At 32.1% G+C, this 72,089-nt stretch overlaps 3 protein-coding genes, 1 long non-coding RNA gene and 1 pseudogene across 7 annotated transcripts; 2 read left to right on the top strand and 3 right to left on the bottom strand.

The window, feature by feature from the left end:
• The first annotated feature begins 19,038 nt into the window (after window positions 1–19,038).
• Window positions 19,039–38,067, top strand: LOC124919533. Its single transcript, XR_007097582.1, has 4 exons — window positions 19,039–19,049; window positions 27,124–27,129; window positions 32,930–32,933; window positions 37,986–38,067. It is a non-coding gene; the product is annotated as an uncharacterized LOC124919533 (long non-coding RNA).
• LOC124919531 (cellulose synthase A catalytic subunit 3 [UDP-forming]-like) lies at window positions 20,094–33,190 on the bottom strand. Of its 3 annotated transcripts, none has more exons than XM_047459788.1 (15): window positions 33,114–33,190; window positions 32,821–32,878; window positions 32,517–32,712; window positions 31,294–31,511; window positions 31,136–31,208; window positions 30,546–30,747; window positions 30,116–30,382; window positions 29,399–29,744; window positions 28,956–29,093; window positions 28,164–28,289; window positions 27,876–28,088; window positions 27,276–27,528; window positions 26,993–27,195; window positions 20,851–21,201; window positions 20,094–20,779 (listed from the first exon to the last, which is right to left on the bottom strand). In XM_047459788.1, exons 2-15 carry the CDS (start codon window positions 32,845–32,847, stop codon window positions 20,195–20,197), a joined length of 3,198 nt encoding a protein of 1,065 aa, XP_047315744.1. In that variant the 5' UTR covers window positions 32,848–32,878; window positions 33,114–33,190; the 3' UTR covers window positions 20,094–20,194. The 3 variants fall into 3 exon arrangements, with proteins under 3 accessions (XP_047315744.1, XP_047315745.1, XP_047315746.1); XM_047459789.1 differs by having other exon boundaries at window positions 20,591–20,721; XM_047459790.1 differs by having other exon boundaries at window positions 20,751–20,774.
• A 1,277-nt stretch (window positions 38,068–39,344) lies between the features above and the next one.
• Window positions 39,345–44,104, top strand: LOC124919535 (nuclear transcription factor Y subunit A-4-like). 2 transcript variants are annotated; one of them, XM_047459794.1, is made up of 7 exons: window positions 39,345–39,483; window positions 40,075–40,325; window positions 40,643–40,746; window positions 40,859–40,921; window positions 42,022–42,186; window positions 42,915–43,168; window positions 43,890–44,104. In XM_047459794.1, the coding sequence occupies exons 2-7, from the start codon at window positions 40,118–40,120 to the stop codon at window positions 43,924–43,926; spliced, it is 831 nt and encodes a 276-aa protein (XP_047315750.1). In that variant the 5' UTR covers window positions 39,345–39,483; window positions 40,075–40,117; the 3' UTR covers window positions 43,927–44,104. The 2 variants fall into 2 exon arrangements, with proteins under 2 accessions (XP_047315750.1, XP_047315749.1); XM_047459793.1 differs by having other exon boundaries at window positions 40,080–40,325.
• A 7,159-nt stretch (window positions 44,105–51,263) lies between these two features.
• LOC124939998 lies at window positions 51,264–52,167 on the bottom strand (annotated as a pseudogene).
• Window positions 52,168–53,289: 1,122 nt separating this feature from the next.
• On the bottom strand, window positions 53,290–57,392 carry LOC124919536 (carotenoid 9,10(9',10')-cleavage dioxygenase 1). Its single transcript, XM_047459795.1, has 14 exons — window positions 57,084–57,392; window positions 56,934–57,004; window positions 56,809–56,823; window positions 56,558–56,669; window positions 56,331–56,430; window positions 56,133–56,195; window positions 55,180–55,290; window positions 54,910–55,094; window positions 54,670–54,808; window positions 54,362–54,479; window positions 54,177–54,278; window positions 53,840–54,091; window positions 53,605–53,716; window positions 53,290–53,509 (listed from the first exon to the last, which is right to left on the bottom strand). The coding sequence occupies exons 1-14, from the start codon at window positions 57,303–57,305 to the stop codon at window positions 53,480–53,482; spliced, it is 1,632 nt and encodes a 543-aa protein (XP_047315751.1). The 5' UTR covers window positions 57,306–57,392; the 3' UTR covers window positions 53,290–53,479.
• Window positions 57,393–72,089: the final 14,697 nt, after the last annotated feature.

Below are 72,089 nucleotides of genomic sequence, written 5' to 3' on the forward strand. Positions count from 1 at the left end.
CCATGCTAAATTACATTTTCGTCAATTGAGATACGAAACTCAGTTTTTATTCCGTCGTCATTTTCTACAAAGCGTATCTGTTGTCAACATCAAGAAATTGATCTTGATTTCGGGTGTTGTGTTTCACTTACGTTTGAGTTTTTCTGATTTATAATTCATTTCGTTCCATTGCCACTAATAATTTTTTCAAGCACGACCAGAATTCACATGGATATCTTTATATTCATGGTTGATTCAGTCCTCGATATGAGAAGTGACTTGTTAGTAAAAACACATCTCTGCTTCTTGAGAAACCATCGAATTGTAAAAATACTTATCCGAACTTCTGAAGCCGGTGTGCAGGAGCACAAGACTAAATCAAAGGATAGATGTGCACTCTTTTCAAAATTACCTTCTTGGTCCTGCATAAAAAATAATGCCTGCCAACCATAATTAGCGCCCTCCAATAAATCATTAACTTCTTTCACTATGTCTTAGTTTGAAGATGGTACACATTTGCACCATGTCCTTCAAACATACTCCATTTTTTATTTCTCTTCATCCAATAATAATCCATAATTCCTCTCCAATTACCTGCAGCCCTCTGATCTTGACACTTCTCACTCGAATGGAACTCGGTTCACTCCTCCTTCCACACATCATACTCCCAAACCGCATTCTCATTCTTGCGGAGGTCACCGCTGATGAATATCCGATGGCACTGGGAAGATACGGTGGAAAACCTTCGAGAGCTAGCAATCGAAGTCATACAAGGAAGCCCCTTTGTGAGAGTAGGGATCGGAGGAAGTCGGTTCCACTCCCTATCCTTCAGAATTTGGATGGAGGTAAGTGCTGGAGCAAGTAAGCCACCTGATTCGTACATCCGAGTTGTTTCCTGAGGGTGTAAAAATGACAGACATCCAATAAGATGAAGCCATTTGCGACAAACTTGCGATGCGGCTGGTAAGTCCTTGAGGTACAGACGAGCAAGACACGGAAGAATCAGGGTTGATAACGGTGGCCAAGCATACAGGGAGAGGAGTTAAATTGAGAGTTGTAGGAATTGTGAAAGTATTTAAGCAATTAACCTCCATCTCTTCAAAATTTCACATCTAATAAACATTATTTATGGATATTCTTGTGCCTACATATCAGCTTTTAGTTATATTATATTTGTCACTTATGAGACTAAAGTCACTATTATTTATCTTAAAATTAAGTGTGTGAAATGAGAATAGTTATTTTGAACTCAGAGAGAGATTAACACTTTAAAACATAAAATTTTATAAGAATACAAATCTTTTAATATATTTCATTAAATAAAGTATTGATTTTATTATTATTAAATAATAAAAAAAATACATTTATTTTATTTTTATCAAATTTGAATTTTATATATAAAATAATATTTTAATAATTGAACAATAGACAATTACAAAATAAATTTTAATCACTTTTTGATAACTCTACAATGATGTAGGAATTTTTTCCAAACATCAATGTTCATTTGACTCTTGGTTTTGGAACTTCTAAGATTTGTGTTACTTTTTTTTATATAAATATTTTTAAAAAACGGTGTTATGTGATTTATTTCTTATAAGTTATGAATAATTATGATTTACTTTTCATTTCGAAACCGTCATTGTAATATTTTCGACAAGATAAAAAACGATTAATAATGAATAAATCAATTCTAGTAAATTTATTTATTTATTCTCCAAACATATTTTAAACTTAACTTTTAAAGTATTTATTATGTCTTTCTAAGAAAAAAAAAACATATTTATTTTTTCAAATAAATTTAATGTTAATTCAATTATAAAAATATAATGTTTTAAAATCAAATCATGTTAATTCAAATTATTATTTTTTTTAGAAGACGGCTTAATGTCATCTTATTAAAACAAAACAAAAGAGAGATGAGTTTCAAAAATCAAAACTAGACAGACCCTAACTTTGTTGAAGTATTAACTGAATTTTAAACAAATGAATTACAAATCAACGAACAATTGAATTACAAACAAGTCATCAAATAAGAACTATTTGAACCGTCATTTCCTTACAATGATTTTGTAGGGGATATTCCACATTTGACTGAAATTTCAACTATCTTCATTAATTGGAATTCACTTCATGTATGTATAAGAGAATTGCCAACAAAAACAATATAGTCCCAAACTTTTTCTTTTTATTCTCTTATTCTTGTTATGAATTCTTGTATTTCTTTTTCTACAGGTATTGTAGACCAGAGCTTCAAAGAAGAATTTAAAAACATTCACGTAGATGTTATTGCCCTTAGCCTTTTTCTTTACAAGATCTATTATTTTGTTCCATGTACTTGGAAAGTTTGTGATATTCATGTTCTAAGAAAAATTTATCAACAGTTTGGATACAAATGCGCACTCCCCAAACAGGTGGTCAATACTTTCCTCTTTTATCACGTAGATTGGGCAATTGATGTCTGGAATATTCATATACTTCTTAATTTTATCTCTTGTCGTCAATCTTTTCCCGAATGTCAGCCAAATGATGAATTGGTGTCGAGGTATAACCATTGAAGACCAGCCTACTTTATGTCAATCGACCACCATCCTTTGTTTTAATGATCTCCCATACTTTTTTTGTCACGAACTTTCCATTCATAACAGTATCACAGCTCTTTGTATCAGTGTTTTCATTGAATTTCATATTATTGATGAGATTTAGAATTCTAACTCATTTTGGAATACTTCTTGGTAAGGTTGCAATAATCGGTAATCGGACATTAATCGACACATACAGATTAATGATTAATTGGATTAATCAAGATTAATCGGGATTAATCGAAATTAATCGAATTAATTGTTTTTAGCCTAAACACATTATTTTTAAAGAATAATACTAAATTTCATTCATTAAAAAGTTAAAAACACACCCAAATTCATACAAAGTCGCATTGGATACTAAAATTATCGTCCAAAAGCATATAAAGTTATAAACTAAAGTCTATAACACATCCACAAACACATCAATCTTCATCCCATCTACACTCATCATCATTATTTTCGTCAATGTCTTCTTGTTCCGATACAAAATCTTGGGTCTTATATAGATCATGTTTGCATATCCTTATGGCTTCTTTACTTTCATTTGGACAAGCTTTAACATTATTTCCCACGACAGCGATATGTTGTTTTATCCGATATATTCCTGAAGTGACCAATTTTGGGCAAAGCATGCACTGAAGTCTATTCTTGTCTTTAGGATCAATAATATTTCCGTAGTTCCAACCAACATCGTCAGAATCACGTTTGAAAGGATTAGAACCACTCGCACTTGAATTGGAAGCCACTGATGATGCTTCGACGCCACTTTGAGTCATTTAATCAAACACTTTGAGTGCACAATGAGTACAAAAGCAACACATGTTTCTAAGAAACACCTGTACGTTTCCACTTCACCGTAAATAACTACCTAGAATAACAGCAAACTTGTGATATCTTTGTGTGAACTTTTTCACAAGCATAAAGAAGCAACCACGGAGATGTTTCGTTATATAGTAGATCCTATAAACATATATGTCTAAAACCTTGATATCTACGATTGATGTATTAACATGATCTAAAGAAATAAAGCGGTAAAGGAGAAAACAGTGTCAAGAGTAGACATGAAAAACTTAAGAGATAAATATTTACCAGTGAGAACACGATTTGGAATGGAAGATCAATAATGGCGACGCCGGTTTCAGGCTCCCTAGACGAGATGACCGACTGCTTGAGTAAGAAAGAGAGTAATAAGAATAGAGAGAGAAAATGAAATTGGGAGAAAATTATTTATATTCTTTAGAATATAATTTTTACAAGTTAATAAAAAATTAGACCGAGTTTGACCCGAGTTTGACCCGAGTTAACCAGGTTCGACCCTAGTTGACCGTTGACCGATTTTTGGTTACCGATTAGCAAAAAACGAGACGTTTTTTTTCGATTTCTGATTAATCGCGGATTAATCCCGTTTTTTAGAACGTTGCTCCTCATAATAGAGTTGCATTTTCCTTCTTGAATATCTCTAACTGAGTACAAGAGACAATTTCTTTAGATTATGGCTTTGATATATTGGAATTCCTCCCGATCCAAGATAGAATTTCTAACATTTTCAATAAGTGGTCGAAAATGTGAATTTTGAAGTTGATTTGCAGATAAGGGGACTCCAAGATATTTGAATTGAAGCATTCTTTCTTTTATCTCATGATATTAAATATATTATGCTTCAAATCCTCCTTCACTCCTCCTCCATAGAAAGTCTGGCTTTTGTCTTCATTAATGAATAAACTTATAATACTAGAAAACATTGTTAGTACTTCCTTGATTGTACTAACATATTCGACATCTACGTGAGCCACTATGAACATATAATAAGCTAAACAAACACGTGTTATTGTTTATTGCTTGGAGTAGGGGTGAAATTTGAATTTATGGTTCCTTGGGAGCATTTTAAAGTTGCAGTCCAGGATATCCATAATAAGAACGAAGAGGTAAAGTGAGAGAGGATTTCCTTGTCTTACTCCCCTTTCACCCTTAAAGAATCACTATGTATGTCATTCACGCTGACAATGAAGTGAGGGGTCGAAACACTACATTAATAACTCGATAAAAATGTTAGGAAAACTAACAACATAAATGAATTCATGGATGTATTCTCATATTATCGAGTTAAAAGCTCTCTGAATGTTCATTTTGAAAGTCACTCTCAGAGATATAGCTTTCTTCCCATAACTTTTCAATAAACTCTACATAAGAAGAATGTTATGGGAGATAGAGTCATTCGAAATAAAAGTTGATTTCCATACACTAATTAATTTTGAAATAACAGTTTTAAATCGATCTTTGTGAAAGGATTTTGGAGATGAATTTATAGATTACATTACAGCATGAAATAGGACGAAAGTCCTGAATTTTTTCTAGTAGTGAGATTTTGGGAATCAGATCCAATACTGTAACGTTCCATTGTTTAAGCATTTTCCTATTTTGAAATAATTCCAAGACTCCTTCACTTACCTATTTCCCGACTATCTCCTAATTTTCCTTGATGAAAGTTGCATTGTATCCATTTGGCCACAGACTTTTACCTCCATTAATCGTAAATAGAGCTTTCCTGATCACTTCTTGACTGACCCTTGCTACCAGAATATCAACATCCTCATTTCCAATTCTTCTTAGAATAATATGTTGCAACACCCCAAGTCTGGCATCGAGTTCTTCGTTACTTAGTTTTGTTCCAATTAGAACCTTATAAAAACTATAGCTTCATTTTGAGTTGCTTCATGTCCTTGAAACATTTTCTCATTACAATCTTTCAATATGATGACTTGATTCTCGATTCGCGCATTTCTCATAGAAGATGACAGTATTTTTGTCTCCCAAAGAAAGTCAACGTTCTCTAGACTTATACTTGTAGAAAATTTCTTATTTTGAGCAGAGTTCTCTAACACTTGTTAGGCTTCTTTCTCCTCAGTTTGATTGTTATGTAAGTTCTGCATCCTCAAGCTTTTTATTTGAATATTCTCAAATTTTACTTCTGCTTCCTCTACCCTTTTTAATATACCACTGTAATTTTCCTGTCGAAATTGTTGAGTTTACCTTTTAGGATTATAAGCTTTTCACAGACTTTAAACATCTTTGTCCCGTTGATGTTGGTATTCTAGGTTTCTATTAGTACACTTTTGAATTCTTCGTCTTTCATCAAAAATTAAAGAATTTGAAAGGCCTCTTCAGTCTATTTTCTCTTTTCCAAAAAAATTCTAACGGGAAATGATCAGAGATTCCTGGCTGTAGAACTTGTATTTGGCTTCTCGGGTAGAGATTTGTCCATTTCTCGTTGATCAACTCACAATCAATGCGACTCTTCCACATTTCTTATGATCCTCTAATAGCTGACTAGAAAAATAGATTACTTGTGTTGGAAAAATTAAAACAAAGAAAAGAAAGAAAGTTAATTAAGAAATAGTTTAATTAATTTTCAAATAATATAAAAGATTGCTACGGTTTAAAACATAATTTTGATGATGTTATTATGATCAAAGCTAATCTGTCTATTTGTTTTGTGTAGGTGTAAATCTAAAAGACGTTCTTACTTCAGAGGCGGTGTAAAGTAAGTTGTCTAACTCCTTTAGACGAGTTCTAAAGGGAAACGTAGTTAGACGAGGTAGTCTAACTCATTTAGATGAGGTCTAAAGGGAAGCGTAGTTAGACGAGGTAGTCTAACTCCTTTAGACGAGGTCTAAAGGGAAGCGTAGTTAGACGAGGTAGTCTAACTCCTTTAGACGAGGTCTAAAAGGAAGCATAGTTAGACGAGGACGTTTAACTCCTTTAGACGCGGTCTAAAAGGAAGCGTAGTTAGACGAGGACGTCTAACTCCTTTAGACGTGGTCTAAAGGGAAGCGTAATTAGACGAGGATGTCTAACTCCTTTATACGCGGTCTAAAGGGAAACGTAGTTAGACGAGGTCGTCTAACTCCTTTAGACGCAGTCTAAAGGGAAGCGTAGCTAGACGAGGACGTTTAACTCCTTTAGACGCGGTCTAAAGGGAAACGTAGTTAGAAGAGGACATCTAACTCCTTTACACGCAGTCTAAAGGGATGCAAGTTAGATGAGAACATCTAACTCCTTTAGACATTGTCTAAAGGAATGCGTAGTTAGACGAGGACGTATAACTCCTTTAGATGTGATCTAAAGAAGGATGTCTAATGCCTTGCTTTAGTAGTTGTCTGAAGAAAGTGTCCGTCTAACTACGATCTCTTAGTTGTCTGTTCCACTTCTTTCAACAGACTGACAAGCCAGCTAATTCCATCAAATGAATGATTGCCACGTACGCGGATATTTCACATTCACCTTTCTAGTACAGGACAAGATCAGAGGATATCTGGCGCACTATCTGTTCTGTATGGTCACGATACAAATTCTCAAAGTCTTTTGTACTCTCGTACTAAGAGGAGATCGTCCAACGGACACATGCCACGTGTCCACAAAGAATATTCGACCATTGGTGTACTTCAACTATATATAGAGGCTCAAGAACAACGGTCGAACTTTCCGAAATACTCTGCTTGATATACATACAAAATCTCTTACTGTCTATTTAGCTACAAAAACACACTATAATCGCATATTGTATTTTCTGTGAGAAACTCCAGTATTATAAGTTGAATAGAGTCTGTTTTATTTAACATAGAGTTAGCTAGATCAGTGAACTGTATTTGATTCAAAGTCTTTAGTGGATATCCTTCCAGTTGTGGAAGAAGGGGTGACGTAGGAGTTTTATCTCCGAACATCCATACAACTGCTTGTGTTCTTTACTTTCTGTCATTTGCATTCAGATGTTTAAAGCTTCAAATTCAACAAACATTTATGTACTTGAATTTGTTTCAAGAGTTTGGAGGATTTACGAAGAATAGAAACAGATATTAATCCCTCACAGAATTATTATCGAAGAGTTTATCGTAAGCTATTAACAATAGTCAGACTCTAGTCTCTATTGGTAGCACCAATCCCAACAACCTAAACTTGAAAGTTCGATACAGTTGATGTCTTTGATGCATTTATTGAAGTCCAGCATGTCTTGTGTGGTCTTTATTTCCGGTTCTCTTTCTTGGATGAATCCGGTGAAATTAAAGGTGTTCATTAGGATCCAAGACTCATCAACATCGACTTTACTCTTGAGCTCTCTCCATAAATGCATTATTTCGCCTACTACACTACTTTCATAGATAGAAGCAAAGTAGTATTTCCCTGCTGTTATCCTACTAACAAATCTCCACCATGATGACTTGCTTACTGTCGAATAACTTCTTGACCTCAACTAGGATATTATTCTAGCCAACCCAGATTCTGCTTTTACACCCATCTGAATTGTGAATATAAGACCAGTCTCTTCCAAAATAGTCTTTAGTGATAGTATCATTTTTATTGTGCCTTACTTTCCTCTCTAGTATACCCATAATTGTGATTTCCTGTCTTTCAATCATTCTTTTGATGGGGTTATTGAGCCCCCTATATTTCAGGTCATTATATTCATGAAGAAAGGTTGACAACGTGTTTATTCATTTCTTTTCTTTTCCCTGCAATCTTCCTCCATATTTGTGGTTTGTATGTAATTACATGTATAGGATGTTGTCTATCTCTTGTCTGCGTTGGAGCCTAAACTGTTCCGTTAGAAGAGGAATTGGAAGTTCCTTCGCCTACGGTTTCTTTGTTTCCTACCTCTTTGGGATCTGATTTGTTTTTGGGTTACTAATCTCTGCATTTTCTGTTTCCTTTGGTGTTTCAGCATGCCCTTCCATATTTTCCTTTCATTTCTTACTTCCCTCTTCTTGTGTTTAATTTCCTTTTGTTCATTCACTTAAGTTTTGAATTACTTTTCCTTTGGCATTGCTTTCTTTTTCTACTTGCTTTTCCACCATTGTTGTATTTACACTAGGAACCTTTTGTTGTTTGACTTCTCTATTCTAAGTTTGTTGTTCCTATTTGCTTTCTAGTTGGCCATTGATTTAGGGCATCTCACTATATAATGTTTAAAGGTATTACAGTTTGTACATCTATACGGTCTTCATTCATAGTGTATGCCCATCTTGGTAGCATTGCCCTTTCAATCCACCACTGTAATTTCATCGGGGAGAACGCCCATGGGTTGAACTTCAACACTCATCCTAGTGTATGTGAGATTTTCGCTTTCCTCAATGATTTTGTCCATGTATATCAGGTTTCCGAGAAGGCAGGCGAAATGTCTTAAAGCTTCCGCGTTGTACATGTGGGGAGGGATATTTCGCGACTTGAACCAGATTTGCATTGATTCATTTGGAATGATGTCATACCTCGTACCCTCCTTCCATCTTTTGAGCTTCATGCATTCTTTCCCATGTGCGTATGTCCCAACTCCAAAATTTTCTCATTTTTGACCTCTTGATTGAATTTCAAGAAATACATGCCCTGACTATTAGAGATGACCTTCATCAGACCTACCTTTCCCCACCGCTTCATTAGTTCTTCTTTGGTAGCTTCGAAAGTGGTAGGTTCTTTGCCGATATAGTTACCCACTATCACTTGTTCCCATGATCGAACGCATTTTTCTTCCATGTCAGATGGTAGCTTGAACACAAAGAGATTTTTCAGTTTTTCCACCTTTGCTTTGAACGCACCCAATAGAATGTGTCCATTTTTTGGGATTTTTGCTTTCAATTTCCTTTGATAAGTTTTGGTCCTACTTTATATCTGAATTCTTCTTCCAAACTTGATCGACCTACCAATTTGGGTTCTTCTTCAGAGTATAAATATTTGTCTTGGTACATTTTGTCAACTCTTTCATTGTGTTGATCGACCAGCTAACAATAACATCATACTCATCTTTCTTTAAAAGGTTCCAATCTTGGAGGTAGTGCGGGTTTAGCTGAACAGTTATTTGTTGATCCCTTTCTTTGTTGAGAATCATTTCTCCATTTTTAGTTTTCAACAGCATCCTTAAAATCTATTTTCTCAGCCCTTTAAGGTTTGCCCTCTCATTGAAATCCACCTTCCATTTGCCTTTTGCTTTCTCTTCGGTTTCCTCTGTTTCCCCTACTTTCTTGTTTCCTGCATTATTCTTACATTTGTTTCCAACCCTAACTTATTTCAGACCAGCACTTTTTTCATTTTGTTCCCTTATGATTTCCTTCTTCTTATTGGTCCCCTCTGTTTTTTGTTCTATCATTTTTTCCTCTATGACTTACCCGTTTTCTCGGATTAATTTTAATTCCCAAAAGAATCAGCTACAGATTCATTTGAAAAATCTTGTTTATTTGGGAAATTAGTATGTATTTCATGTTTTCTCTTATCTCCGTTGACATTCATCTTAACAAATTATCGAAGGCTATAATGGAAGAAGCATACTTGGAGCTTTTCTTGCTCACAAATTCAAGGGTGCCATCATTTCCTTCTTTAACCAGAATGTTGTTGTTTTTATGAGTAATAATGGGGTGTGTGCACATATTTCCTTTTTGTTGGTTATCTGCATCATGGACTTTCTTTGAGTGAGTGGAGAAGTAATTCAATACATTAGGTGTTTGTTTAAGAGAATTGGTCAGGCTTGAGCTAAAGATTGACAAAGAAGAGAGATTACATACTATAGAAGCCTTCATGTTTCCTGATATTGATTTGAAGTGGCAAAAGAAGATGGATTCAATGATGCGCGATCAGTACGATTGAAACCCTAACAGCGATTACAAATGATCCAACCGGGGATTCCACGACATTGTTGATCGTGACATTCGTGGCGATCGTGTTGTTCATGCCAATCGTGTTGTCGATTGTGTTGTATTGATCGTGCCACTCGTGTCGCGTGTCACAGTGCCCCAATCTTCCTAGCCCAATGGGAGGCCTAATCGTCTAAGTAGGCTTAACCCAAGGAATATTATAGTTGAAAGACATGGTCTAAATTAGTGCATAATTAATTGGCAGTTAAAAAGCATGCCCTAGATTAGTGTCATTAACTAGCAGTTACAAGGAATTTCCTAAATTAGTGTGTCATTAATTTGGTAGTTATAATTAGTCATATAAATACTTCAAATGTATTACATTGTAATCATCCAGTATTCAAGTAATATAATATTATTCTTTATAAGTCTCATTCTCTCTCTAGTGTTTGAGGCAAGCATCGAGTGTTGCTTCAAGTAAGGCTAAATAGTTACTCGTTCTTCCGAAGATCGTAACTAGTGTCGCACAGATCGTTGGTGAAAAGACCGAGCCCGTGATAGTTGGTATCGGAGCAAAATGACGAAGAGATCGAAGAAAAGTGCAACTATTAACAACCTAGATGAAGTTGAGAAACTCCCCTAAGAGATTGGAGATGATCTTAAGAACCCTAACCATGTTAAAACGGGAGGATCCAAAACTAACAAAGAAAGGGGGAGATCAAGAGATATTATTACTAATATTATTTCCAAGTTGGAGAAGGTAGAAGTCATTGTGGCTTAAGGACAAGATAACTTTGAGGGACCTATAGGAACGCATCGCCGAGCTCGAGAAGGAGAGATATGAGCTCTGAGAAGGGATGCAAGGTGCCTTGAATGAGGAGTTGTCCAAATGTCAAGAGCAAGCTCAAATCATGGAGTAGACCCTCCTTTTTTAGATCAGTACCTTGAATGAGAAGTTCGAGGGAATGACCTCCAAGTTATAAGAGGAAGTGGTGATACTCAAGATGGCAATTGCACAAGAGTGCGGACGTGCGCCTATGGAGTCCTTTATCCAACAAGGATAGACGTTCCAATGCCCAAAGTGTATTTAGGTGTGAGGAATGCAAAAGAAATTTACAACTTTTTATGGGGTCTAGATCTGTACTTCAAAGCACTCGGCCTAGTAGAATATGTGAGAAAGATAGATACTGCCACGACATACCTAGAAGACACCACAATGTTGAGGTGGAGGCGAAGGAGTAGTGACATAGAAAGATGTATGTGTTCTATCAATACCTGGGGAGAATTCAAGGAGGAACTCGAGAGACAATTCTATCCTGAAAATGTCATTCGAGAAAAAAGGGCCAAGTTGTGGCGGTTCTCACAAATGGGAAGTATCAAGGAGTATTTCAATGTGTTCATCACTACTCTCATTGATATCCCTAACTACTCGGACAACAAAGCCTTGTTCGCCTTCACTGACGGTCTACAATTGTTGACAAAACTAGAGTTAGAACGGCGTGGTGTCCAAGATCTGAACACCGCTACTTCTGTGGCTGAATCTCTTGTTGAAATGAGAATGCAAGACAAACCAAAGTCGACCCACAAGATGAGTGACAATGGGGAGAATGGTAGAGATCATTTCTACAACAAGGAAGACTCATTTAAGTTTACCAAGCCCAATGATAGAGGAGATCGGGATGAGAAAAGTGGAGAGAGACCTTGGATAAAGTGCTTCTTTTGAGAAGGGTCGTACAAAGCAAGAGAGTGCCCTATGAATAAAAAACTATCTGTATTGATGGAGGAGCAAGAACGCTTTCATGATGAGGCTCGATTGGGGTCATTAAACCTCTTTAGTGTTGTTAAAGCAAAGTTTAAGAAGCCAAAGTTCGCAAAGAAATGACGACTATTCATGTAAACAAAAGTAAGAATTCGTATGGTTAAAGCTTTGTTGGACACGGAAGCCAACAAGTTTCTAAAGGTAAAAGAGGCGGGAAGACTGGGGATCAGGTACACTAAGGAGTAGGGGTGCCTTAAAGCAGTCAACTCGGCACCAAGTATAACTTATGGAGTTGCTCGTAATGTAAAGGTCAACTTGGGGGAGTGGACTGGCCTCTTGGATTTTTCCATCGTTGACATGGACGACTACAAAATTGTCATCGGTATAAGGTTCCTAGACAAGGTAAATGTCTTCATACTCTCTTCTGCCAATACTATATACATTCTATAGCAAGGCAATACTTGCACGATACCTTTAACAAGGGAGAGCAAGATAGAATTTAGGCAGCTCTCTGCCATGAAACTCTCAAAAGGTGTGAAGAAGACCCACCCAACATCCTTTGTTACCTTGAAAAAATACAAGAAAACTACGTCCCAAGAGAAGACACCTCCAAAAGTTACAAATGTCCTAGAGAAATTTCAGGATGTAATGCCCGTTGAATTACCAAAGAAGCTCCACCATAATAGAGAGGTGGATGACATAATAGAGTTAGTCAAATGTACTAAACCTTTGGTGGCGGTCCTTTATCGCATGGAACCTCCCAAATTGGAGGAGCTGAATAGGCAACCGAAGAAATTGATCTTTAAGAAATAGAATTGTGAAATTGCCAAGGTCGTCAAAAGAATGAAGAAATTTGAGGACAATAAGAGAAGACAATTGGAATTCGGAGGAGATCGAGTGATAATAAAACTCCTTCTCCGTCAAGAGAGACGATTTTCCAAAGTTCGCAAGGGACTTGCGAGGCGATACGAAATTCTTTTCTTTGGGAAGAAATGGGTTGGAAAGTTAGCCTATCTCTTAAAACGTCCATCGCATTTGGAGACGCACCCCATATTCCATGTGAGTTTATTAAAGACATCATACGACCATATAAGGAGGACGCGACGAGGACGTCACCGGAATGAGTGAGGGAGAATGTCACGGTGCCCAAATCTTCCTAGCCCAAGGGGAGGCTCAATCGTCTAAGTAGGACCAACCCAAGGAATATTGTAGTTGAAAGACATGACCTAAATTAGTGCATAATTAATTGGTAGCTAAAGGGCATGCCCTAGATTAGTGCGTCATTAATTGGTAGTTAAAAGGAATGTCCTAAATTAGTGCGTTATTAATGTGGTAGTTATAATTAGTCCTATAAATACATTAAAGGTATTACATTGTAATCATCCAATATTCATGTAATATAATAATATTCTTTGTAATAGTTCTCTTTCTCTCTCTAGAGTTTTATGTTTATTGAAATAAATATCGAGTGTTTTTTCGAGTAAGGTTGACTAGTTACTCGTTCTTCCAAAAATCGTAACTAGTGTTGCATAGATCTTTGGTAAAAAGACTGAGCACGTAACACGCGGCATTTATAGCATTGCGTGATCCGTACAATTAAAACTCTAGCAGCACTTTTGCGTCTGGTTAAATGGTTAATTGTGTTTGCGGGCTATGTGTTTAACTTCCTTTTGGCCACATTAATCAAAAAAATTAGCGGCGGTTGTGAATGATCCAATCGGGGATTTCACGGCACTATCGATCATGTCATTCGTGTCGATTGTGTCGTTCGTGCTGATCGTGTTGTCGATTGTGTTGTATCGACTGTGCCGATTGTGTTTCAATCGATGAACGACGTTTCTTAATTTTCCGGTGATGCGATTAAATTTCTAATTTGTTATTATTACTGAGTAGAATGATGTACATATTTTTGGAGAAAATTTTCAAGAATCTATCGTCAAAAAATTTCGACAAAAAATTCTCACCGAAAATCTTTAGAGCTTTTCTCTTTTTATTTTCAATTCAAGTCCATATTATTATTATCTAACATTCAATATATAAAAAAAAGGGCAAATTACTTTGGGCCCTCCGATCGCTCACTTTTGGCCCTCAAATTAATTTTTGAAACAAATCGTCCCTTCAACTTTTATAAAAGTCACCAATGGCCATCCCGTCAACTTTTTAGTTAAACATAACGGCTTAAGCTTAAAATATTATTTTTTAAATATTTTCTTCAATCTTATATTTTATATTTATATATATAATTATTAAATCGCTTATATATAATATTATATATATATATATTTTATTAAATTTTATATTTATATAATTATTAAATCTTTTATATAATATATATATATATATTATTTTTATCTATATCTATATAAAATAAAGTTTAAAATAATTTATATAATAAATATATATATATAATTTATATATATTATCTTTAATTAATTAATATATAATATTTATATAATATATATTTTAAAAAATAATTTAAGAGCTAAAAGTAATTGAGTAGTTGGAAGGTTACCATTACTTTTAACCTTTAAATTATTTTTAAAATATATATTCTATAAATTATAAAAAAAAAATATATATATATATATATATAATTAATGATTAAAGATAATACATATAATTTATTTTTAAAATTTGTTATATATATATATATATATATATATATATATATAAAGTAATATATATATATAAGAGATTTAATAATTATATAAATATAAAAATTAATAATAATATATAATATATATAATATTATATATAAGCAATTTAATAATTATATATATAAATATAAAAAATAAGATTAAAGATAATATATAAAAAAATATATTTTAAGTTTAAGTTGTTATGTTTAACCAAAAAGTTGACGAAAAGACTATTGGTGGTCTTTCTAAAAGTTGAAGAGACGATTTGTTTCAAAAATTAATTTGAGGGCTAAAAATGAGCGATCAGAGTAATTCGAGGACCACCTAGGTAATTTTCCTTATAAAAAAATACAAATACAATTTCGATTGAATGCTTTTATAGATGTCTCTCCTCCACTTTAGTGTAATTTCAAATCTATATTTATGTTTATTCATGTTAACTCTAATTTTTTAACTAAATTTAGTTTTTAACATTTGTTAATCTCTAAAAAAAATGTTTAATTTTTAAAAAAAATTATTTTATTTTATGATAAATATATTTAATTTTTATTTTTTTCTAATGTGTATGTAGTAACCATATTGAATTAGCTTTTTTGTTTAAGTAAATATGTTGTTTTAGATATCAACGGTATAATATCGATAGTGTACCAAAATCAAGTTATACCAAAATTAAGATATACCGAAATTAAGGTACGGTAAATGTATAGATTTTCTTATACTAAAACTTTCGATAAAGTATGATAAAAAAATTAAGATATACCGTACTGACCCACTCATATTATTTCGTAACTTAGGCACCATTTGATTAATGTTGTCGTTAGCTGACTAGATTGAACTAGTCAGCTAATGGCATATTTGATTTTTCTTGACATGGTTAACCATGTCCTTAACCTATTTAATTAGGTGCTTTATTATTATTTTTTAATTCTATAAATAAATAAACTAACATTGATATCAAGAATAAATATATTTAATTTATTGATTTGGTTTATTTAATTTGTCAAATTATTTATATATTTTATTTTATTAAAATTGTCCAGCATTTAATTATTTTAGATTTCAGTTGATACGATACTCATCTAAATTCATTATTATTTTTAACCTCGTGCAATGAGATCGTATAGGAATTCTTATAAACTAATTTTAATAGTTTGGGATTATTTTAAAATTATAAATCGGGAGAAAAAATGATTGTCTAAGGTCGTTAATTTATTATATACGTGTCATTTATAAATAAAAAATATATATCACTAAATTAACTATTGAATTTCAGAGATTGAGAATTTTGAAAACCGAATGTAGTCAATACTCTTAATTCGTTGAAATTTGATATTTAATTAGTGATATGGATCTTTTATTTATTTATTTATAAATTACGCATAGATAATAAATTAACCGCGTTTAAAACCGTTAAAATAAAATATATTTTTTATACCTTTAACAATAAGAATCTAAATTGTGAAATTTAAAATAAAAAAAATTCTAAAATCTCAATTAAACCATAATAAAAAGACAAAACTCTCACCATTCAACCTAAAATATAAAATAGGCATGTAGCAAATAAATAAATAATTAAAAAGTATATATATTAACTAAAAATAGTAAATGTTAAACAAATAAAAAGTACAAATAATTATTTAAAACAATTTAAATTAGAGTGATTATGATTTTTTAGAATTATTCTAACTTCTTATATTTAAAAAAAATGATAAAAAACAATTTATTAAGTTTAAATTTCTTTATTCACAAACATGTTTATGTTTATATTGAATGAAACAAATAAATAAATTAAAATTATATTTAACAATTAAATTATTTTTAACAAATTAAAATTAATACATATGAATAAACCGTGTTTTAATTGTTTCAAGTTGGGTTATATCTCAAACATAATTTTTATAATAAAATATTAATATATTTTTTAATATTATTTAAATAAGTATTCATTTATATTTATGTATATATTCAAAATAATTATACACCAAGCAATATAAATATAAATATAAATATATATATATATATATTTAAAAGGTTATACTTGTTTTTTTTGTTGTAAGTTCGAAACATACATATAACATATTTATTTTTATTTTTAATTTTAATTATTTTAAATTTATGGGCGAGGCAACTCACGATCCGACTCAAGTATCTATTTACTTTAAAATATATATTCAAATTAATCACAGTTCTTGACCCAACAAATTCAAATTAAGCATTATTATTATTATTATTATTATATATTAATTAGTTAAAAAATTGAACTTATATAGTTTTAAATGTCGCATGTTTCATTAAATTTGATGTTGAATTTAAAATATAAAATCTTATTAGCTTAGTTGGTTAAAAAGTTATACATATTTTGGTTAAGTTACTTGAACATATCTATAGCATTTTTTATTTTATTTTTAACCGTTTTAAGTTTATGTGCGGGTCAACTCACGATCCGACTCAAGTATCCATTTATGTCTCATTTATATCAAAAATAACTATAGCTCTCAACCCGACAAACCAAACAAATTCAAATTAAATATTATTATTATTATCATTATTATTATTATATATAATATATATATATTTAAGCATAAAATCATGATTATCGTATTAAACATGTTCAGTTTAGTATAAGACCTATCGGATATATCGATCTATTTTAACTATATCAAGACTATATTAGGATAGAACTTTTTTATTATAAATCTATTAAGACACTATTTCGAGAATCATTTCCGACCTTGTTTGTTGTTTCACTTTCTAAAGTAACCTATTTTGTTTATTTATTCCCAACTAATTTACTTTACTATTTAAAATTATTTTTTATTTTTTAAAAATTTTTTAATTATTTATTTTATTAAAATTTAAACTTATTAAATATATATATATTTAAATTATTATTTTTATTAAAATATTTAAATTTGATTATTTATATTTTTATATATATATTTAAATTATTATTTTTATAAATTTGATTATTTATATTTTGATATATATTTTAAATTATTATTTTTATAAATTTGATTATTTATATTTTAATATATATATATATATATATATTTCAATTATTATTTTATATAACCTTTTATTTTTTTAAATGTTTGATCCATTATTATATAAATGAGAATCATATAAATATTTTAAAAAATAATGATAGTTCAAATTGTCACCAAAACATAAGGAAATTAAGAATTTGAGAATAAAAATATAAGACACAAATATAAACTAACGAAAAAACTTAACATAAAATTTAAAGATTAATGATTTCAAATATGCTCAAAAAAAATTAAGAAAAAAAAATTAACAAGATCAAAACTAGTGTATTTGAACTAAGATGGATAAGTCATGAAAAATCATAATTTGTGGCAGGTGTGGCAAAAAAAAATGTGATACTAGATGTACCCAACAATATTTTATTTTAAGCAAAATCGTCAATATGATTGTACTAATTTTTTTTTATGAATTATTATATTATATAAATGGTAAAGTAAGTATTTATTATATTATATAAATAATAATTGAAATGTAAATATATATATTAAAATATAAATAATTAAATTTATAAAAATTATAATTTAAATTATATATCAAAATATAAATAATTAAATTTATAAAAATTATAATTTAAATATATATATATATATATCAAAATATAAATAATCAAATTTATAAAAAAAATATATATATCAAAATATAAATAAACAAATTTGTAAAAGTTAATAATTTAAATATATATATATATATTTCAAAATATAAATAATCAAATTTATAAAAATAATAATGTATATATTTTAATAAAAATAATAATTTAAATATACATATTTAAGAATAAGTTTAAATGTAAATAAATATGTTAAAAAAAATAAACTGAGTTTGAACAGCATAATATGTTAGTTTGGAAATAAGTTATTTGAAAAGTTGAACGAAAAATAAAGTCAATTTGGGAATAGGTTTTATTTTGACTTATATAATATAAGTTTATAATTAATTATGTATATGCATATAAAATATATTCACATTTAATTTTTAAATGTATTTATAATTTGAGATCATACCTAAGATATAACAATATTGTTCCGTAATAGTTTTCCCTCTTTATTTTTATTTTAAAAGGTTTTAACAGTTCTTGGTAACTTGTTTGGTGCACAATTACAATATTTGTGATAATACAACTTTGATTGTCAATAAAAAAATGGGATAAAGACATTATTTTTGTTTTAAATCGAAAGTGTTTTGAATGGAATCGAGATGTAATTAGTTCTCCTTAATAAAAAAAAAAAATTATAGTTTAGAAAATAGACATTTTATCCCGTATTTAAAAAATAACCAAAAAAATACATGTGTTTACTTTCGGACAAATTTTTTGTGACGGACACTAGCGTAACCACATGACGTGGCAGCTCCATGTGAGTTTGTAAACTCTAGCTCCGAGAACTTTGATGATTCTTTTAAAATTCTAGTTAGAGACGTTACTCGTAAATTCGTGTTATCTTTCACTAATAATATTAACGATTCTTTGAATGTTTCAATGGTGATAACTCTGGCGATTCCAATTCTCCCTTCATTGTATAGTTTATATCAACTAAATATTATTACAATCAAATATGAAATTATACTAATTTAGACCTTTACAGACCATAAATCTAGTTTGATAATTTTTCTGAGTACTTTTTTATCATCAAATTCATAATAAACTAGTTTTTATCGATTTTTCTTTACTAGACAATAATATTTTATTCTCTAGATTTAAAATAACAGATGAACTCATTATGTCAGATGTCGATGGTATCATCTCATCTTTCTTTTTCATTTATGTATATATATATGATGAGAACTTATGCTTAGATTCACTCATTGTTTTTAACAATCATGATTTTTTCTTGTCACCAAAGGTGAATTTTGTGTCACTTTGCGCTTTTGATAGCATTTCTTTTTGTGTTTGACCTTCATCTTTCAGCCACATTATTTTCCTCAATCTCCTCCTAAACTGTAATATTTTTTCTTACTGTCAGAAATATTTTCATCTGTGAGGAATTCAATAGATCAAACTTTATACTGTGATATCATGTTGTCACGTCAGCGTCTATCACCGAAACTTCAGCAAATAAACAAATTCTGCTATTTTATTTTAGAAATACAATTGTTGCAATTTTAAATGTTTTTTAGAGTTTGCTGCCTATTTTTATGCAAATGGTTATGTATCACAATTTTGTGGCATTTTAAATTTTATAGGTCAATTTGTATGAATTTTGACTGGTCTATGTGAGATGCTACTAAAATAATATAAAGTTCTTATAATATATTCTAATTATGGTACTTTTAATGATAATTGAACTTAAAACTTTAGAATTATAAGTTCAATCTTTTGTAAATTACTAGGATGAATAATTTTAATAGTGAAATAGATTTTATGGGATTTTGTGGAATCTATATTTTTGTACAGATTAAAATATACACGCTTCAAATTATTATTATGATTTTTTATGTTAGGTCACAATATTAGGACTTTAAAGGACAACTAGAATTACTTACTATATACTACATACAATTCAAACAGATTAGTCTATATCAACTATAAAATCCCACCTTACAATCTATATCCTATTTTCAATTATAATCGAATCAATCTCAACAGTTAATCCCGCACATCTCCATATCGGGTCCTGTCACTCTCGTAATAAAAGGATCAATCCTAATCCACAACAAAGAGAAAATCGAAGCCAACAGAACCGACCACAGCACAATAATAGTAGGCGTGCGATTCTGTCTACCCATCAAACCCTTGAAGAAAGGAAACAAATGAACAATCACCCAAAATGCAAAGAACATTTTCCCGAACAGCGGTCCCCAAGACTGGTAACCGCTGTTCATTGCGTACGAGATTCCTGCAACAACTCCAACAATGTTTATGATGAGGAGAGTGGTCGGAGGGATGAGTAGACTGGTCCATTTTAAGATGTATAGCTCGGCAAAGTCACCGCCTTCGTCAGTAGCCTTGGAGGTGACTGTGAAGTTGGTGTCGATTCCAGTTAGGACTTTGAGTAGACCTTGGACTACAGCGAAAAGATGGGCGGAGACACCTCCGATGACCCAAAACTGTTCGTTTCTCCACCATTCGTCGATTCCTACTCCACTCCATCTCATTTCTAGTATGCCTGTTGCGAAAATGGAGAGGAAAAGGGACATGAACCATATAATCGCTATGTTACTGATCTGCACATGGAAGTGAAGGACAATAATTCATTTCATCCTTGCCAAAGAGATGGGAGTTTAAAATAACTAACCTGTGGAATGATGAATTTTCCAGTGAGGAGACAAACGGCTGGCAATGTACAATACAAAACTAATGGTATAGAAGTGATAGGATATATGGTGGTGTTAATATATGCAAATCTCTCCAGCCATTTTAGCCTTCCACCATATCCATACCAAATTGGACAATGCCGACTGAATAGAATTTCAATGGATCCTAAAGCCCATCGGAGGACTTGGTTTAGACGATCAGAAAGATTGATGGGAGCAGAACCTTTAAAAGCTGGTCTCTTTGGCATGCAGTAAATTGATCGCCAACCACGAGCATGCATCTTAAATCCGGTCAGAATATCTTCTGTCACTGAACCATAAATCCATCCAATCTGTAAAATTAGGTTCAAATAATATATTAGAGCTCCTCAATAAAGTAAGTTAGTTTCAAGAAAAAACCTATTCTGTGGCAAGTTTATCGTTGATTTAAAGTCAACTAATCTCATAAATTTAGGGATGGTAATGGATCGGCTCAGTGCAATTATCATATTCGTCCCGTTTTATTTTGAGAAATTTTTTACTACCGTCCCTTCCCGTTTTGGGGAATCCCTACGAGACATCATTTATATCATATTCTTTAAAATATAAAAAATTTCTATGATAAACATGAACAGGATCTAAAATTATTGTTTGATCTTTCTGCATGTAAACATGAACAAGATCTAAAATTAGCCTGCCAAAATCCATTGCAAAAGATAATAGGAGCCATAGTAATTCTCTTCGGCAGAGCCTCAGAGGTCTGCCGGTACGATTGCAAGTTTAAGTAAACTCAATCTCCCACTTTAAACTCTCATTGAGTGCAATGGTGATCATCGTAACTTTGAATTAAAATAACTCGTCATAAATGCTGAATTATGTCGAAAAAGGAAGGTTACCAATTCGCTTTATTCATGGTTACGGGTGCAATTCTGATTCACTGGCATACGATTAGCCGGCAGTTCTCGTTTATCCCGAGCTAGGAGCTCTGGTTTCTTTCGAACCAAAAGACTCTGAAGTCGCAGGCAAGAGGTCCTAGATAAAACAACTTTCGCAAGCAAATGGACATCCAAACTTTCCTTATTTGGCCAAAATGTTCACACCTGTTCATAAATGAATCTACTCAGAATTCATTTTAATGTGATGCATTTCAATTTGCAAAATACACTTGTCCACTAATTCAAAGCTACTTTTGGGGACCTCTCCGTGCAAACACGACCACACACGTCTCACATGAATGTACTTGATGAAAAAAGAATCGATAATTGGCCAAATATTTTAACAATGATTCAAAATCAATTCCAAAAGTCTCACTCATTCAAAACGGATAACACAAAAATATTCTGTCTCCGACCTTGGAGACTTTGTCAATTCCAAAGGAATTATTCATCTTAATCTTATTTTTTGCAGTAACACTCCTCAACAGAATGAAGTAGCTTGAACGCAAAAACAGACACCTTCTTGAAGTAACTCGTTCTTTCCTATTCTCATCTAATCTAATGCTCCAAAAATTTATTGGTGGTGACGTTGTTTCCTGTCACTTACCTAATCAATCACCTCCATCACAGGTCCTTAATTTCCAAAGTCCGGTTAAAATGTCATCTTCCAAAAGCATCTCATTCAAAAAATCTGACTGCACCTCATTTGTTCACACCCAAGGCCTAATTCGTAACAAACTTGAAAGTAGATCTATCAAGTGCATTTCCTTGGTTATTTCTCTATTTCAGAAAAGGTACAAATGATATTGCGCAAATCAAAAAGATTTTATAATATATTCGACATCTCATTCTTTGAAAATATCATGGCATTCATCATGAACCTCACAGCATTCCCTAAACTCAACCTCCTCAATTCATTCATCTTCTCAATCACTATCACATCTGAATTTATTTCTTCTCAATCACCGTCTACCGGTTGAAAATGAACTTTGTGTTTACACATGACGAAGAACACATTCAACGCCTACTCATAAATTCAAATGGATCCAAGTCCAACAGAAATTCCATCAGCTATGGCACCAAACTGTGAAATTATTTTGGATGATACTATTCACATTCCAATTGCTTTTAAGAAAGGAGAAAGGAGTCTAATCATGCACCATTCATCATATATCTAACTTTGTCTCATACAAAGGTAAAAGTATTTTGCATGTATTATTGATTTTGAAAAAGAATTATATTCATAGACTCTTAAACACCCTAAATGGACGAAAGCTGTCAATAAAGAAATGTAGGCTCTTATGAAAAACCGCACATAGTCCATATTCAATCTTCCTAAAGATAAAAAGTCCATCGGATCTTCAAAATAAAAAACAAAGCAAACGAAACTGTTGAAAAATTCAAAGTTTATCTTGTTGCAAAAGGTTTTCTCAAAAGTTGAACACCATCAGAATTTTTTATCTGTGGTTGTTGCCAATAGAGATTGACAACTTACTTGATGTGAAGATAGTCTTCCTTAATGGAAATTTGGAAAATAAATATATATCGAAATATCACCAGGAATTGATGTCAACCTAGTGAAGTATGCCAACTTAACAAATCTCTATACGGGTCAAACAATCTCGGCTCGAAAAATTCATATGGTTCAAGCCCAGCTACTCACAGTGTCAAGTTGATCACACTATGTTTGTAAAAACTTCACAGGAAACGAAACTCACTATTCTAATTATCTATGTTGATGATATCATGATCAACGACGAAGAAACTTAAAAAGCTCGTTATGAATGAATTTGACACAAAGGATCTTGGTCTTCTAAAATTCTTTCTCGACGTGGAACTAACTCAATCCAAACAAGGAATATCTTTATCACAACGAATATACACGTTGAAATTATCAAGAGAAACCGGCATGCTTGAGTGCAAACCTGCTCACACCTAAGTATCACCGACCGATACTCCAAATTTATTTTTTTCTGGAGTATCCGATACGGATACGACAAAATATGTATCGTTGACTTTTTGTAGAGTTGACCAATTCGATACAGTTTGGATACGGTTTGAATGAGGGAATTTTTAAAAATAAAAAAAACATTTAGGATCAAAATAAAAATAAATAAAATTTTGAGGGACTTATATTTGTAAAACAAATTAATCCATAACCTAATATTTCCTCTTTTTTCTTATGCCTCCAATTTATTCTTACTACCTAAAATTTACTAATGCCTTTCATTTCTAAAATTATATTTTTACTTCTCTCTTCTCTTGCCTAACTTCTCAATCTCTCAATTTTTGAAGGATGAACATTCGTTTATATGTTTCTTTATTTCAATATTAAATTTATATAAATATTTATTATATTATATATAATATTTTATAATTTTTAATAATTTGTGTATTCATAACGTATCATATCCTATATTTTCAAATTTATTGTATCGCCGTATCCGTATCATATACAATACTCGTATTCGTATCCATGCAGCATAAGCTCACACCTAACCCCTTGCACAAACTTGGAACAAGCAAGAATGACCTTACAAACAAGGAAAGATATGTCTTGTAGAACGATGATATAGTACAAGAATGACCTTACAAACAAGGAAAGATATGTCTTGTAGAACGATGATATAGTTCGAAGTAGATTTAAACTGATAACCTAGTTATAAAGTGAGAGATATCTTCTAACTGATAACCTAGTTATAAAGTGAGAGATACCTTGATTTAAAGTGGAGAATAGAATAGAATGGAGAGTGAGAATTGCAATATGCAATTGAGAGTATTAGGTGAGTGGGTAAGAAATTAACTATTAAGGAAAAGAAAGATAGGAGATAGAAGATAGAAAGAGAAGTTGACCTTAGAAGGTTTCTGAAAAAATGTCTAGTCTCTTGCATATCAGGATCTCTTTTTTATATACTCATCAGCTGCCATAAACAATTTCTCATCCATTCCCATATTTTTGAGAACTGCCTTATTAATAATTATTTATTTCTATATTAATAATTATTTAATCTCAATCAATTAATTATTCTATATTTTGGCTAACTGCCTTATTAATAACTATTTATCGTGCATAATTAAAAATAGAATTGTTGACATGAGTTACGTCTACCCGCCAGCTTATTTTAAGGTTAGGAAACCTAACCCTAACAATCTCTAGTAACAGACGACTCCTCTATTTGTCTCACACAAGACCATATATCAGATTTGCGATTAATGTGGTTAGTCAATATATGAATTGCCCATCTGAAGATCATATGAATGCAATTTTTAGAATTTTGAGATATCTTAAATCTACACCAGGAAATGGACCTCACTTTAATCGAAATGTTGTTAGATCTATCCACGTCTACTCTAATGATGATTGGATTGTTGACATCACCAACAGGCAAAAGACCATCTACTTATGGCTATTGTACATTCGTACGGAGAAATCTTGTCACTTAGAGAAATAAGAAACAATTTGTTGTCGCAGAAATAGAGTTGAGGCCGAATATAGGGCTCTTGCATTAGGACAAGACATGTTCTAACATGAAGGAACTGGGAATCATCATTGAAAAGTCTATCATGTTGCTATTTGATAATCAAGCATAAACACATTGAGAACGCGTTGAGTCCGTATGTACCATCTCCTAATCAAATTGCAGATATTCTTACCAAAACTCTCCCAAGCCCAAACTTTGACGAATTAAGAAGCAAGTTGGGATGCACAATTTATTCTACCCAACTTAGGGGGAGTGAAGAATTAAAGTCAACTAATCTAAAATAAGGAATGTATCAAACAGCGGATTCATTGAAATTCTAAGTTATATGGATATATGGAATACATATCCGGTCATCGATGAAATCTTCTAAATATATGTTAATTAAAAGAATGTTACCAAGTAAGAAGATAAGTTACTTATCTGACTTTATCTTAATTATTATAATTATCTCATTCAATAATTATAAATAGAAGATAATGTAAATAAATATTATGATAAATGTACATTGTAAATCACCACAATAATATAATACAACATTTGTTGGTTTCTCAATACACACTTAATTATCAATTTCTTCAGTAAACTAAATTTTTGGTTCGAGGCAGATGAAATTGTACTAAAAATGGGGTTCAATTCCATTATTTGTTTGAGAGTAACTGTGAAATTGGAATTAAAGTTCCAATAGAATTCAAACTATACATTTGGCCCTTTGGTAAAGTTGGACAAAAAATCAGCTCAAATCATGTTTGGATTAAACACTGTATTCTGGATTACTTTCTCCCGTGATTTAGAAAATAATATAGTTTGCGGCCCAACTTACACTCTTTTACCAAACATAATACATGTTTCTATCACAAGTAGATCAAGAGGATGTACAAAAAGACCTATGGACTGGGAGTAGAGGATAAAACACCCTAGATGTTAGCATAACATTATATAGCTGTTAGTGATGTGGCAGTAAGTTATTAAACCAGATCCTATATAAGAGAACGTATCCCCTAGGTTATAAGTATGAAATTAATGGTTTAGAAGCCTGCATTCTCTCCCTATCAATATAGGTCTTCTCCCTTCTCTATGCCTCAGCTCCTCACTAATTCTATATCCTATAATATACATGTTACAGTTTGTAAATGAAAAATAGGATATGAAGTGATTTCAGCCAACTACAATTTTTTTTACAAAAACGATAAAAAAAATCCAGCACCATTACAAATTTGCCGATTTTTCATTGGGATTGAGGTATCACTTAAGGCCTTGTTTGATATGGGGTTATTTGAAAATAACCAGCCGTATGATGTAGGTTATGAAAAACATGAACTTTTTAAGTGTAGCCTTTTTAAATGTCATTAGTATTTAATATTTTAAAATCTTATTAGAAATTAAGCAATTAAAATTTAGTATTATATTTGATGATTCGATTGATGATGAAATAAGGGCAAATAACCCTTCATCAAACAAGGCATGGGTTATTTGAGTAGAAAATATGGAGTATAAATATATAAAGAATAAATATTTTAAGAAGGTATTTTAGTTTGATCATTTGAATTATGTGATTGATAATAAACAAGCTCTAAGATTTTTCTTTAAAAAACATAGATTCAAATAGGCTCAATTTTCCCAATCCCATTCTTTGACACAAATGGAATTATTTTTCTATTATCAAAATAGGATTTGAATTATTTCCAATTTCAAAATATGAGAAAATTGAAAAAGGAAGAGGAATGTACCTCACTTCCCCAATCCGTTTTGTCCTCATACCCACAGCTGATAACATGAATAGCTTCCTTAAGAAGAGTCTCCGGTGTTGCAGAATGAGGAGCACCACCATTCTCCATAAGTGTAGATGTAACAAATAGAGCAGATTGTCCAAATCTTTGCTCGAGAATCGTATCTGACATAAGTAATCTCTTCTCATAGTCAAATCCAGCCCCTACATTTTTCAAATTGGATAGACTCAAAGATCAGTGATAAATAAACTCCCATAGAATTTCTGAAGTAACTACAAATTACCTTCAACTCCTATATCCTCTAGGTTGAAAATTGGAACTGTAGGATCCATGCGCCTGCTAGACGACTTATAGTTTGAACCCTTCTTATTATATTTGGAATTTATCTTCTTTAATCCAAAGCAAGATGAGAACAACCCCGATTTCTTGTATGGTTTGTGAGGAGGCTCATAGCCATACAACGCTGTCCTGTTGAAGACGCATCCTGTTCCCACATACACAGGGCCTTGAATTCCATCTAAACCTCTCAGATTAATCTGATAAGAATGTGAAACAAATATATTAGAGAACTGTAAAGGGTTTCCTCATTTCTCTTCACTTCAGGCTCTTGAGCCTTTCAAGGCTTCATTTGAAAATACATTTGTTTTTGATCTGGAAACAGTTCCAAATACATAAACAAAATAAAATTATGTCTCTGCTCAGATTAAATTTGTTTCTAAACGTTTCTATATCAATAAATTTTTCTAGATAAAGAAATAGAAACAGAAGTGTTTCCAAATGGGGTTTCGCCCAAATTTCTCATCCAGATCCGGATACAAAGTATTTCTTGGGGGGCACAACATTTTATTGATTGCAACAACTAGCAAGTAATTATTTTACTTACATCAAAGAAAACAGTGTTGCGATTGGCATATCGATCATTTCTATCAATCCCATCAAATCTTTGCGGAAACTGTACATAGCAGACATATCTCTCAAGGTTTGGATCCATCATAAAACACATAGCTTCTCTGATTGCCTGGCTATTGTTTATATAATGATCACAATCCAGATTAAGCAGGAAGGGGCCATTAGAAAGGACAGCTGATACTCGAACCTGCAAAGATTTTAAACCGACCTATATTAGTCCAACATGAAAGAAAATATCAGCCTAGATTTACAAGATACTAACAAGTGCATTCATAGCACCAGCTTTCTTGTGATGCTGGAAGCCAGAGCGTTTCTCACGAGAAACATACACCAATTGTGGTAACCCATTGCCATCACTGTCAAGCCCCCCACTTTGACCCAAGAAATCCTGCAAAAGAATAGGGATTTCTCATGTGTAAGGTGGTAATGATCCACTTGATTTGGAAACACCATTTTGGCCGGATTCTATTCTATGTATGGATTGCAGATGAGATCACATTTGGAAAATGAGTGTATCTAAACTTAGTCCAGCCTAAATCCACATACACCTAAAAGAGGCCCCGGTGATATAGTTGCTCTTCTGGCTGGAGGCGTATGATTGAACTTGGTGAGGGCTAAGAACATTTGTCTTGAATAGATCTACAAACTGTCCAAATTTCATGTTAATTGGACGGTGGATAATCGGAGTATCAAGCCAGCTACACCTTTCGTACCAAACGTAAATGGATATATCCATAAATTAATGGACGTTTCACACCCATATCCATATCCAAGAGTGTTTCCAAATCAAGACAATAAGAAATGAACAATGAGATAGTAACTAAAGAACACCAGGACTAAACTTTCAATGATGACCTTTAAAACAATATAATAGAAAAAATCAGATTATGTTGAAGGAATGAGAATGTACTTATAAGCCGACTTTGTTCTCTCCCCCTCCTATGTTGGTTGGTGGAAGGGTGTTATGGAGCTCTTTTGTTATTCATAAGTGAATGAGCTTGATAATAAACCAGTTAAGAATTTAAAAAAAAAATTAGATTCTCATGATGAAGACCTGAATCATTCCTGGGTGATCCCTAGTATTATTTCCAGGCCAAGGTGTACCATCTTGCATAATCCATCCTCGCTCTGGAACCTTCTGGGCCTTTGCTACAAGTGCATTGATGCGAATCTTGAACTCTTCATATTCTCTCTGTGAGACAACATGACAAAAAAGGGAGTGTATTTGCATTTAAGAGAGCACGTCCATTGTTGAAAAAGTGTTGATGTACTAACTTGTTTGATGTAGGTATTTTCTTTTTAAATAATATGATTTATTTTGGAAAAGAAACTTTGTTGATGAAAAAGTGGATTATTTTGAGTAATTTGGGTTAAAATGTTATAAAAAAAATTAAAGTGGATGCAGTTTAGTATTTTAGTTGGTGATTTAATTGAGGATGGGAAATGGGGTTATTTGGATTAAATCTAAATAACCTTTCATTAAAACAGGTTATCCACCTTCATTGCTCTTCGGTCTTTGACAAATGATGGATGAACTTTATCCTTCAAGTAGTCATTCTTTTGAGCAAAGTACCATTCAGGAGCACGTGGCTCAATGCTATACTTCTTGCTGAAAGGAACCCACCTCCTTGCAAACTCTGATGTTTCAGACAAAGCTTCAAATGTCAACATAGCAGCTCCATCGTCAGAGACATAGCACGCAACCTTGTCCACTGGATAATCGACAGAAAGAATGGACAATACAGTATTGGCTGTGACAAGAGGAGGTTCCTTTAGAGGGTCGACAGTACTGACAAAAATGTCAACAGCAGCTAGTTGTGATGGCTCGCCTTCTCGATCAAATCTATGAGAATGAACTGTTTGAGTTAGGCAAGAAATTTGAGGGGAAAAAGGAGCACCCTGAGAAATCTTTTTTTATTGAACGTGTACCAAGACCTTGTTGACGAAGGTTATTTGAGATTATTTTCATATAACACTATCTAATCGACACTCATCAATAACACCATTCAAATTATAAACCCCAAAATAACTTGATTTCAATAACCTAAGTCAAACTCCAAATAACCTAATTTTCAATAACTTGCATCAAACAAAGTTATTTGAAATAACTTTTTCAAATAACCCTAGATCAAACAAGGCCCAAGACATCATGGTCAAGTCACAACAAGATAAGTAGTTGATTGGACACTACATGAACAGGGGAGGTCAACTTACCTGACTGAAAGCCTGTCGAGATATGTTTCTCTGTTCACCGGAAGCCACTTAGGGAACTGATCCAATATCCAGGATATTGCAAACCATATCTCACAAATCACAGATACCAACCAAAGTGCATATGCATTAGGCACAGGATTGGTTATCCGGTAGTGCAAGAAAATGCAGAGAATAACAAGCCGTAGAACAATAACCATTCTATATGGGTTTATCCTGGATGATGGAATAGAAAACTTCCTTGAAAGAGGCTGCCTAGTTTCGTCATTTCTACAAAGCAAAAGGATACGGAGCATTAGGGCCTGTAGCCTCTCCATCGTCATTAAGCACCACATCTTATATGGAAAACATGTTTTTAAGAAGACAATTATGATGAAACACAATACAGGAAGCATATATCTGCACAATGCTAGTAAATATCATTATGACTTACAACAAAGAGTCATTCACAGGCACATCCGTGCAAGCATCAATGTCTCCAATACCCCTCTCAGAAGCCGCGCGGCTAGTTTCTGGGGCAACACCGGCACTTTTATCCTGCTTCGCCTTCCACCCATCAACCCTCTCTTTCCAAGCCACATTGCTCAATCCAGAGGATCCAAATTCCCTAACAGAATCTACAACTCTAATATTTGCTGCAAAATTAAGAGCTTGTTTAATGTAAGTTTGTTTTAAATAAACTGATTTCTGGAAAGAAGAAAATAACAATTTGTTGGATGAAAAGTTGATTATATGAATTAAAGGACTAAAATATCTTTTGCATTTAATATTTAAAATGTTATTAGAATTAAGTGAGGATAATTTGGATTTTAGTAGAGATTTGAATGATGATGTGATAAAGGGTTATTTGTATTAAATCCAAATGACCCTTCATCAAACAAGGCCTAAGTGTCTCAGAAATTCGAAGTTCAAACTAATGAAGAGAAATCCTTATGTACATCTTTACAGACTGAGAGGAGGCAAAATCACAAGAAAGATATGCAAACTCATTGATGTATGCAGTAAAAGTGAGGGAAGATATACATTTTCCTCCAGAAGGTCCAGGAGATGCCACGGACATTCGTTCAGGTGATGCAGCAGATAATTTTCCAGATACCTTCAACAGAATAATTAAAGTAAGCCTCCTACCAATTCTATGCCTAGCTCAGTGAATATAAATGACATCATTTTATGTGGTCCACCTCATGTCCATTAATTAGCAAAGGAATGTGGTTATGGGAAACTTCTTTGTCATAATTTGGAGATGCAACGGCTCTCCCTCGTCCATAGGAAGCATGCCAGCCCAACATACGTTGTGCAACTTTCTTCTTATCGTGCTGATTTTCTGAATAGATAAAGTCACGAGTCCCAGCATTTAAAATGGCCTCCTCTTCTCTATCACCATGAATAGCTGGGCTTCCTGTTAACCAATTCAACAATTATCAGTAACAAGTTTCAAAACAATGAATGACAGAAGATGTTGGAATATTAGATAGTTTATTATATTAAGATATTATAATTATATCTCATAATATTAATATGGTATCATTGAAAAAAACTCCAATGTGTAGAATTTTGTAGGGAATAAGATTTTCTACATATATTTTGATTGATTAGCTTTTACAAAGATGCTACAGTTTATAGACAAATATAACAGAAGCTAGTTAAATAAAGAACAACTTCCTAGATAAGTATATATGAGTTACTAATGGGAAGACACACATCTCCAACCACTTAGAGTTAATGTCTCTTTAAAAATCTTCTTCCCTACAAAATTCTACATGGTATCTGAGCTTTAGGTCTTTATTCGATTGTCTTCCATTGCCTCTGCCAATGGCCGTAGTAGCCACTGGCAGAGGGTTTCAATAGTCAATCAATCCAACATGGCATCAGAGCTTTAGGTATGTATTCGGTTATCTTATGCTCCTGCCTCTGCCAATGGTTGTTGGAGCTATTGGTGGACGGCTACAATGGTCCCATAAACTTAGCTTTTTGTTCTGTTCTTTTCTTCTATCCCTGCTTGAACCAAACAGAACCTAAGTTCAAAATTCTACACAATGTGACTAGGATTTGATTAGGATTTATTATCTTATGTTGGAGGCATATATCCTATAAACATATAAATGAACTTTATTATGCAAGTTAAATATATTATTCTCAATAAAAAAATATATCCTCATTAGTTTACTACTGATGACCAGATGTGTAGAACTAAGGAGCTAAAGTGTCGGAATAACTTATCACAAACACAAATGATCGCGAAAATCCCCAAAAAGTTCTAATTAGATGCATTTTGTGCAATGGTTGTGAATAGCTTTTACATAAATGCCATGTGAATTGCATGTGTATATAGAAATATCAACCCTACACATAAAAGCTTTTGATAGATATAGCAAAAACAACATCTAAATAAGTCCCTATAAACCTGTGTGCCTCTTGTAAGCAGTCTTGCACTGAGGACACGACTGATTTCCATCTTTCCTCTCATACTCATAGCATGGTCTGCAAACTGGAAATGCACAGACATCGCACGCAACAAATGGTTCGCCGTTCACAGCATGGCCAACTTTCTCGCCACAGATCTGGCAGATAAGACCACCCAAATTCTTCAAGGGCTTACCCTGGATAAAAAAAAAAGTTACAATTTACTAGCTTGATCAACCATGGACTAATTCTCACGTGAATGACAAAAAAAACAGCCAGAAATCATAAACCATATCAATCCTTACCCCAGTCTCTCCTTCCGACTTCATCATTTCAAAATCTTTATACAAATCCCTCAGAGACCTAAAAAATGAATTAATATCAAAACGATGAAAGGATAAGCTTCGTTTGCAGACAGGTACTTTCAATTTCGTCTCACAATAATTGACACTCATGAAATGAACTTCCTAAACGGAGCAAGACATCTAGTTAATCACTGTACAAGTATAGAACAAACAGTCATCTTCTCCCAACTATCTCAGGCAGAGCAACACCAAAGCGGAATAATCACAATACGACAAACAGACGCAAAGAATACCTGAAAATATGGCGGTAATAGTAATCTCCGCGGCATAATAGTCCTTCCAAATCAAATTTCAAGAACGATAATGCCTGTGAAACAACAAACAGATTTTCCGCCATTGAAGAAACAGCAAGAAGATAGAGAATGTAAGAGAGGCCAGGTGGAAGAATTATACCACGTGAAACCGAAGATCTTCTCTAATGGGACCTGGAATGAAGAAATGTTGACTGATGCAGAGGAAGAACGAGATTCACAGTCGACTTTATCTAGCTCACTCTCTACATACATGCCATTTTTTTCTTTCAAATATAAGTAGTTGTCAAAACTCATAACTGTATAGTAAAGAAAACCGCTCCGACGAGACGAAAGCGGCCGTAAGAGTTTGATTACTATCCTATTTTACTAAAAACGCTTTATAAACAATTACGATTATCGAAGATTTAACAATTTCTCTTTAACTTAATAATTTATTAGAAAATAATCGGGATGGTAACCTAAATATGTATTATTGTCATATTAGTTGACTCCGTCTAAATTTAATAGCATGTATCCAAACATTCGACATCAACGGGTGAAACATAGTCATACTTCATAAGAGACTCGATACTAGACACATTTGACAATGCAAAAAGAAAATGAGTCGTTCATTTCACCTCCTTATGACATATATCACAACGACTTATCATAAAGTAATTTTTTCATAAAGACACAAAAATTCCTATAGAATGATGAGCCTCATAGCCACACAATTGTCAATTATATAGATCCCTTACAATCCACTAAGTCATCTTTAAAATTTTAGTTTCCGAAAACAATATATGTCACAATCAAAGGTTCCCAATAGTGACTTAATGTCGCCTCTTCATACCATAATTGACTTCATAAATGTTCCAAACAATAATGTTTAATTGGAGAAAAAGAATAATAATTTCTCGGCTTCAAGACATGCTCTTGAATATAACCATGCGATAAATTATTTAACTTATTCAGCTAACAACATTGGTAGTTGTTCAACGGCAAAAGGTTTGGGTGGAAAGTATACGAAATGAGTGGAATATCGCGGACATTGGGCCAAACTTTAGTATACGGAATGACTTGGATTATTACTTTAACAGATGACCAACATCTTTTTTCTGCCTGATCAATTGTTTCTTGTTCGGATAACAAATCCAAAATAGGATGAAGGGTTGATGACATCAGCTTGTTATACTCCACCACCTGTAACATTTTTTACGATCTCGCGACTAGAGAAGAGTTGTCTGAAGTTACAGTGAGATCAAACTCAACAAAATAAAATGGGGACTCTTCTTGGTCCTTAACAATCACTTGTCCGCATTCCCTTCTTCGATATCTGTGGTGACATCCCAACGTGAGGGTTGTGAAGACAGATACTCGATCTCAGCCTTACAAAAATTAGTTTGTTCATTTTAATCCCTCCTTAGTTTGCACGACAATCCTCATGTCAATATCAAATATCTCTAAATTTGTCATCTCAATAGCTAGCCTTTTAACATCCGCAAAATTAGTCATTTGGATCTGATCAACGTAAAATGAGGTTATCACTTACTCTCTCGTTTGCCTAAACGAATAAACGAAGTCGGTTGCTCCAACAAATGCAGATTCGATGTGTTTAATCCTAAAGGAGACACGACAATATGATGTTCAGGACATACCATCATCTTATACACATGTGTTCCGTTATCAACAAAGATGGATTTCGTGTAACAAATATGTGAATTAGAGTGATGTACCACCATTCTAACTCAATCGATCTATTACAATAAATGGGTGTTCTCATCGAGCTCAATAAATCCCTTATGATCATTATCGACCCGACTAAGAAGATCGTGATTCCACATATATTCATTGATATTCTAAATAATTGAATGCATTTATCCTCCCTATTTAAATGGAGGTTTTATGATGTTGTTGGATTCTCGATATTAATCAACCGAACATCATGAGTCGTCAGATTCATTCATCGACTAAGGGTCTAATATATACTTATCAACATTATAAATATTGTTTTAAATTCGTTCTATAAACAACATATCTTCCACGAAAATTGAAGTCATACCAAAAGACATCATAATTAGGTCCGAGCCTGAGACGCCCTTGATTTCAAACCGATATTTGAAGAGCCAGTGTAATAACTTTAATTGGATAAAGTATACATCAATCACTCTTTTTTCCTTGTTCTTTAATTATTTTCGAGATAGTTACAACTCCAAGGTGCGCCTCAACGTTTAAAATTAAAAAAATGGAATCTAACATGAAGCGCCTTCGTCTAGTCTACCTAAACAACCCGCTTCCCGACGTTTACCACTACTACAAATGTCTGAGCTTCGACCGCACGAGGTTCTGGTTGCACCACTCTAGGTCGAGTTTGTTGCATAAGTTGTGTACCAACTAGAGACCTCAACCTTCTTTGATTCTAGAAACAAAGTCTAGCCGAGGATCGACCACTTTCTAGCCCAGACCCGGACGCGTGAGGCGCCCTTAGAAGGGGTTGAGAAAGTCGATTGAAGACTGATGATCGGTGTGACCCTTTGACTCCCCTCAACCCTCTCATGATATTTTGCGTCATGAGGTTGTTCGTCCACCAATCAAACCGTAACCCCACCTTCTCAACAAAAATCAACCTTTCTCGGAAAGAACAAATGCATAAAGATAAGCCTCCAATACTATTTTGAGGGTGTGATTTTACACTTCTCATTCTCTCATCTTTTTTATAAATCTTATAGTTTTAAAAACAAATTCTTCTTTGAATATTTATGTTAAGAAACATATACTCTATATAGAGCTTTTTTTTTTAAAGAGTTACGAGTCTCTATTATATTTAACTAAATATTTAAAAACTATAAATAGTTAAATAAATATAAACAAAATGAAAAAATTATTAAGCCTATTTGAATAAATGTATTTTTTATTAAAAATTAACTTATTAAAGTTTTTTTTATATCTGATATGAGAAATGTGGTTAAATAGGGTTATAATTTATTTGATAATAAAATTGAGGTTGGATTAAGATTTCAAATTTTATGAGAGATAATATTTTGGTGTGGTAAAAAGTGTAAAGTTTCAAAATTTGTGTTACAAGTTATATCACAAATTAAATAATGATTCATGAAGCATGATTTGTTTTTTCTCACAAATATAATTTTATAAATATTAATATTCAAACATAAATTATGTAATTTAAGTGTCATCGTTTAAACGAAGTGGAAGTCATAAATTATTAATTTTATTTAACAGGAAAAAATATGTAATTTTAAACTATAGAAGAGGTGGAAGAGGCTAACTTATTATTAAAAAAAGAATCTATAGGAGAGTGTTACCTAATCTAATGTGTGTGACTCAAAAGTATTTGAGATTGTGTTAAGTCTTATTTATTTATTTATTGTTTAATTATGTATTGTCGCGACATTGGTGTATTTCTTTTTAAATAACTAACTTAACCGACATAAATTTATTGTCGTCGTGTTTTAGACTATTAATATTGAGTTAACTTTTCTAAGTCTAAGTGACTTTCTTATCTAAAGTTAGATGTGGTTTTCAAGATTTAATTTTTAAAATATCTTACATTTGAAAAGTCTTACATTATAATAATAGAATTTGTTAAATGAATATTTGTTTGAGATTCCATTCATTATAGTCATTGTTTTATTCAATGTTATCTACTTTATACACATTCATCCAATCTACCATCCATCTCTATACAATGATTTTCAACTTTTTAGTTTTAAACTCTATTTTTAAGATTATTTGAAGATTGAAAGTGATTCACTGACTTGTTCAAATTTATTTGATTCACTTAATAACACTATTATTGTATAAATTCTAATATATTGAGATTTTTGAAAATTAATATTTTGTTATAGTCATACATTATTTCTTTTGATAAATTTAATATTTTTTTAGAACTTCCAATAAAATATGAAAAAAATGTGATTTTTGCTAAATAAATTTTTTTTTATAGAAGTCAATAAAATTAAGTGACAAAAATAGTTTTTAAAATATCAAATGTCACATTTCAATTCACATTTTAAAAAAATCTTAAATAGGAGTGAAAGTAATAACCTAGGAAGCACGGATACGGGTGCGTGAGTGCGGGTGCGTAGTGCGGGGATACGCCAATTCGGCAAAATTTAAAAAACAAGGATTTGAGTGCGGGGATATGTCATATAAAATATAATTATATAATTATATAAATTATAAGTACACAAAGTTACAATCTGACTTCCATATTGTCAACAGTCTTAATCATCTTGTAAAAACATTGCTTCAAACTCCGGCTCATCTAGTGAAATACTAGATATTTCAAATTCTTCGGCACTATCAAGCGGATCAAATCGATCACCTCCTACATCCCACAATCTTGATTGCCCTTGCTTGTAATGTTCATTCGTTTTTGAAAGAAGCCTAAAATTGTTGTGCACAAAAACTAAATCTTCCGCTCGTTTTGGTAGTATCTTATTCCTTCGAATTGAGTGAATAAAGGAATATGTGCTCCAATTTCGCTCACAACAAGAAGAAGAACAAGGTTGGCATAATAGTTTCAAAGCTATTTTTTGGAGATTTGGTGCTGAAGCTCCACGAACAATCCACCACATTTGTGGTTCATGCATCTTTCTTCCACGGAATCGGGACAACCAAAAATATCCATTTGCCCCGAAAAGCGAGCAAATTCAATATTTACCGCTGTTCTTGCTTCACTTGATGGAAAGTATCGTTTGAGGCACTTATTTCTTTCTTCTGATAGCTTAATATCAAGATGAGGAGGAATACGATTCGGAGCGGCACTAAGTCATGTGTCACTATAATACCTAAACAAAAACAAGTAAATAAATTAAATTAAAGCTCAAAGATGACAAAAATGATCTTAAGAAGTTGCATTTAATTTTCGTATTTCCACCTCTCTCTTTCATTTTCACTAATTTTGTCACATGTTTCCACAGCGGGTCCTTATCTACTGAATTTTGTTGGCTTGGAGTGGCTGTCGTGCTTGAAGCTAAGTTAGAGGAAGTCATTGATTACATCTGCTATAATCTCTCTCTCTCACACACAGAAGAAGAAGAAGAACTAACCTGATAGTGGAAGAATGGTAATGGAAGACAGGCAGCCGAGAGAGAAGCACCGTAGAGATTATGTTTTTTAATTTGGGGGCTGGGGGTTCATAGTCATATTTAATATTTGGGAGGTTTTTTAATTTGGGTTTTTTTTAATATTTTGGAACTCATATTTACTGAATATGTCATTCTCGCACTTCCCGCATCCCTCACATTCGATTCTGGGATACACCACGTGGCGCACCCCGTACGCACTCCCAGCCGCACTCCCGAAATACCCGGTGCGCAGTGCGCTACAGAAACGAAGCACCCATGCTTCCTAGGTAATAACCGTAGTAAAAACGAATCTAAATATTATGTCAATTGGGCTATAACCCGATATCCCATTAATCCGTGACATTAAATTTTATCAATTTTCTCTATCTATTATTTAGATCCAAACTGTAATTATACTAACTATTTCATTCATTTTAAATAAAGGCTTTAACTTAAATAAATTTTAAATATTATGGGTGCTACAGAAACGAAGCACCCATGCTTCCTAGATAATAACCGTAGTAAAAACGAATCTAAATATTATGTCAATTGGGCTATAACCCGATATCCCGTTAATCCGTGACATTAAATTTTATCAATTTTCTCTATCTATTATTTAGATCCAAACTGTAATTATACTAACTATTTCATTTATTTTAAATAAAGGCTTTAACTTAAATAAATTTTAAATCTTAATTTCGCCTTTTAATGTTAGGATCTTCATAAATTTTTATTTTTAAGTTTTTCAGTCAAAATCCCAAAGTATAAAAAACAAAATAAATTAGTTACCCGATATCACACTAAAAAAATAACATTTAAGTTATTCAGTCAAAGTCTCGAAAGATAAAAGATAAAATAAATCAGTTGTCCGAGATCACGATAAATAAAAAACCTTAACATTTGAATATAATATTTTGAAATTAATAATGTCTTTTGCTATTTTAAAAAGTGGTTCAAAAATTTACATAAGTTTTCTTGGTTAAATCCATTTATGAATTCAATTTTTGTTATATTTGTTTTAAATGAAAATCTAACCTAAAAAAAAAATAGAAATTTTCTTATTATTTTTCATTAAAAAAAATGGAAAAAGATTGGAATATAAAGTACTAATTTCTTACAGGGTACGACACTTCTCAACACACAAACACACTCTCTCTCTATACCTGTCTTCTCTCTTCTTTAGCCATTGCCGGCTGCCCTCTTGAGCATAGACCAAACGGATTTATGTATGTGAATTCAGAGTGAAAAATCACAGATTTAGGGTTTCCGAGCTCCACAAAGTAAGTTCCTATCTCAATGCTTGTTCGATTAATTGTTGAATTGACGAAGATGAATATTGCAAAATGTATTCATTGAATTTTGAAGCTTCGAATCCTTTTCGTTGTAATCGATTGGTGGATAAACATTTTGGTGGAATGATTGTTTTCGTTTCCTAAATTGTTCCGATTCTTGTTGTCTACGACGTATATCAAGCTTCGTTTTAACCCTTTTGTCAAAATCTTGTAGTCTTTTGAGTCTAATAACTGTACAAATGAGATTTGATGAACTGTTATATACGACCCTGTTTGCGATTCAATTACTAAGGTTTATAATCCATTCTTTATGGATTTTAATTCGAAATCGCCATGCATCTTCTCTCTTTTGGTTTTGAAGTTTGTAATGGTTGCATGTGGGATTTTCTTGTTCTTGATGATGATTTTGCTCATGTATTTGTTTCCAGTATTTGTAGATTATCTACAGTAAGCTATAAAACAGTAGTATTCTTTCTTTTCTGTAGTGATCATTCATTGGATGTATATATTTGTGGCTTGTATGGTTAGTTGGCTACTGGTTTAATGATAATTCATAACTTTGTTATCATAATAAATAAGTCTAGGTTGCTGATTGGCAACTTTCTGGAGAAGACAAAGAAAAATGCCATCAAGGTCCAATAATGAAGATCAACAGACAGAGAAGGGGACACAAGACACGTCAGCTGGAACATACGCCCAACCTTGGTGGCGTGGCATTGGGATGACTGCGTTATCTTCACCTGTAGAAAACTCAACTGGTGGTTCTCTCCAATTGCATAATAATGGTGATGCTGGTGGCAACATGACTACGGCACTCTCACCTAATAGTGGTACTATCTATTACACCCATTTTGTCTTGTTTATTAAAACATGGTGTTCATCAAATAAAATGATTTTCTTTTTTGAATTGTTACAAACAATGTCTATACAAGTGTCCAGTGCTGAACACTCGACCCTGAATGTTCATTTATTAACTCAACCATCAAGCTAGGTTGAATTGGTTAAGCAAAGAAATATTGTGTCATTACAACTTCAAAGTCTATCCGTTGTGTAATATAAAACTATATAAATTACAATGGCTATTTGAACGCAGTCCAGTTACTTAATGCATATGTGTTTGCATGTGCTGAATTGATGTTTCCATCAGGATTTAGTGACGGTGATGGAAAAGAACAGAATCTCTCCAAGCAGTCAACTGTTGGTGAAAACCTTGAAACCAATTCCCAAATGGAACTTGTTGGCCACTCAATTGTAAGATCCATTGTTTCCCTTTTTCACTGCATACATGTGTTGGTACATCAACTTTATTTGACAATGATGATATAAAGCCATTAATGACAATATTTCTTCATTGCATTTATAGGTGTTGGCACCATATCCTTTTCCAGATCCAAGCTATAGTGGGCTATTAACATATGGGTCACAGGTAGTTTATCTCTTTCCTTTCCTCTTTTTGTTCTCTTTGGGGGTTGGCGAGAACATAACTCCATTTTCTATTTTACGTCACTAAACAGGACAGTGCTTCAATAATGTAACATACCCCATTATCTAATTCTGGAAACTAACCAATGTTCTACCTCTAACATTGTGTTAACTGGAAGGTTATTATTTTGTCATAGAAATTTTGACATGCTGCTACAAAATAGTGATTAGAGTTTTGAAGGGGTCAATCACTCGATGACTCGTGGTTGGTTAATATTCTTTTTTGAAAAAGTGACTCTTTTTCATTAAACCACGACCCTGTGAAGATCATAGGCACCATGGGCCAAATAAAATCATTGCAAACCAAGTCATGGCATGATTTGTCACAATTTCATCAAAATGAAACTACATGAAAAATATTATACTATGTCAAAATTCCTTAAGCAGAAAAGAACTAAATCAAGTCAGGTTGTAGGCGCTAAACTCAATGTTGATTCTTGCCCTTTTAGTGCTCAGATCCGTCATTGTTGGTTAATTAGAAGTATCAGAATTATTATTAGTGTAGGGATAAAATTATATTACTCTTTTAATGATCAATCTTTTTTATTAGTATAGATCCCGGTTGTTTTCTACTCTACAGTGTGGCTCAAGAGGAATAGAAGGTCTTTTGAGGGCAAGGCTCGACCCACGCCATAAGTATGATCATGGGCTCAATTTATATGACTTTAACTAACGTGCAGTTTGGGTATACGGTTTTCTGTGGACCTTTTGGAAGAGCTCAGGGCTCACTAATGTGTTGGGATCTCTCTTTGTCATTGTTGCTTAATCGTTCTATAAATAGGGTCATCGTCCCTTGATGACATTTAGCTTTAATCAATATGGAGAAATATTATCTAAGTCCCTCTTCTCATTTTTCTCTATTATTCTACAAACCCATTTTAGGGTTTGTACAATATGATGTTCCTGTGAGTGATTTTCCTTTATGCATCTATGTAAAGTTTTCTGATTTTCTTCTTTAGAGGCATTCATTGTCTCGAATCACCCTTTTATAATACTACTAGAAAGCAGTCTCCAGTGTTTTATATGTTAAGTTATTTATCACAGGTACATCCTCCTCCATTAGGTATGCATCAAATGAGGATGCCCTTGCCTCTTGAAATGGAAGAGGAGCCTGTTTATGTAAATGCAAAGCAGTATCATGGGATTCTGCGGAGAAGGCAAGTACGAGCTAAACTGGAGGCGGAAAGGAAGCTCATAAAAGCTAGAAAGGTATATTAGCTTAAATAACAAATCTATAAATCCCCAGAAGAAGAAAAGTGTGAATAAGAAATTGAGTGTAAATTGTGTTTCATACGTAAAACTAGCTTCCCTTTGATTCTCTTCGTATGTTGTCTCTTTGTTTCATGTTTACTGGTCATTTTAAATATTTTGACACTATTTGTGTCCTGTTTTGTTCCATGTTTACTTATTAGCAGAATGTTGCATAATGTGTTCTGTTTTGTTCCATGCACTTTGTGCCCTGGGCTTAGAGATTTATTGGGCCCATTTGGATACACTTTTTGGGTCTGGATCTAAATAATAAACCGTCAATACATTTCTTTGAAAACATTTTGTTTCCTGACGATATCTCGTCTGGATGTGTATCCAAATGAGATCACGTTTAGAAACAAAACTTAATTAGACATGATTTCTCATCTAGATCCGGATCCAAACTCAGATTCAGAAAGTTTTCCCAATGGAATTAATGAGCTGGATCTGTTAGAGAAACTGTTAATAAATTTTTTATCTGGCAGTTTAGAAACATCTAGTTCACAAATGTGATCCCATTTGGATGACCAATATGACATAAATGGTGTTTCCAAATATCTTATATCAGTAAACCTAGGAGCTTTGTGGGTCCCGATTAAACATTCTGCAAAGCTGGAAATATTTCATATATTTTTTTTTTAAATATTCTTGCTCTAATCGTTGTTTTGCTGGCTGTGTTGATTCCCCAGCCATATCTTCACGAATCACGTCATCAACATGCTATGAAGAGGGCGAGAGGTTGTGGGGGACGTTTCCTCAACACAAAGAAGCTTGAGAATGAGGACAGTAATCCTACTTCTGAAAAGGATGGAAATATGGGAGAAGGGGCTGGACCAAATGGGGATGCCAGTCCACAAAACCGGCAAAACGATGAATCTACTTTCTCTGACGGTTATGGAGTGTGGAGCAATGGTGCGACCCGGCAAGGGGGTTCTTTCAACAGGTGAGGATTTTGGACTCTTTTTTGTGTGTGGGGATTCATTCTCCAGGCAAATCATTCTTGGCTTTATGTTTGTTGGGTGAGGAAGAGAAAAAAGAAAGAAGGGACTAGTAATTTTGTGTTGTGTGGACTTGTACAAAAGGGGCGGTTGCCTCATCCAATTTCTCACCTTTTAACTGTAAATTAAGTAGTGTAGACGATGGTTTAGTTTGGTTTGGCTTGGCTGTCTGTGTTGAAACTATGTTGACTTTTGTGTTATGTTTAGAGGACCTCTATAGCTTTGTGTCATGTCTAAAAGGAGATTCTATTTCTCATTCCCCAACTGTTATACTTTAAACCTGGATTTTAACTGATTTGGATTTTTCCAGCTCTTTCATGTGGATTAACGATTCTCTTTGCTACTTGTGTAACATCATTAGTGTTCCATTCAACCTTATTTTTTTAAACCTTTTTTAGGCTGATTTAGATTCACTTCTCGACTTTCAATTGCTTATCCTTTCAAATAATCACCAAAGCTGAGAGTGGATATGTTGCTAGTAGCCTTCCATTGTTCATGGGATCCTTCCTTTGTCTATTCTTCACAGGATAGTTTTTCTTTGACAAGTAAAGTTTATTGTAGAAGTTATTTGGTGCTACCATAGGTCCTTTTATAGATAACCTACCATATTTTGAATTGGATTCTCCCTTCTTATAGCCATTATTAACGATTTTTTCCCTCTGGCAGACTTTTTCGTTACAGCTTACAATATCCAAACAAATAAGTGATTGTTGATGCCAAGATTCTCAAGCAAAGTTTCTTCCAAGATCATAGTGTGTTCCTGCTTGCTTTGCCTTACCACTTGATGTTCCTAAATTCAATGATGTTTCTCTTAGCATGTTTGACGTGGAGTTTTGGGGATTTTGTTCAGTTTTTTTTTTTAGAAGTTTTCTATTATATTACTGTCATTTCAATATTACATTTTTAGGAATTAAACCAATTAAAAATTCAAACAACATACTTTCTTTTATTAAACATGATTTTTTAAAACAAAATTTCAAAAATCTCTAAAAGAACCAAGTTGAAATGAGCTCTTGGAGTAGATGAGAATTGAGATCCATCTACTTATGGAGATGTAAGTGTAAGTTTGGGTTTATCCTAGAAAATCCATATAAATTTTGTAGAATTATGCAATTACTGGTAATGTTTCTTTTTTTACATTAACAGGTTGAGTAATGTGTATTTACCTTTATCACACTCAATGTCACTTCAACTCATTTCTAAATATATTTTCTCTCTCTCAAAATTTTTATATGTTATCAGAACAGATTTTTCCATCTTAAAGAAACTTGAAACTTGTTTCGCTGCCCCTTATAGTCATTGAAGGATAACTCAAATAATTATATTATCTCATGTTTTCTAATTATTTTTTATCTATATTTTATCACCCAAAATACTTGATAAAGCCCCGAACCATAGAGTACTTAGTATTGGTGTCACATAGAGATATGTTTTATAATCTTGCATTAAAAAACCTCCTTTATTGGAATGCAGAATCGTAATACCTACTATGTTAAACAAGTGAGACTTTCAAAACTATACTTTATATCTCGGCTGAATATGTACACCTTTGTGTCTCTAACAAATTTTTATACTTCAAGAGTTGCATGAGCCAGATCAAGAGCCACTCCTCTGACAAAGTGAAACTAGTAAAACTTGTATTAGAATCAGTAAAACTGAGAGAGTGTCATCAACATTATCATCTCTTCGGCAACATCCTCTCCACTCTCATAGCTGCCCAAAGTTTTTCCTATCAGGTGGTTGACATTCTCACCAAAGCTCTTCCCAAGTGGAATTCTAAAGTACTATGTGGCAAGTTAGGTATTCTCAATATCTTTACCCAACTCGAGGGAAGTGTAGAATTATACAACTACTTGCACTCAACATGTTGTTTTGTTTACACAAACATGTTAGTGTTGTTAGTCTTTAAATTTATCGCATTCAATGTTTCTTTTAAATATTTGAATTTGCTATGGTGTATATTATAACTTAACTTTCTGAGTTCTTTGTATCGAGAATCGAGTTCTTGATTGTTGGGACCGAGTGTGGAATTCTATAATGAAGCGCATCGGAAATAGTATGAGAAGAGAATTTAAGGTTAAGGAAAGAAGAAACAAATATGAGAAGAGAATACTAGTAGAATATACCTAACAGTCCAAGACAGAGGTCAAGACCGAGAAAATAATTAAGAGTAAGAACTTTTACAAAGCTTTTATTCGTACCCAAAAAGAGGGGTGGGCATCAGCATATATAGCGGCTGAATTACCCAAGAGTAGTAAGTTATAATTCTGTTACAACAACTTTTAGAGACTTAATCAACAAATCAGTTTTGTGGGAAATAGAAAAACAGAATTAAAATATTGTTATGCTACGAAAACAGAAATTTCGACCGAGTCTCTAGCCCAAGTGTTCCATAGGACCGTAGAAGGTGCTGTTTTCTCATTCGTGAATCGTAACCCATTCAATGTTACTTTTAAACATTTGAATCTCATGTAAATTTCAACTCACTGTCTAAATAATATTTCTTTCTCTCAAAAACTTTTACAAATTTTCTTATAAATAATTTTTCTTTTCGCCAAATATCTAATTTGAATGCTGAGTTGCTTATATCTCTAGTTTTATAAATATTTTTAAAGGGCTATCATTTTTATAGGTGGTAAAGGTTTATTAGGTGTTTATAATTATCATCTTTAAATTTAAATAATAATTTGTAATAAGTTTTTTTGGTTTGGGTTATTTGACCCACAAATTTTAAACCTATCACTTCATCAATCAATTATCACTTAAATATTTTTAATCATTTTATTAAAAAAAAAAATTATTTTCATTATATCTAAATATCTTTAATTTTTTATTAAATAATTTAAGTTTTTCTTCAATTATTTGAGTTATTTACACAATTTTAAAATACACTGTTCAATTGCGGTCCAACTGGTCTGATCGCGAAATGGTTGAATAAATATTCAGCATTTAACTTCAATACGATCATCTTTTGAAACGTTCAAAATTCAGTCCAAACTGAAAATTCGAACTGAAAATTTACGATTGAAAAAGTTTTCACTATCATGTCTTCGTAAGACTGTAACATAATTTTCGTCTCCTGCCCCTCTCTCTGAATATGTCTTTCTATAAACCAGTCAAATTAATTCAAATGTAAATTAAAGGTAAAAAAATTAAAAAAAATTAGAGTCAAATATTTTGATGACGATGAATAAGATCAAATTCATGTAAGAAACACAAAAATTGCTCTAAAATGTCAGATCTGGAAAGTTTTCTCATAGAGTAGACACCATCAGAATCCGAATCTCATCGTTTAAGAAATGAAACAATATATATTTGATTACCTTGATTACAATCTCGTAGAGATTACAAGTGACAGATTAACAATTCGAGGTAGCCGCAAACAAAAAGGGGAGAAATAATTGAATTGATGGAGAGGGATGAGGGGTTTTCAACCCTAGTCAATTTTTTTATATTTAAAATCTGGTTCGGTTCGCCGATTGGGCCGACCGACCGATGTTCTCTTAAAAAATAGGGTCGATAATCAGAAGTTCAGAACGAAACGATTTTCAAAACAATGATTTTATGAGATGAAACTTCAAATTTGAATTGTCTCCTGAGGCTCAATTATATATATAAAAAAATAGTTATTTTAGATTTTCCCAATACCGGCTAAAAGTCATTGGTGTTACCCTTTGTATTTGACCTTAGTGTGATTTATTTAGAATTGACATGTAATTTTTATTAAATATTATAAAGATTTAACTTAAAATAATAATAATGTTAGAAATGATGAAGTTGATGTTTTTTATTTTATTATTTATCAGATATTTGTTTTATTCTTAATTTGATTTTTATTATTATTAAAAGTTATATAACGATTTTAAATCGTCGTTAATTTATTAATTAATTTATTTATGGCAAGTCATTTTTTTTTACTAAATATTTAAGTTGGACCTATTCTTAAAGGTATAATCTCATTATTTTGATGAGTATCTTATTTTTTATTTTTATTTTTATATCATATATAAATAAATGATTCGTTATCAATAAAATAGAAAAAAAAAAAGTTTAAAACTCCAAATAATTAAATGGTTGATAATCAAACATTTAACTCTAATATAATACAATTGAAGGTTTAAACTTTATTTTAGTAGATTTAAAGAAAAATAAATTAAAATAAACAAAAAAAATTCCTAATTATTTAATATATTATTATTTCTTTTGGCTAAAGGGAAAACCCTAATTTACCTATAAATTCGGACATCCATAAGGCTTGAGGGCTCTTTCCAATTCCCTTCTTCCCTAGCCTCCTTCGTCACGATCTTTAAACCCTAATTTTGGTTTATTTTCATTTTTCCGCAGCTCTCCCTGTTTCTCTCATTTATTCTTCTGTAACTTTAGATCGAGGTTCTCCTGAAATTGGTATAGCCTGTAAGTTACGAACATCATATAAGAAAAATCAGTTCAATTTGCATCTTTTCATTCTATTTCCGACTTGATCAACAGATCAGGTCATTTCATATCTGTTTAGTCATAAAGATCTGTGTTTTAACACCCATTTCAACTAAAACACATTAGTCAGAAGCAAAAATATCTGGGTTTTTTTTTGTTTTGAAAATCTTGTATCTCTTAGATTTAACATATTTATATGTTTTATTTTTCTTGTCTTTGTTGATTCATATCTCAGTGATGAAACATTTAGTAATCTGAACATGTGCATGAAAACTCTTATGTTTTATTTGGTGCTCCCTCTGGGTTAACTTAGCAAAGGGGTTGAGGAACCATGTTTTCATGCTGGGTTGATGCTAGGCAATCTGAGGGATATTTCATTAATTTGTTTTGTTATATGTTTTTGCAGATTTAAAGAGTTCTTACTTAAGTTGTGTTCTGTCAGTTAGCTTGTTTTGATCTTACTTACTTTCCTGTCTGGTGAAGATGATTTGATTATGTTACTGAAGAATAATTTATTATAGTTTTATTATAAATCATTGGTTTTCTCATTTTGAACTTAATTTGATTGAGTTGATTTGTGTTCTGTTTTGCACAATGTCTTGAGCTTGAAGAAGGGTATATAATATATATGACTTCTTTTAGAACTTTCATTTCTTTGTTTTTTTTCTGTGAGTTATTTTTCATTCAAACAAAATATATGATTTGAACAAAGTATTAGAGGTGAATATGTTTATTTGAAAGATGATTTGATTAAGTTACAGAAGAATAAATTTTTATAGTTTTATTATAAATCATTGGGTTTCTCATTTTGAACTTAATTTGATTAATGAGTTGATTTGTATTCTGTTTTGCACAATGTTTTGAGCTTGAAGAAGGGTATATAATATATGACTTCTTTTAGGACTTTCATTTCTCTGTTTTTCTTCTCTGAGTTATTTTTCATTCAAACAAAATATATGAATTGAACAAAGTATTAGAGGTGAATATGTTTATTTGAAAGATGATTAAAGGGTTTGGAGAGCCTCTATATGATGTATCAATGTTTTTTTGATATGTTAAATCTTGGTTTTTTTGTTCATGATTTGATCTTGCTATAAAGAGTTTGTTTAACTCTTGAGCTCTTTGCTGTTTTTTGAGATTTTATTCAAAATCTAGCCATTCCATATATATATCAAATTTCTCAAAATTTATTTTTTCATCAAAGAAAGTTTTTGGTAAAAAAATTCTGAAAACCCTTAAATAACACCATCATAATTCATACAAGCTCTTTGGGTTGCTAGTGAAACATTATCATCTCTCTTCTGATTGTCACAAATGTTCCATCAATATCAATGAGATGAACATTATCTTCTCTTAACTAGGCCAGTTCTCATCTTGGCATTCATAATTTGTGTTATTGATGTTCTTGAGGATTCATCAAGTCAGAGATATGAGTGACCATGCAAATTGTTTTTCTCGATATGTCGTAAACTGTCTATTTTCTAGTGTTATAAATGGTGTTGGTTAAAGAGGTTGAAATATTATCAATATATAATTATAAATTTAAATATAAATATAATATAGATATTTTATTATTACTATTTTACCAAAAGTCTAAGGACTTGTTCGGTCCAGTTATTTTAAATAACATGGAAAGAGAGAAAAATGATTATTGGTAATGATTGGTGATAATTTTGAAGAAATGATGATGTTTTTTTGATAAAAATACTTAAAATGTATTGATATATATAAATAAAATAAATAATTATAATTTAAAATTAAGAGTATTTTAGTATTTTAGTAAATGATTTGATTGATTTGAAGGATGAGAAGGGGAGTGAAGTGACAATTGATTTGGTTGGGTTATTTTGAAAACTCAAATACGAACAAGGCTTAAATTAATATTTATAATCTATTATTATTGGATTCAAAATTTGCATTTTTGATGTATCATGTTTTTGAAATTGATTTAAACAAATAAGTAGTAAAGAGTCTTTTTATTAAATATATATATATATATATTAATATTAGAAATTAATTAATTAAAAATAATAAATAATTAAATGACCGTTTCATGTATAAGTCAAGTGTGTAGAACTATTTAAACGGTTGTCTGGACCCTATTTAGAACACTCAACCACTATTTAGAACACTGCTATTTTTTAATAAAACTCAATGTAATGATGAGATGTAATTGTCTGACATCAATTGACATCAATCGAATAACAAAATTGTGATAAGATCCTCATCCATTAACAAAAACAAAAATTTGAAATTGTGATAAGATTCTCATCTTTTTATTTGTTTTTTTTTTTTATCTATACCTATTTTCTGAAATTACATTGAATAAATGATAAATTTAAAATTATAGTTAAAAAGTTTTATTAGAATTTTTTAATTTATATTGTTTTAAGAACTCTTTTTACCATATTTTGTTATATTTAAAATTCTGAAAGTAACTCTATGTTAATTTATATATAAGTTTGTTAACTTATTTCATTTATTATTATTTTATATAATATTTAAATATCATCAATTTTTTCTTCATCAATCTTTTAACACTACTTCTCTTCCACTATATCCGATTCTCTCTCCTCCACCATTTTCGATTCTCCCCCTAAACTCAAAGCTTCTCTAACCCATTCAAAACATGAATAATGACTTTTAACACATATGCATTAAATTAAAGCTTATAAATAAAATTCATTAACCTAAATCCATGACTGCTTCTTTAATCTTGTTTGTTAAAATTTTGAAAAAAAAAAAAAAATATAAACTGAAATTGTATTATTGAAAATTATTTTCAAACAATTACCTATCTCTCTTATATAAGAGTTCAATATTAACTAATTAACCAAATTAACTAATTAGTTACTAACTAATTAACGGTTTAATAAACTGTTAGTTATTATTTTTACATTCTCCTCTCAAGGAGAAACGTAGTAGAAACAAAGTTTCACCTTAACAAAATAAGTCGATGAAATATCAAGCTACGATCATCCAGCCATCGTCTTCAGCCAACCCAATTCAGCAAATTTTAATTTTTTAGCTATTCAATTTAGACAGCCGAGCAAACCCAATTCAGGAAGTTCCATTTTTTTCCAGCTAACCAAAATAGACAGCCGAGCAAGCTCAATTCAGCGAGCTCCATTTTTTTCCGAAATACTCAATATAGATAGCTCAATCTTCGTTAGTCCAATCCATAACAATCATCGTGAATTATTTTTTCTTCATTTTCAAAGAAAGCCCATTTAGCATTCTTTTTGGTATTGATGAATTATGTTGACAAATCCATTTCTTTCGGTGATCGCAAAAAAATCTTTATACACGGCTTCAATCCATTGAGGCAATGAATTAATAAGACTCAAATTAGTAATCCCCTTTCCCTTATCTTATAATTGAACAACATCCACATTTACAGTATCTTTCACAACACTTGATTGCCTCGATCAATGCTTTTTTTTTTAGGAGAATTGCATTCTTTATAAGATTCCTCCATGGAAGTGGTCGAGTAACTGTGCCCTCCTTCCCCATCAGTGGTGTTTCCAAGTTCGTTCCATTCAGACGCACTTTAAAGGCCCTGGAGCATGATAGACGACTGCGAAGGGCTACGATTCCCACTCTCGTCTAATGGATTTGCACTGCATACATCAATGCCGTCAACGGATCTGCCATATGCGTCATGTTTGGTGCAAAAACCGTAGCAATATTGTTTGCATTCATCTTATTGGGATGTTCCATCTCGACAACATCATCCATAAGATTAATAGCCCAACCGAGTAGAGCTGCTTCGGTTAAGGGAAGAAGCCTCACAAGATCAGCACAGCCTTCCTCGGATCGACACTGCATTACATCATCAGGCAAAAGAGAGTCCAATACCCCAGTTGGGAGTTCTCTAAACCAAGCCTTGATAAGACCAGCCAAACAATGAACGTCAATCCCCTGTGAAACCATACCTCTATTAAGCTGTTCTCTAACGTATTCCTCCTCGCTGTTTTCCGCGTTTATTCTGAATATACCTTCAGCCTGTAGACCACCTTGAGCATAAAGACCTTTGCAATAGAATAAGTATTACAGGCACACTATTTCCTCTGGTATTGAAAGACAACTGCATCGATTCTGTAGAAACCCCAAAGACAGTTGTGCTGGCGCTGGGTGCCCTTCATGGTACTTCTGGATCAAACTCATCTGGCAAACCCAAGAACCCATTGAACCTATCAAATGTAACATGTGCGACATGATGCACATTAGTCGGCCAACCAATCTCCATCCCTCCTCCAGAAAGTTCTCCATCAGTCTTGCAAGCAATCCAAAAAGATTTCCTGAAAAGAGTAAGAAGAAGGGCTAATAGAGACAATTGATCCCTTTCACTTTTCTTAATTTCCCCATTATCAACAATTGTAACCCTAGAACCCACTTCTTCCATCTCTTCAACTCTCTCCACTTCATTGTTGATGACAGGGGAAGAAGAGGGAGCACACGTTAATGAAAAAGGGGATGAAGATTGAGGGGAGTGAATAACTTCTGTCATGGCTACTACTTGGTTTCAATTCCAATTTTACCTTTATTTCAGGAACAGTAGGAAGAATCTCATCTTGATCTTCTTCGTCAGTATTTTTGCTAATAGTTTCATTATCCCTCAAAAACAAATTAAGTTAATATACACCCTATTAATTAAGTCTTGCAAGAACATAGTCAATAAACATCATATTAATTAAGTTAAAAATTAAACCGATCACTTCTTCTAGCCTAGCGGCAACAAGGGGTGGATATCCTTCAGACCTCCATGAGGTCCTGAGTTCGAGTCTGTCAGACGGGGGTGGCCAAAAGATCCGATCCGCCGGATCGAATACGAATCGGGCAAAAAGAATTTCGGATATCCGAAGCCGATCCGTTTTTCTTTACAAACCCAAATAAAAATATTAATAAACAATTACAAAAAAAAAAATCTGTCTCTTCCTTTTTCTCTTTACAAACCCAAACAAAAATACAAAATCTCTCTTTTCCTTATGTTTTCTCCCATTTTCCATTACAAACCCAAACAAAAATATGTCTCTTCCATTTGTTTTTCTTCCTATTTCCCTTTAGATCTATTTGTGAACCTATTCTCAAATCGTCATTATTCATAACTAAAATCCTTAATAGAACAATTTCAATTTTCTAGCATATGAAAAAAATTAAAAATATGAAAAAAATCGGATCAGCGAGTATCCGGTTGGCCGATCCGGTATTTTCGGATCGGATAGTGGTCGGATACCGGATCGGATACGAATCCCAATTTATGAAAAAAATAGAGGCGGATATTAAAATAAAAAATTAATTAAAATTTTTTATTGTAGAATGTGATGAATTAAATAAAAGTTTTTTTTAGGTAAAAAGTAAATGAAAATAATAATTTTTTGATAAATTTTAAATTATGCTATTGAAATTTTTTCGATCAAAACTAAATAAGCAAACATATCCTAAGGTCAATAATAATAATTTTTTAAAGTGAAGCTTAGGCCTTGTTTGGTGTGGACTGTGAATTCTATGAAGAATCACACTCATCTCTCTATGTATAACATGTCCTAGAATTTTTCAAAACTAGATCCAAACAAGGCTTAATCACTTGTTACAAAGATATTAATTACTGTCTGGGCATTTCAAATCACAACAAATGAGCAAGAATTTATTAGCAACAAAGACATCACCACAATTACTACAAGAGTTGTCAAAATACAATAATTCTTTGTTCAGAGAAATCTTATTCCTCAAACCCATTGTTCCAAACAGTATATATCATGTATTATTGGACAATAATATTCCTTTAGTAATCTGAAATTGAGGAGATCAGGCAAACCAAACTAGAGTTTCATTTGCTCTTGTAGTTGTTCCTGTTAAACACAAATGTCTTAACATAAGACAGTTCTTTCTTGCATTTCAGAAAATTCAATCATACCATAAATAACTAGACAAGCGACAAACTGACCTCAGTTACAAAGAACGCATGGAAACCATAAGGAACCCTGTGAGGCAAATCAACAACAGCAACAGGCTCAGACGACATTGTTTTAGCATCAAGCACATTAATCGCCGATTTTCTGCATTCACAGATCGAAACAAAAAGCAAAAACAACTTAATCATACCACTCTGCTTGATGTGATGAGCCCAATTGGAGCTCTTATGTAGTATACTACAAATAAATGATTTAGAAATTACATACCCAGTGACCTCATCATGAACAAAGAATATCAAGTAGCCATCATCTTCTTCAGAAGTAATACCAGGTTGGCGAGGCACAAAAACTGCTTCTGAACCGAATCTATTGGGTCCCAAGTCAAACAGGCCTAGAACATTTCCTCCAACTTCAATATTTTCCTTTTCAGATTCTGGCTCTGCCTCCAAATCAAATTTGACAATGCCAGTCACTTTGGCAATACTGTTAAGCACGGTTCCATAGACATATCGCTGCTTCCTGTTGCAAAATAGACAAGATGAATTTGAAAGAACAAAGATATTTCCAAGAATAACCCAAGAATAAACATATAGTAAATTCTTGCCTTCCAGTATAGCTCTCATTCACCCTTGGAAAATCAACAGAAGGGGCAGATAATTTTCTTTGAGAAGCCAAACCATTTTTCATGTTGAATCTCATTTCGTACCTAGTAAAATATAATATAAGAAAATCAAGGAGATTAGTGTTATTTATGATGTAATTATATTCAAAGAGTTTGCAATCTCTTACAGTTCATTACTAAAATTATCAAGTTTTCCTTTGACACTCCCGCTAATCATGTCCAAGTCTGGTTTTTCGAGTCGGCAAGCGATCAAGACAACTTCGTCACCTTCCTCCCAAGCATTGGCTGAAAATATGAAAATTTCAATCAAACATAACTATTAACTCTGTATGTTATAGGTCAAAACTACTATATGAGAACAATGATTTTAAAACAAAGAAGAAAGTATTTCCCATTTTCTTTTCTGTTGTCTATTATCTGTCATGTTCCGTCACAATCCACTTTGGAATAAAAATCGCATCAAGCAAAAGCTTACCATTATGGAAGATAAAGCAATTTGGAAGCTCAAACCATTTAATCAGGAGTTCATTCTTAGCATATCGAGGAAGTACACCAAATCGGGCTTTTTTAGTCTCATCAAATGAAAAAATTAGTTTATTTTCCTTAACCATTTCCTGAAAAAAATTGCATCAGGATTATGTCAAAAAAAGTGTATTCTATAACTATATAGTTCTGAAATGAAAACCTTTTTTATTTGTGAAAATGTAAAACATACCTTTGGTTTGAAGTACAAAGGAAGATCCAAGAAAATAGCATAACTTTCAGTGATTGCAAAGTCGTGCATCATTATAGGTGCTGGAATTGTTATGGGAACAGGATCATGCATGAAGCCATCCTTGGAAATAACTCGATATGTAACATATGGTGCCGTATGTGAATAGCCAAAAGTGAACATTTCACCTGAGTGGAATATTCTCTTGAATTAAAATATAGTTGCAGTTATTAAACACAGTTGAAAGTGATTTTTGTAATGTGGGAATTTTACCGGTAAACGGATCCACCTTTGGATGAGCTGTAAAAGAATGCGACAATCTCTTGTCATAATCCAGCAAACCAACAGTCTGCAGATCTCCGTCTTCCAGAACTTTTAGAACATCTTTATAAGGGAACATAAAAGATATTTCAGTTCAAAGAAATTCTAACAAAAAGAACCACTTAGGCTATGTTTGGATGAGTGAAATTAGAATTAGAATTTGAATATCAATTCCAATTCCATACATTGAATTTCAATTCAATTCATATGTTTGGAGAAATCATTGAATTGTAATTCTTAAGAGATTTGTTTGTTTTTTTCTTCTATTGGAAGAATGTCATCAATGAAGAATTGCAAGTTCTTATGAAAAACTGAATGTGGTCTATGTGCAAACTTCCCAACATTAAAATGACCATCAGATGCAAATTACAAACCACTACAATAATATAATACTAAGTTACTAACATCTGTGCTTTTTTTCTTAGTTTCTCTCTACTCACTTAATTATCAATTTGTCACTTTTAAAAGCCTAAAAACATACAACCGCATATAAACTCATTTCAGCTAATTAACAAATAGTTGGAAGACTGCATTGGTTGTGCGAGAGAATACTAAATTGGAATTTGAAGATTATTAGAGTGAAATTGCACCTAAACAAATTATGCACATTCTAACTCTAACTTGAATTCCTTAAACAAACAATAGAATTGGAGCCTCCAATTCCAATTCAGCTTTAACCAAACATAGGGTAAGAGAAATCTACAGAAAGACCATCCTCCTACAAAATGAATCGAAGTCTATGAATTTTGATTCAATTGAAAAAGGAGTAAGCCTATTTTATTCCGGATTGGAGTTCCATATTTCTAAGGATTATTAAAAAGATCATATGTGAGTATGAACAAACAAAAATTAGCAAATATTTATGAACATTAAGAATGTGGATGTTTTGAGGATAGGGAACTTACATGGCTTATCTGCCTCTGACAAAGCTAATAGCTTGCCATGGTGATATACCAACGCAGTATTCGCTGAAGAATAAGAAAATGATGAGTTTTCACTATAGTGTCGCACTAACAAGTTATAAGCAAAATCAATTATAAATCCTATATGTGATAATACACGAAAAAAATCAATAACAACGGTACATGTGTTTACTGAACTACCTGTTGAATTTCCATACGAAAGATCTAATACTTTCAGCTTCGCACGCAGCAGTTGTATGTTAACCATGATTAATCCAAAGAAGCCCTTAAGATCTCCAATCTGCAAATTGGTTTTATACAGAAATAAAACACGATTCATGATGTATTCAACATACACTTTTTCGATGAGAAGTAAATGACTATAGAAATAGTATGATTGTGAAATTTACGACAGTTCAGATGCGCACCTTCATGAACTTGGATCCTCCAAAAAACCCTTCTTGTTTCAGGCGTGATGTCTTAACATAACGAGATACATATGATGCTTTTCCATCTTTTATGCGCAAGCCATGAATCATACTAATCATGTGAAAATCCTAATTAGACTGCATACTTTAAGACTACTAGATTTGATGGAAAGAATTCTAGCAGCCCAATTTATTAACAAAGAAGTTTGATCAAATTAAGACCAAGACATAGAAGGAAAAGGAAAACTCACCCATCACCATCAAACCTGCAAATGCATCAAACACAATAAAATCTCTTCAGATGAAAGAAGAAGAGCAAATTTAGTATTCAAATCACTACCAAATGTAATTGGTAGAAAGAAAAAGAACAACTTACCAATGGTATCCAGCAACAGGGGCAAACTTAGCGTTAGGTCCAACCCGAACAAATTCACCATTCAAACAATCCTAGAAGGAAAGAACAAATACCCATCAACGGAAATGATACTAAACAGATAACTGATATAAAAATAGATGTAAAACTCACCGGAAGATAACCCACAACGGGAAGATCCTTGCAAGGCGGAGTCTCATCGACAGGAGCAAAATTGCCGGATAGATAATGAAGAGGCTGCTTTGAATCATGCATAAACTTGACAAACAACTTCTCCAACAAATCAATTGCCTTAGCAGCGATTCCATTTTGAGGCTTAGGGTTTACCAACACCACCCCACCATCGATTCTCTCGTCGTTTTCTTTCTGCCCCATTGTTATCTTCGCTCAGTGATTCCACCCACTTCTCAAAAGTGAACCAATACTGTCTTTATATATGTAGATAGATAGATGAAAGAGAATATTGTTTGATTAAACAAATGGAAGGTAAAAAAGGCGTCTTTGTGCCGTCGTTAGAAGATAGATAGAGAGTCCATCTTCTTCAGTTGCTCAAACGGACAAAATTCTGTCTTTTGTCGATAACTGCGCAACGTGGCACAATTTGGCGGGTACAATTTTTTTTTTTTTTGTGGAATTTCATAAATCCAAATAAATAGATAACTAAAATATCTACATTTAAGTCTTTTATTTATTTTTTTTTATTTTAATAAAAAAAATCAACATAAGATAAACAAGAATCATTTTAAAAATATTAAAAATTATATATAATTAAAAGTTATTGATAAGGTAATTTGATAAAAAAGTAATATTGATAACTATTTAGCAAAAAAAGACAAATAAGAAAGAATCACTTTTATTTTTATTATAAAGTTTCAAATATTATGAATCTAGATAAACTATTAATTTTCAATATACTCAATTTATTTTATAGAGATTAATTAATTATTATTAAATGTTTTTTTTAATTAATCTACTAGGTTATGTAAAGACATTTTGAGCTTATTTTTTGAAGAAGAAAAATAGCTTGAAATTTGATTGTGGCTGTGGAATTTGTTTTTGAAAACTATGTATTTTGTAATAATCACTGTTAAAAATATTTTAAGAGTTGTCAGAATAAAAAGTAGAGTGATTTTTTATTTTTATTTGGAATAAAATATGTGATTAAAATAAATAAAACTTTTTAAGTGAAAAGTTAAAAGAAAAGTGATTTTTAAATAATTTACATAGACAAATTATCAAACTTTTTTTTATAATTTTATAATTTTTATATAATTTTTTAAAATTACATAATTAGTTTGACAATATTTTCATTAAGTGATATATTATTAATATTTTATTATGGATAACATTTTAATTTCAAATGGTTCAATTTTAATAAATTTTAAATCAATTATATATTATATATTATTACAAATACAAAATATGATGATTAAATTAATTTTTTTTAACTTATTAATAAAATTAATTATTTAAATGATAATAAAAATTAACACTTTTGAATTTTTTTCTTATTGTGAATGCAACAACACTATAATCTTTCAATTTATTTAGTTCTGAAATTCAATGTCAGACTTGAGATAATATATATTATATATTTTGGGTCTAATTAATTGTTTGTTGAGATGTTTTCCTTTTCCTTACATTTGCAATCTTATATGGTTCATTATTTCAGTCTCATTATTTATCGAATTGAAATGCCTAATTATTTTTAAAAATATGCAAATGTATTTTTTTTTTTTTAAATTCATGATAGGAATTTAGAATGTTAATTAATATTATAGTAACAATTTAGGGAGATATTTGGTTTGAATGCTAGAGTTTGAATAAGAATGAATTTGATAGTAGACTAAGATTGAAAAATATTTGGTTATTCTAAAATTTTTGTTTGATTTATAAGCTGAAATATTATGTATCATTATACATATTAATGAGTCAAAAACACCAAATTCATTATCTCAGATCTGTTTTTTAGTGGAAGTATCATAATATTCAAATGTAACAACCATACCATAGTTGGTACTACTAGGGTAGGAATGAGCATTATTTAGATTTACCCAAATTCATCCCTAACTCAAAATATTAATTTGGGTAAGTTAATTTGGATTGGGTTGAGTATGAGTTAGGTAGGGTAAACATAATTTGGGTTTACCCAAATTACCCAAATTATATAAATTTAATTTAATTCTCTATTATTAATCCAATATAAACTAATCATCTTTCAACTTCAAGTTGAACACATTTTTTACATGTTTAACACGTTTTTCACACGTTTAACACATTTCCACACTCATAACACGTTTTTTAAACGTTTAACACATTTTCATATTTTTGGCACGTTTAACACGTTTTTGACATGTTTAACACATTTTCACACTAATAACACGTTTAACACGTTTTTGTCACGTTTAACACGTTTTTGTCACGTTTAACATGTTTTTCACAAGTTTAACACGTTTTTCACATTTTTGACAAGTTTAAGATGTTTTTGACATGTTTAACACGTTTAACACATTTTTGACAAATCTAACACGATTTTTACGTTTTTGGCACGTTTAACACGTTTTTGACATTTTAACACGTTTTTGATATGTTTAACACGTTTAACATTTTTCACGTTTTTAATAAGTTTAACACGTTTAATATATTTTTGACATGTTTAACACGTTTTTCACATGTTTACACATTTTTCACATTTTGACACGTTTAACACGTTTTTGACATGTTGAGCACATTTAACACGTTTTTGATTCATTTCACACATTTTAGCATATTTAATACGTTTTAGTACGTTTTTCACGTTTCTGGCACATTTTTGCCATTTTTAACACGTTTTTGACATTTTAACACGTTAAACATGTTTTTACACATTTAACATATTTTTGACATGTTTAACATGTTTTTTGCACGATAACACATTTTGATAAGTTTTAACACATTTTGGCACGTTTAACACGTTTAACACGTTTTTGACATGTTTAACACATTTTTTTACGTTTTTGGCATGTTTAACACGTTTTTTTACGTTTTGGCATGTTAAACGTGTCAAAAATGTGAACACGTGTTAAACGTGTCAAAAACGTGTTAAACATGTCAAAACTTGCCAAAAACGTGTTAAACATGTCAAAAACACGTTAAACGTGTCAAAAAGCGTTAAACGTTCCAAAAACGTGAAAACGTGTTAAACATGTTAAAAACATGCTAAACGTGTAAAAAACGTGAAAACGTGAAAACGTAAAAAACATGTTAACCGTGTCAAAACGTGTTAAACGTGCCAAAAACGTGAAAAATGTGTCAAAATGTGTTAAATATGTCGTAATCGTAAAAAACGTGTCAAATATGTCATAAACGTGTTAAACATACTAAAATCATGAAAAACGTGTTCAACGTGTTAAATGTGAAAAACATGTAAAAAATGTATTAAACGTGTCAAAAACATGTTAAACGTGTCAAAATGTGCCAAAAACGTGAAAAACGTTGAAAACATGTTTGAAATGTTAAAAACGTGTTAAACATGTCAAAAACGTGTTAAACGAATAAAAATGTATTAAATTAGTCAAATACATGTTAAACGAAAAAATAAAAAAATAATTTGAGTTACCCAACTCAACCCATACGTAACCCATATTAGTAAATAATATGAGTTGGGTTATGGATTGGGTAAATTTAATTTGGGTTGAATATGAATTAAGTAATACGGGTTGAGTTTATCCGTTAACTCACCCCTCGATACTACATAACATATTCAACAATGATTTAAATAATAATTTAAATGTGATTTTAGGTGGGGATTTTTTTTAAATGATATAAAAAATTAAGCGTCAAAAGCTCTTAGATATGAGAGGGATAAATTTTAATGGAGGGTTGATATAAATTTTTTATTTTTTTTATTAATAATAAACCTCACTACTATAAAGTCAACACCTAATTTTTTTAAATTAAGAAAATAATTTAGGGTACGCAAGTCATATATATTTGCATAATCTTCTCTAGGTTTCTAATGTCATGCTGTTGACGAAGATGGAGATGACGATGGTAAAGACAAAAACTACAACTCTAGCGACGAAGATAACGATGGTGATGATAATATTGTGATGTGCAAGAGAATATTCATGGTGATGAAGGAGAGAAAATAAGTGCATTTAGAGATTCTTTCTTTAGCATTCAAATTGTGGCGACGTAGTGAATAAACACATTAGCAAATTATGTTTCTCGGTTATTATTAATTTGCATTAAAAATCTTAAATATAATAAAATATTATCTTAAACAATTAAATTATTTTGATTGTATAATTCAATTATAATTAAATTTTAGCATTTCTAATTAAATAAATAAAAATATATTTTTAAACTATAAATAATATAATAAATATAAAATTAATATACATTTCAACTAAACATATAAATTAAAAAACATTTCCAGTTACACTCATACCAAATGCAATAAAATAAAAATTATTTATTGATTTCTCAGCCAAATTCAGATTCAGACCCAGCTCCAGACTAACCCGTTTCTAAATAGTGAATGCAACTAGAGTTTATGATAATTTGTGACAATTTACTAAAAATAAAATCAAAATGGAGGCTAATGAAGAGAATGAACTCTGCTTCATTATATGATTATGCATTGTTGACTAGTGAGTAGTCGGTTCACACTTAAGTTAGCTAAACTAGTTCTGTCCTAAGATTCATTTGTTTGACAACATTAATATTTTAAACTATTTTTGATATAAGGAGGATCTAAACATTTTTACAAAATCCGAAAAAAAAAAATTAGAAAACGACTCAAGATAATTTTCTACATTTTATGGAACTCGAAAATTCCGTTTAGGAGTAGCAGTTTGGTCATTTTTATCTTATTTTGCCTAACTTGTAATGTCTATAACTTGTGCTATGTGTTCAAATAATATGAGAAAAATTCCACAACAATCCTCAAATTATTTATGAATTTTTATGTACTAACCTCAATTTTTGGACACATTACAGGTTTAAGCCATTTCCAACCAAAACCATTTATCAATTTTCGGTCCATATTTATCACCTACATTAATGCAGGTAACTCGTCTAAACTAATTGAAATTTTAATCTAATGAAATGTCTTAGTCTATATACATTTATGACTCCTTGAGATCTTAGACATCCTATAAGAATGGAATAAGCGTGTCCCCTTTAGACGTAGGTTATATCCTTAGATGAATAACTCAGGTTTAGAATCAGGATAAAAGTGTCATAATTCTTCGCGTTTTGAAAGACTAACTATTTCATAGTACAGACTGTCCATTTAGACAATTGGTCCTTTCCCACACGTTACCAATCACCGAATCCAAAAAAATTCTAAAATTTATATTTTTTAGTTTCTCTTGGAGCATACTAAGTGATGACTCTTAAAAGAGAGCCAAAAGTATGTCTAACTTATGCTAAAATCTATTTTGGTTTCACATCTCAATTTTGGTGAGACAACTCCCGAGTGAGTTGTATCCTAATATTATTTTTCGAGATCCGAGAGGAAGGTAAACCATGATACTTGTCAAAGTAATCAATTAAAACATTTTTCTAAAACAGTGCACAAGTCAAGTCTACCATTTCGGTTTCTCATCCCATTCGGGATTTGAGAGGAAGGCAAGGGATGGTTCGGCCAATTTCGGATAGCACGATCCTACCTTAAAAGATGAGATTAAAATGTTTTAACATCGATAAACTTTTTAAAATAACGATCCCACCTTAATGGAGGTGGTTCAATCGATTGAAATTGAGATGTTTACTCTTAGAGTGATTCATGAAAGTCAGGTTATTAGAGAAGATTAGGTAAAGTCTTGGTATGATCAACTTGCGATGATGGAGGATAAAAGATTAAACGCCTTTTGTAACACAAGTTTACCAGAAAAGGATGTCGAATGTATTCAATAAAAATATAAGACCTTAGGAGAGTGAGTTTTAGTTCTACAAAAGACTAAAGAGATTGTGGATCAAAGAGGAAAGTTCCAACCTAAGTGGGAGGCTCCATACATCATTAAACAGATCTTGTCAAGTAGAGCAAGGAGGTTGTCCATGCTCAACGGAGAAGAATTCTCGGCTTCCTTCAATCTAGATGCTCTCAAAAAGTATTATGTCTGATCCAAAGAAAAGGGAATTTGATGTATATGTATCTCGGGATTAACGATCGTGTAATGAAACCTTATTTTTTTAAAATTGAGGATCGCCCTAAAAGTTCAAGAATTTCGAATAAAACAAAAGGTGTGTTTCACCAAAATTCTACAAAACCATACGTCAATACTATGGGCATTTTTATTAACATAAAAATGGAAATAAAAAACAAACAAAAGAGTTATTTTCACTTGGGGAGTTTTCAAATTGATTTTTCATGCATCAAACTACATCTGAGCATAATTTCTCCGCCCAAAGAGGATATATAGGAAGAATAGTCCTTATAGTTGGTCATAAACAAAAAATCATCATTTGTCTTTACTCGATAGAAGTGAAGGAGATCATGATACATTTTCGTCAAGGTGGACAAGGATACATGAAACGAGTAAGCTTGGAAGATGAAATTCCTGAACTGATTATTCGCTTCATAAGAAAAATAATCTTTCTACAATGAATTAAAATTGGAACAAAGAGGTTGTCCGACTAAATTCATATTTGTATCCTACTGTTTCTAAAATATTTCATCAAAGGAAGCGAAGGAGAAAAAATAAGATCCTAGCTTGAAGTCATGTAAACTAGAAGGATTATCCTATTTTCCAATTGAAAAGAAGAAAGGAGATTGAATAGTGAGCGAAAACATTCATTAAGGTTAAGGCATGGAAATCACAATCGGGTATTTGCTAGATGTATCGATTCTGCTAAATGATGCAAAAAAAACAAGATTTTTTTTGTGTTACTTAAGGTATTGAAATCACCATCGGGTATTTGTTAGATGTATCAATTCTATCAGATACGCCTCAGTTGCTAAAACAATTTACTCACAGTGGTTAGGATATTGAAATTACCACTGGGCATTCTCTAGATGTATTAATTCTACCAAATATACCTAAAGCACGACGAAACTTCTTTGAACCAAGAGGTCTAAATATTTCTCTAAAAAGAAAAGAGGGACATGATATGTTGAAATTTCGAAAAACGTGGTGCCAAACTAGGATCCAAGACAAACCCTCAATATTCAATGTCGAGCGTAAAAAGAAACAAATATTGAGCAACTGTTTGCATACAAATATGAATCAGCTAATGATGACTTCTTCGTTTAAAAAAAAGGAGAAGGATAAAAAAACAAAAAAAAGATGAGTTATGAAGGTAATTAAAAGGACGAAGGCACATAGTCTTAAAAACCGATTTTTTTTCAATCTAAAATCAATTGATTGAATGAAATGATCAAAGTCTCTTTCGAACTTTCAGGTCATGCATTAAACCCCTAGTTTGATAGTAAGGGCATTTGACAAAAAATGCATTTCATGAAAAGAATCCTCTAATTCAATATTAGGGGCACTTCGAAAATATGTCTCGTGAATAAAATCTCATAGTCCGACACTAGAGGAATTTTGAAAAAACACATATTAGGAAAAAAGTCCCATAGTCTCATACTAGGGGAATTTCAAACAAAATAATAATATCCCCTAGTCTGATACTAGGGGCATTTTCGAAGAGAGGAAAAAATTAAAATGTAATTCTTGAGACAATCTATTTTAGGATTAACATTTGCCTGAATTATGAGTTCATGAAGTTCACCTAAGACCGCAAGGTTGCGCGACTCCATCAAGACCTTCTTAGCTTATGATCAAAGGTAACATGTTAGGTCAAAAGTCAAACCTTAAAAAGACTTTATTATATTGTGGTCAAAGATAACATTTGCAAGGTCAAATGCCAGACCTTAAAAAAGAATTTTTAGCTTGTGATCAAAGCTAACCCGTTGTTGGGTCAAACGCCAAACCTTACAAGCTTTTATAGCTCGGTCAAAGTTAATCCATAGTTGGGTCAAAAGTCAAAACTTCAAAGCCTTTTTAGCTTGTGGTCAATATTGACATGAAAATTTTTTTAGGAGCTAATTTGTAGTTGGGTAAAAAGTCGGGACTTTAAATTCTTCTAGCTTGTTTGAAAGACATTTATGTGATGTAATATCCTCCTAAGACGCGTTATAAGACATCTACAGATGCATCATTCTCCAAGGGTGCGTTGTAAGGCATTTATAGATGTATCATCCTCCAATAAATTCGTTGTGAGACGTCTAAGAACACATTGTTTTGAAATAACCCTAGTAGGAGTCAAATACTATGAAAAATGATCATAATTCAAAATCGTACAATGATCAAAAAATCGTTGGGGATAACTATCGAGTTAGAGAATAATTATCAAGATTCGAGCTGTCAAAATCGTAATTGTGCGTTCATTAAGTGCATTAATATGCAATGACTATCGACTAAAATATGTCATTGCAGGATTAATCATCAATTTGATTTGTCCAACAACGACTATTAGTTACATTATTAATGTGTGGTTATTGACCAAATTCAACTACTATGACAATCAAGTATCCAATATTCCGATTATGATGTGGTTGTCGACTAAAATCAACCACAATGACAATTACCTATAACACAATGATCAGATAACGCATTGTTAACCAAAATTAGTCAACGTTATGATAATCATGTGTTATTTTGATGTATTAATACGTAATGATTGTCGACCAAAATCAACCATTACAGGATTAATTAAGTACACCGATCTTGTGTAATTGTCAACCAAAATCAATTACTATGACAATTGGGTATCAGGTATGTTGATAATGAGTGGTTGTCGTCCAAAATCAACTACTGTGACAATTGGGTACCTATAATATATCGATTAGATGATGACTATCGACCAAACTCATCCATTGTGAGATCAATCATCAACTTAATATGTTGAGCAACAACTATCCATTGATACATTAATAATGTGTAGTTGTAGACCAAAATCAACTATTGTGACAATCTGGTATTAGGTATGGGTGTAAGCGGTTCGATTTGGTTAATCTTTTACCGAACATTTCATCACAACCATTGGTGTCAGTTTTTTAAAATCTTCATACGTTGGTTGATGGTTAAACATCGGTTCAGATTTTGTTTTGGGAATTTGTAAAAGTGTGGACACAAGGGAGTTAAGTACATAGCCCGCAAACACCTGATGACTCAAACTCAAGACCTCTCAAGGAGGCTAGGGATATCCACATCTTGTTACCGCTAGGATAGAAGAGGATATTTTCTCAATGTGACAACAATGGTCAGTTCAGATTTGTTGGTTATAAAATCGGTTCAGTCGATTTAGTAGTTTAATCATTGAAAAATAACAAATAACAAATACAATAAATATGTGTACCAATATTCGAATCCCAAATAAAAATCTCATGTTGACATTTTATCACAAGCCTAAAAGGATTTATATTAAAAATATATCAAAACACGTATATATATGATCGGATCGATTAAACCGTCGGTTTGTATTATCTAAACCGCCAACCGAACCGACTTAAGTCTGTATAGGAAGTTATGATCTAGATAGAACTCGATTCGGTCGGTTTTTCATCGGTTCGGTTTCAGTTTTACTTACACCTCTACTATCATTTATGCCGATAGAGAGTGATTGTTGAATAAAATTAACCACCATGACAATTAGGTACCTATGAGATTAAATCATTAACTTCATATGTTGAGCATCAACTATTAGAATATATGCTGATAATGTGTAGTTGTTGACTAAAATCAACTACCGTGATAATCGGATATCGGGTATGCCGATAATGTGTAATTGTTAACCAAAATCAACTACTTTGACAATTGAGTATCCATAACAAGTGGATGTGAACAATGATTATCAACCAAAATTAATCTTCATAGTAGCAAGTTTTCTTCTATTTAAAAAAGAAGAAAAAAATCAACATAATCTAAGGGATGCATTGTTAAAATCTAAGGGATGCATTGTTAAACATCTTATCTTAAGAGATTCTTATCCCTAAGACATCATCAGAGAAGGAAGAAAAGAAGAAGTTACTTATCGAAATCTAACTTCTTCTACGATATGCTTTAAGCATCACAAGGAAGAGTCGTTATCACTACAACAAAAAAGACTTCCGGCGACGCTTAAAAAGACTTCTTCCAACCCTTAAAAGCGTCGCCAAAGATATTACCGACACTTATTCTTGCGTCGCCAGATGTAAGGTGGGCGCAAGTTCTTACCACGCATCCCCTCTTCTAGCCTAGTGACAACAAGGGGTGGATATCCCCCAGGCCTCCATGAGGTCCTAGGCTCGAGCCCGTCAGACGGCAAGTTCTGCGCCTGGTTAATTGGTTAAGAATGTTTGCAGGCTATTTACTTAACCCGCGGGGATTAGTCGCACTCCATAGGAGTAGCAGAACCCAGCGTTCTAAAAAAAAGTTCTTACCACGCTTATTTAAGCATCGGTACAAGCGTTGCCGAAAGACAAAAATTTTAACAACGCTTATTTAAGCGTTGACAACATTAAACAAACGTCGCCAAAAGTCTATTTTATTTTTAAACTATTTTTTTTAAAATTATTTTAAAATTTGTTTTTTTTTATTTCTATTTTCATTTTAGATGTTATTTTTTTTTTAAATTAAATAAAAACACCACAATTTCAAATATAATAAATAAGACTTAAATAATTAAATAAAAAGAACATTAATTAGTTAACTTAACTATTTATTTAAATAAAATGTATTAATTTTCAAGTAATTAGCTCCCATAATATAGAAGTCTCTTAGAACTTTACTACTTTTTACCTACATAATCCTCCTTTGTTGATTTGAATAAAGCTATTTCTATAATATATCTTGGTCAATCTATACACTTGAGCACACACACTTGACGATCTCTACTAGAATAATATCATACTAATATCTTCTTGGAGTTTGATTTTCCAATTTTTCCAAAATCTTCACAAGCTCTTGTTCAACTTTAAACTTCTTCTTTTTCCAGAGTATGCAACATAATTTCACATCAATTGTCAGAAGCATCAATACTATACTCCAATACTAGGAATACCACAATTTTTTGCTTATTTCCTGCAGTTTTTTAACATCATACAACGATAGTTTTTGAAAATAATCTATTTTTTTATAAAGATTGACAAGCCTGAGAATTACCTGTGTAGATGTCATCATGGTTTGGGTTCTCCCTTGAAATCTAACTTCACTTTTTGGTAACATGTCAACCTTTCCCTTGAAATTAATAACTATAATTCATATACTAGGAAAGGTAAGAAATAAATACACTCAAGATGCAGATTATCATAGAAGGAAGAAGGAAAAAATTATCATAGAACGACATGTTTATATAAAACTGCAAAAATAGTTACAGCCACATTTACCCTGCAGGAAAAAAGAACTATCATTTAACAAAATATCAGATCGTTAAAAATTAGACACATAAATTGCATAGACGTGGAAACAATAATTAGTTTAAGTTTACCATAAGTTAGTTTCTATGTGTTCATCCAAGCCAGGATTTTTAACATGTAGTGAGCCACCAGTGCCCATCAAACTACTAGCTTGCAGCGAAAAAAACGAGATTCAGATGTAAACAAAAGAGAAAAAGAACTAAGATGAAAGCTTTTCATACTAAGTCAAGAAACATAAACACATTCAGTAACTAATAAAATCATAGGTCATTACTATGTTAAATGATACCATTCAACTAAGTCAATAATGACAAGGTCCTCTCTACAGCTATCAAGATACAAACCCTGAGCCAAGCGCCAGAAACCCTGAGCCAAGCGCCAGATCAACAATACCATCCCAGATTACACATACTACAGAAAAATGATAAATAGGTCCAATGAGAATAAATAAACAGATAAAAGATAATATAATTCACCATATATTTGTAAGCACATACTAAGCGTAAACAAAAATTTACCTCAAGACTAATTTCAAAAGATGCAATAAATGCTGAGATAAATGTTCGTAAAAAACTTCGATAACCTGCAACTGGACGGACACTAATGAATAAAGCAGATGTGAAACTTACATAAAAGGCTATATAGTTGACAAGACAGAAGCATATAATGAAGGTGTGGTCTTGAGCAAAGCATACCCAAGAAACATTCAGGATATATGGGAACTAATAATAAGAGCAGAGTAAAGAGTATTTGCCAAGAAACTCACATCAGAACCATTCAGTATCTCACTTTCAAGAATTTCAAGAAAATAATTTAAGAATACAACTTCAAATGCTTGACGAAGATGACCAAGATGATCATTTCCTGCAACAATATTAGGCATGTAATTATCATATGCAATAAATATTTCATCCAAATATAGCATATCATTGAAGATCATACCATCAATATACTATTTTTCTCTTTTCTAGAAGAGATAACACGAGACAAAGGAACCATAACCATAAAAGAAACCCTAAAGAAAATGCAAGAACATAATAAACAGACCTGATCACCTAAAAGGCTTTTTATCATGAATCATTTGGAGGAGGCTTTCAAGGTTCAGAGTTTTCATTAGGATTAGTAGAAGTTGCAGTTTGAAATGATATATGGACTGAACTTCTTCAGTTGATACTATCAACTTTTCTAAATTAGAGGACCCAAATATGGCTCCATGTAATAAGGTTCAACTAGGTGAATGTAGTCCAAAAAAAGAATGTAAAGTTAGACATTGCAAGAACAATTACTTCATAAAGTTCACAGAACTGTTTCCATTGCTTGCAATTACAAACACTATAGGACTCATAATATAACAGGAAAATAATATCAAGGATCAAACTTTCGAAATTAAGGTCTTTGGAGAGCCCTTCATCTCTCTATATTTTATTACCTGATACCTAATTGAAGATTCAGTATCAATTCATAGAATAATATATAGGATCAATACATGTTTCTGCTGCCACTCTGCCTCACATTTAATGTTGTTGGTACATTAGAAACTATAGAATCGTCTAAAATCAAAGGAAACAAGTTAATAAGAGTTTATGAATACAAGAACTAGTGCATTAAGATTTTGCAAAGTTCTTCATTCATATAAGAACTTTTGCATTTTGATTAAAGATGATAATAATCACATAGCTATTTAGCCATAAACAGAGAGATTCATGGAGATGTGAAAGATGATGCATCAAAATGATCGACACATGATCAATCAAGTAGAGTCTCATATTTGACCAAGACTAGATAAGCTAAAGACTAGATCTCGATATCGATATGAAAATTAGAAGCTGTTGCATCAGAAGATCTACAAAATAGAGCAATATAATGATGAAGGTTTAAATATAGGACTCCAGATACAAAAAGAAGGCAAGTGGGTATGTAGCTGAGCATGAGAAGTAGTAATGATATAAATGTCGTACACTATACACGCATATAAGAGAATAATATGCATAGCCGACAACAACAACACAACCAACGAGTTTTCTGTAAGAAAAGTAGGTATCGATTTTTACGCTACAACAGCAGCAACACAACAAAAATCAACAAAGAGTAAGACAAAATTGATAAACTTAGAAACGTGCTGTGAGAAAGGCTTTTAACCCAAGAGTGTCATGAGCATATGTCTACGGTAGTCATTTTCTAATAACAAATTGAAATTGACCTAAAATGATTTGAATTAGCTTATGCCTTCATTTTCTCCAATAGTCTTTATTGTAAACCATTAACAAATTAATACAACCTCAATGTATTCACCATTTCCCCTTGCACAAAACAGAGATGTGTTCATCACATAATGTCATTTCAGCATTGTTATGTTGTTGCACATAGTAATTTCAGTAATATAATTAGCATGATATACACAATTAAGGAAGATTTATCTCAAACTACTAGAGATATACAAAGTAACATGTTAATTCTATGTTAGGCACCTTAAAGTCAGATAAGCATGGATCTATGCGGGAAAAAAGATGAATCACCTTGGCAGAGTCCATGTCGTTTCTCTTGGAAGCATCTTTGATTGCTTTTTGTACACTTTTCTCTTCATGCTGTATATCTATAAGATAATCAAAGAATGTGATTATGAACAAATGAATAGATCGGAACAAACAATGATAAATTTTCCTTTTACCTCGGATTTGACATTCGATGTTGCGACATTCCTGGCGAAGATGTTGTCAGTCTCTCAATTACTTAGGTATTGGCTTTATAATGTTCATCACTTTCTCCATGGTTTCTCTTTCAACAAATCCTTGATTCTAATTTATATCTCACTAGAATTCGGAACAAGATCAAATTAGCACCGTTAATGATAATGGAGATGGAATCTATGAATCTCCAAACCGAATAAACTCTAAGAAGAAGAAGATTACCCCAGTCTGAATCACATGATAATGTAAAAAAATCTGCTCAACAAATTAACCCTAACACTTAAACAATAAAGAGCGTGCCTCCTCAAGAGATTGAAGGAATTAGCGGACATAATAGAGAGAGAAAAAGTGATGGTGCAATTTTTCTAGAGGAAGGGAACTGAGGTGGAGTACGGAGTTGGGAGCCTAATTAGGTTTTAAGAGAGAAAAAATTGGGGAAATTTGATGAAATGGTCCCCATAACAGGCTAAAATTCAAAAATGGACCGCGCCTGCTAATGTTGGCAAAAAGGGCCCTTTTGCCCTACGAAATGTCGGAAATACCCCTCGGGCGCCAGATTTTACGCTTATTGACGCGAATTATCATTCACGCGATTTAATCTAAATCGCGTGATTTCATTAACGCGTTTTAGATGAAACGCGTGAATGATAATTCGCGTTTTTCAATTAACGTGAATTCCCATCCACGCGTTTCATCTAAATCGCGTTGATGAAATCACGCGATTTAGATGAAATCACGTGAATTGCAATTCTCGTCTTTAGTCTTATATATAACTTTTTGGCCCTAATTTAAAACAAAACCTCCCCGATTCTCCCTCCCCGGTTAGGGTTAGGTTTTGATGTGTATTATGTCGTTTATATTGATTGATATTGATTTATTTAGTGTTTAGGGTTTGGTTCTGGTTTCGTTTATGTGTGTAAATGCTTTTAGGGTATATGACGAGTATTATATCAGTGTTCTTATTCTGCATGCATGCATTTCACGGTTATTCATTCATTTCTCGTTTAAGAAATGACATTTTTGTGTTTGTTATGTTCTTGTGAAGAAATGGTATTTTTGTGTTTTCTTTGACTGTGTAGGCTTAAG

The sequence above is a fragment of the Impatiens glandulifera genome, chromosome 1, assembly GCF_907164915.1.
Source record: "Impatiens glandulifera chromosome 1, dImpGla2.1, whole genome shotgun sequence".
Taxonomy (NCBI): Eukaryota; Viridiplantae; Streptophyta; class Magnoliopsida; order Ericales; family Balsaminaceae; genus Impatiens; species Impatiens glandulifera.

Excerpts from the sequence above, each read along its gene's own strand:
- LOC124919531 (XM_047459788.1), bottom strand. The coding sequence starts at position 32,847 with ATGATGAAGTCGGAAGGAGAGACTGGG. Across the intron at positions 31,512-32,516 it reads TGCTTACAAGAGGCACACAG|GAAGCCCAGCTATTCATGGT; the intron begins GTTTATAGGGAC and ends ATTGGTTAACAG. Across the intron at positions 28,290-28,955 it reads ATCACCCAGGAATGATTCAG|GATTTCTTGGGTCAAAGTGG; the intron begins GTCTTCATCATG and ends ATTCTTTTGCAG.
- LOC124919535 (XM_047459794.1), top strand. The coding sequence starts at position 40,118 with ATGCCATCAAGGTCCAATAATGAAGATCAACAGACAGAGAAGGGGACA. Across the intron at positions 40,326-40,642 it reads GGCACTCTCACCTAATAGTG|GATTTAGTGACGGTGATGGA; the intron begins GTACTATCTATT and ends TGTTTCCATCAG. Across the intron at positions 40,922-42,021 it reads TATTAACATATGGGTCACAG|GTACATCCTCCTCCATTAGG; the intron begins GTAGTTTATCTC and ends TATTTATCACAG.
- LOC124919536 (XM_047459795.1), bottom strand. The coding sequence starts at position 57,305 with ATGGGGCAGAAAGAAAACGACGAGAGAATCGATGGTGGGGTGGTGTTG. Across the intron at positions 56,196-56,330 it reads TTCGTATGGAAATTCAACAG|CGAATACTGCGTTGGTATAT; the intron begins GTAGTTCAGTAA and ends CTTATTCTTCAG. Across the intron at positions 54,279-54,361 it reads GATAATTTTAGTAATGAACT|GTACGAAATGAGATTCAACA; the intron begins GTAAGAGATTGC and ends ATATTTTACTAG.